We start from the raw sequence: 70,816 nt of genomic DNA, 5'->3' as shown, positions 1-70,816 counted from the left end.
GTGCAGTGGCATGGGTAGCTGATACACCTGGAAATGCTTGGGTAGCTGTTGCTTTGGCAAGTCATCCCTGGAGAGCTATCTGCAGGCTGCCCCATGTCGCACAGAGAGTGGGTCACAATGCCTGTGTTTTGCTAGGATGAAGTAAAGTGAGTTCAAATTGCACAAAAATGCTTCACAGAACTTTTGTGTCAATGGAGAAAGGAAACAACAGGTTGCACCTTTCACATCATAGCTGAACCTAATAAAAATACTGTTTATCAACATACACATTAAAGAAGTGAGGACGAACCTGATTTTGACTCTGACCTTCCCATCATGTCAGAGACTGATGTATGAGGGAGTGGGGAGAGAGGCAGAAAGGACTGAGCTATCATCACTGGATACAGCACATGCTCTGATGCCATGTGGGAGAAGAGCTGTGCCACTGTCACACTTGCACTTACCCTGCATGTGGCACGAGTCTGGATGTTTGTGGGTGGGGTTTGGGCCCATCTGTGGTTTACAGCATCTGGTTTTCTCTGGGATATAAAACAGATTATGCTTCCAGTGAGCTGAGCCAGCTTGCTGGCAGGAGCCAACCCCAGCTGGGTACCTTCAGTTTTAGAGATGCCTGTGGAGAGGGGAGCTCTTGTTAGCCTGGCTTTCGCCAATTAGATGCAGCAAGGTCCTGATGTCCCTGGACTTTCTTTTTTTGCGGGGCTCTTTGCCGTGACAGCACAGCAGCCTGCAGAGGGGCCTCTGCTTGTGGCTAAGGACTAAAGATTTCTGGGCATTTCTTTGGTGCCCTGAATCACCACCCACTTGGCCAAGAGCATCCTTGTCTTGGCACTGCTGTCCAAGTTGGGTGTCTCGTGTCTGTGGGGCAGGCTGTGGGGCTGGGGCTGTCGGAGGCGCTGGCAGGTTGGGAGAAGGGCTGCAGGGAGGGACAGGGAAGGTGGGAGCAGCACCCTCCAGCAGCTGCAGCAGCTGTGGGTCCCGGAGGTTCTGGCCCTGTGCTCTGGTGACATCCTGTGGCAGGAGCACCCATCCCTGGCCCTTTGCTGCTGGCACCATGTGTCTCTGCCGGGCTAAGGGCCAGACGGGTGAAGAACAGTTCTGGCTGGGAATGAAAGTCTCTCAGGGCACCCCTCATTTTCCTGAAAGACTGGCTGTATGCTGTATTACTTTTGCTTCTTTACCATACTGCTTTAATTTGGACCCTACTTCTGCAATCAGGTTTTAAAACCTTGTGCCCCCGAGGCTATTTACAGATTAGATTTTTGCCGCTACATGCCCTTGAGTTCTGCAAAGCCAGTACCGCTACCTTCTTGCTCTTGTCATTCTCTCCCCTCCCTTTTCTCCTGGTGTAATTTCTGTGGTGAGTCTGGGAGCTTTCCACTCCCCTCTGGGCTGTGCGGTTTCCCCAGCCCTTCTTCCCCTTCTTGCTCCTTCTGGCAGCACCGTGTCCTTCCCACAGCTCATCCTGCAGGGCCTGTGGTGGGGCCGGGGGCTGCGGAGGGGAGCAGCTTCAGCCCCCTGGGAGGCAGCCCTTGGTGAGCATTTACTGCTCCCAGCCTGCCCAGGGAGAGCGGCCCTCTTCCCGCTCAGGCTGCGGCCCATGCAGTGAGGAGCTCTTGCAGAGCCCAGCCCCGCACGGTCCGAGCTGCAGGTTCAGGGAGCCCCTATGGAGGCCACCTCCCGCCTGAGGAGCTGCTGCCTGCTTTGGGAGAGGGGTGCGATTCGACATCCCCCAGGTGCTTGTGCTGGCTCCCAGCAAGCCTTGCCCTGGTTCTGTTTTTCAGTCTAGGTTGACTTCCAGGACTTGCTAGGCCAGCAGCACAGAGAAGGAAGACATCAGATGGGAAGGGAGACGGGGAGCAGAAACCCAGGGGCTTGGGTCAGGGGGAGCATGAGAGAAAGGCAGGGAATCATTAATGTACATAATCAGTAATAAAACCAGGGCGTACACACCACTCTGCTGGGCTCTCCACCTTTCCATCGTGCCTGTGAAGGGAGGAACGGGAGAGAGGCGATTACCCGCCATAGCTGGCAGGGTGAAACACCTCACCCGGTCGCTGCTGACTCCGGCAGCAGTGCGGAGCAGAGGGCCAGGGGCCTCGGCACTGCCCGGTCCCACAGCCCGCTGGGCCAGCCTCTGTGGCTGGCAGCTCCCTCCCAGCCTTGCCCTCCTGTGGGTCACTAAGTGGGCCCAGACCCAGGAGAAGAAAAGCACTTGTTGAGCCACTCAACTCAAGGGCACTTCATCGCTCTGCAGGATCAGGCTCTAATTGAATTAATTGGCCTTGAAGCAGCAGTCACTCGTGTACACATATCAGCAGAGTCCATTTGACATGTTTGGTTTCAACTTCCTATATTTCTGGCAAAGAGAAGAAACAGCTTCTCCCTCGCCTGGAGACCTTCTCTGTATGCATGTGGGGTGCAGGAGCTGTTCTGTGGGGGTGGAGCTCCCCTGCTTTGGTGCAGGGATGGGTCAGTCTTTGCAGTCTGGGGCTGGTCAGCTCTCGGAGGCCCGGCAGTCCTTTTCAGACTGTGGGAATCCCAGGGGATGTTTGCAAAAGCACCGATGTCCCGTTGTCTGAAGGAGAGGCAGCCAGGCGCCAAAGGCAGGCTTGCTCCAGCGCAGCTAGGGTCCCGAGGGATGTGGGCATGAAGCTGCCAACTGATTTCTGACAGCCAGTTAGCCACATAAGTATATCCATGCCCAGGATTTCGTCACTTTTGAAGGTAGCAGTTAGGTCCTGCTGTCATTAGGTGGTTTTGAAATGTAAGTTTTTGTTGCCATCCAATAGAAATTCAAGATGCTCTTTTCTCCTTCTTTCTTACTCTTTATTTTCCCTCCCTCTTTTCTTTTAAGGACAGGTAACTAAAGCCTGGCTGGCTTTTCCAGCTGAAATGTAGTTATGTAGTGGGTGTCCATTTAAGTGATCTGTGAGGGAGTTGCTCACAGTCTGTGGGAATGAGCCCTGCCTGCAGGCAGATGCCCCTGGGAGAAGCAGTATTGGGGTGGTGGTCTTGAATCCCCTGCCTGCAACAGGCTTGAAGCAGGCAGGGGAAGGGTGTGCTTTCTGCAGCTGAGTCTCCATTCTGTCTCTGAATACTGGCTATCCAGAGGTGGGCTTGCTCGGAGGAATGAGGGACCTGGTCACTCGCAAAGCCTGATGAGTGCTGGGCCTCTCAGCTGCAACTGGTAGCAAAAGTCCATTATGAATGCCGTGTCAACATCACTGCCCCTTCCCACCTTCCTCTCCCTCTCTGGCCACTGTTGCACTTCAGCGTAGGTGGAGGTTAGGAGTCTTGTATAGTAGACTAAAGCACTCTGATGTTAGGCCTGCTCTTAATTGCCTTGTGTGGACAGCGTAGGGTAGTCCACAAACCTCAAGGTGTCCCCAAGCCACAGGGTGGAAAGTGATGTTTTCACAGGGACATTGTCTTAGTGTTTGCTGTGGGCACACTGGAGTCACTGTGGGCTCCTGACAGTCAAGGGTAATCCCTTCCAGGGACTTCTGCTTTCCCAACACCTTTATTACATTCCTTGAAGCATCATCTCAGACAGGCTCTGCAGCTGGCTCACAAGGAAGGCATTGCCTTCAGTCCAAAGGAGAAAGAAAGGAATGGTCCTGAAATGTCTCTGACTTCTAATCCTTAACAAGGCTGCAGATAAATTCTGGCTTGAACAATTACCCACCCTAATGTCAGTTTGGACAGGTGATTGAAATCGTGCGGTAATCCAGCTGGGGTGGAGTGGCAGTAAGACCTACTTTGAAAACGTTGAAAAAAAGTGCTGACCTAGAAGTTTAGTTTGTTTCAGGTCATACATCTGCTGATTTCCCTCCTTGTTGCCACTGCTAAAGCCCCTATGTATATTCCAGCCAGGAGGAAACTAAGCAGAGTTGCTCCACTGTGGAAAAAACTTGTGTCTCTGCCCCCCAGCTGCCTTGTGCAGCACGGAGACTGTCTCCTGCTGCCTCCTGGCAGACCTCACGTGCATCCAGCACGAGCAGCTGAGTTTCAGATTCCTTCCCATTCATGTCTGCTCCAGAGTGGGAGTTCGAAAGGCTGCAGAGCTCCATGTTGCCTCTGGGAGATGATGTGGATGGTGGGAATGGTGCGAAAGCCGGGGTGGTTGTGAGTGTTTCTCAGTAACAGAGCCAGTGGGCTCTCTTCCCAGTTCCCGCCAGCTCTGGTGCTCAAGTTGACCAGCAGAGGTTGGAAGAGCTGGAGCCAGCAGCACTGAATAGCATGATCGTCAAATGCTTGTGAGCACTCATCACTTGGACCTGGACTCTCCCACAGAAGTGAGGGTGACCCCATGGATCTCAATGACCGTCCAAGAGAGTGGAGGGAGAGCCACAGCTCTGGGTCAGCAGCCCCCTTCCTCCAGGGATGGCACACGCAAGCACAAGAAACGCTTCTCTGAAATTGGTGTGTCATGGAAGTTCCTGGTGTGCTGGGGTAGGAGTGCGTGACCAACTCTTGAGACACTGCGTTCTGCCAGAGGTTCCATCTGGAGAGGGTGCACCAGCTGTGGTGTTTCTGTCCCTTGGATTCACTGTGCCCCAAGGTAGCTCAGCCCCTGAAAACTGTGGAGAAGGGATGGTTTTATGTAAAGAATATATATGGGGAGGAGGAGACTGCATGCATGGGGACAGGCTGTCCTGAGAGATCTGCTGAACATTATGACATTTGAGCCATGATTTTTCCATGACTGGTTATATTCACTGTGCATCAGTTGTGCCTTTCTGTAAGATCAGTTGATCACAGACATGTAGGGCTGGTGGGATCTGCTTTCAGCCTTTGCACTACAGCTGTGTCAGCATTGTCCTGGTCTTTACAGACAGATGTTGAGCCTGGCTGCTGAGCTTTGAGAGACCACAGTCAGAGCTGGGTTTATTTTGCCGACAAAGTCCTTGCAGCAGCACATGCCTCCTGCTCTGTGTTCACACTGCTGGTGTTCCTCGCCATGCTCCTGTCACCTATCATGGCTGTCCACAAACATCTGCTGCCATGTTATCGCTGTAGGTGTTTCTGAGGAGCTTATGAACTGTAAGAGTATTTTTAAATAACTTCCAAATTGGCTGTGCTTCTTGTTGAGGATGTTTCGAAGCATGCGAGTAGCACCTCATTGACTGCACCTGGAAGAGGTCCTGTGGAAAAAAAAAATCTTGCTCCATTTTGAAGGTTTTGGTCCCAGGACAGCATGTTTTACTGTGTATTTGTGTGAGTGTCACGTAGCAACCAGGAGGAAAGCACATCTTTTCAAAAGAAGGGTCTGAAGTCACTGTGGCTGGCCAGCATCCAGGGGGCTGATGCAAGCTCAGCTCTTGAAACTGTCCAAGTGCTCTAGTCAGCAGCATTTGTCTGCATAGTCAGTTATCTATTATTAACTAATTAACTGCTACTCCAGACAAAGTAACATGGTACCACCCAGCACAGGGATACTCTTAAGCTTCTGGAAAATGGGTGAGTAAACTTTCAGGAGGTTTGGCGATACAGGTCAGGGTCTTTCTCACATCCCAGCTCCAGCTAGTCTAATTTCAGTAGAGACCAGGTGGTGTTCTTGAAACATCACAGCATCACGATGACAACAGTATGGTCTGGTACTTACCTCCTCCCCACACCCTCATCAGTTGCAGAGGCTCTGGCACAGCCCTGCTTCCCTGTTCCCTTTCTGGCGCTTGCAGACACCTCCCTGCCCAGGGATCCACTGGGGAGAGGGAAGGCTTTCAGCTTGTCTTCTGCCAGCTGCTGGGGTGCACCAGCTAACAGGCAGCAGCACGGGAGCTGGGGGAAAGGCAGCAGCAGGCAGTGGTCCAGCTGGGTCAAGCAGCCTATGCAATTTTGCAGATACCCCCATAGTCCTGGCAGTAATGAGTAGGTTATTGAGAAGCTGCTGACTTTCACTTTAAGCTGGTGAAAGCTTTTTGGGTTTAGAATAAATATGTATCCAGTAAAACTTTCTAAGAGCTTCAGCAGAAGCACACACAGAATAACAGACTTGGTGAGTAATAAAAGCTTTGGACTGGGTTACTGAGCCAGTGGAGACATCAAAGTTTGTGGTAAGGGAATGCTGCCATACCCATCTATGTACTTAAACCCTTCAGCAAGGAGAATCTGTAATTAACACTGTTGAGTGTGACCTTCCACTGAACCCCAGCAGCAGAGTACACGCTCCAGCCAGTTCACACTGCAATCACCCACTTCTCCAGACCTTTGTAGCGCTCAAAGTGGGCTGCATCAGGGGTTGTGCTATGAAGATCGCTTTGCTTGTGCATGCATTGGTGAGCAGGGTGCTCCTTGGGCCCTTCGAGCCATGCAAACCATAGTTAGATTCTAGTTTGGAAAGCAGACTGAAGGGAGGGTTGGGCATTGATCATCCAGGTCAAACAGCTTATTTTTATAGCAGGAGCTGGAAATTGGATTTACAGCAATGCCTGTGCCAGGTGTGGCTGTAAGATTTGGGTAGCGGAGGACACCCCATTAGCTGCTGCCTGGCAGCAGGATCTGTAGGAAGATGTCGCTGATAGCATTCAGGACTGTGCGCGTGAGAGGAGTTGCAGTAGGCCTGGGAGAGAAAGAAAGATTCAGGCCTGGCCATGGCTCTTGCAGGGCAGCGGACCTGCCAGCAGCATCGTGCGTCGTGTCAGACAGGAGAGGGCAGACAAGTTCTTCCTATCGTAGCAGAACTCCAGCTGGCCCGGTCCTGGCACGCTGTCAGTGGGGGTCCCAGCCCCACCAATTGCCTGTTTCAGCACACGCTGAACACTTGTAACCAAGTCCACAGTTTAAACCTTCCTGCCAAGATCACAGCTGGGGAGATACGGAAGTCCTTAGTGCTGCCAACACTTGTAGTGTTTACATAGGACACAAGATTCCTGGAGTTAGATGCATAGGGCATTTTATTTTTTTTAAATGTTTCCAATTCTTGTGCTTGTGAAAGAAAGTTTAAGGTGATCCAGATGCACTGCAGCAGTACCAAAAAATCCATTCTTTTAGGAGTCTCCTTCATTTTTACTCACTGTTACTACATGGAAAAGTTTCGGCTTGTGAAGACCCCTGTTTGTGGCCAGCTCCCCCGGTTGCCTTCTCTGCTGACGAGTCCCGACTGCAGACCGGGTCCCACACGGGGCAGGTGTGCAGCCTCTCCGCAGCCACCCCAAGCCTGACAGAGGGGCACGGGCGCGGAGCCAGCTACGTGGTGAGCGATGTCAGACGTGAGGTGCCCAGCATCTGGCCTGCGGAGGGTGGCGAGCGCTGCTCGCTGCGCTGTGTGCGAGCAGCGGTGTCCGGAGCCGGGTGCCCGACACCCGGTGCGCTGGCAGCGGTGCCCGGTGGCGGGGCGCCCCCTGGTGGTCGTGGGCGGTGTTGGGGGCGGGGCGGGGCGTGGCGGGCGGCCGTCCCCGGTGGCGGCTGGCACGGCGGGCGCGGGCTCGGGCTCGGGCTCGCCTTTGTGCGGAGCCGGTGCGGAGGGCAGCGCAGGCGGCGGTGGGTCGGGCCGGGCGGGCGGCGCCATGTCGTACCAGGGCAAGAAGAACATCCCGCGCATCACGGTGGGTGCTGCGGGCGGGGCGCAGCAGGGCTGGGCGGGGGGGGGGGGGAGCGCTGCCGGTGCCGAGCTCCCTGCGGGGTGGCCGGGGCGCAGGACGGTGCCCGGGGCGGCCGGGAAGCGCGGTGCCGATGCCCGGCGCTGAGGGCTGGACCGGGGCGGCGGCGCGCAGACAAAGAGCCGCGGCCCGTCCCGCCGCCCGCGCAGGTGTCCCAGGCAGCTGCTCCCCGGGCACTGCCCGCGTCCCCACCTGGAGCAACCCGGGCGCAGGCGGGCTGCCCTCCGAGCGGGACCGGGGCGCCGGCGGCGAGCGGCCGTTCCCAGGGCGCGGTGGGGCCAGGAGCGCGGCTCCCCGCTGTCCCGGAGCGCGGGCGGGCAGGGGCTGCCGCAGGCAGGGGTGCGGGCCAGCGAGTGCCGCGGCTGCCCCGCGGGGCGTCCTCCGCGCCCGGTGCTGCCCGCTGCATCCCGAGCTCCTCTTTCTTGCCGCATCAGGTGCCGCGGTCCCCGCCGCTGGCGCAGTAGCGCAGGGACCACACCCGTACCGGCAGCGCGGCACAGCCGTGCCGCCGCTCAGCGACGAGGAAGAGCCTGGCTGGCGCCTTTGCTCTGAAGGTGCGGGCAGCCCCACTCCCCGGGGTCCCACCGATGCCTCTCGCTGCTGGCCTCTCTCCAGGTCTGATCCGGCTTGTGCCTTCCTCTGCTTTCCCCGGGCCCTCCCTTAGAGGAGGCTGCGTGGGGCTTTCTTCTGGGAAGCCGATCAGGTCTTTCATCTTGTGGATGGCTATTTGCTGGCTTTGTATAGCTTTTGTTTTTCATCCTGAGAACAGCTTTAGCCCCTTGAAGAAACAGGAAAAACAAAGCACTTGAGCTTCATTATTCTTTTCAATGTACAGATGTGAACAAAATGCTCCCAAAGAAATGCAAAGATCATTAACCACTGTAAAGAGAAATTCCTTTGTCAACCCAGATTCAATCGCTTTAATAAGCAATATTACTGCTTTACACATCTTGCCTTTTCTGCATCCACCAAGGTGACAACAACATTACTGCTACAGGTGCAATTTCTGCCATTCTCTGGGGCTTTTTCTACAAGGACCTTTATGAAATACGCTTTACTGATACACAGGGCTTGTTCCTGCTCCTGTAGGATCCAGCAGGAACTTCCTCACCTCAGTGGTAGCAAAATCACACAAGTTGCTTTATATCTCCCTAATAAATCCTTTCCTCAGACTGCTGAAGCTGAAAATGCTGTGGTTGAGTGGTGTCTTTGTAGCTGATGTTACAGGTAGCTCTCTCCTCTGACTTCTGCAGCTTGGTGACAACCCTCTGGGACTCACTTGCCCTGTTCTGCAGCATTATCATGTCCTGTTTGGGGTGGAGGCAGTTGCCCTGGAATTCTGGTCAAGTGACCCATATGTCCTGAACCCATGTTTTGAGGCCCAAGGGAAGCAATGAAGTGAGTCAGGTGTTGGGTGGTCTTCTCTATTTTAACGGAATGTCAGAAAGAAAATCTCAGCTACAGTGTCTCCCTTAGAACAAAGCCTCTTCTGTCCCTTTCTGCAGATTGTGCCCCTCCAGGCATTGTTTTTATTGTTTATTCCTCCTTCCTAGATTTCTGCCCCAGAATCTGTTCTTGCATGTCAGGACACACAGTGACTTCTGGGGATGGCAGGTTGTCAGCTAAGCTGCACTTGTTACTAGATAGATTTTTGGGACTGTGTTGTGCCATTAGCATGTAAGATATCTCAGGGACCTTTAAAGCATCTAAAGCATCACAGCGGGGCGGGGGGGTCTGGAGTATGAGAGTATACAGAGAATTATAGGAGCTACCTTGTGCTGGCAGGTAACTCACCTATAGATCTCAAAGCTAATAGCACTGAAGCGCTGACTGCGCCTGCAAATGAAAGGAGCAGATGACTCTGTCATCCAGCAACAGGAAGGTTTTGGCTAACATCTGAAAAACCACAGTTTGCCTTTTGTATCTGTCTGCAGCAATTTCTGGTCTTTTCTTGAACAGCTGTATTAGTGGAGAAACCAGAAGCATGAGTGAGGGGTGCATGTGTTTGTGAGATAAATTACTGTGGGAATCATTCCCAACCTGAATTGGAAAAGCCTGGTCAAAAAGTATGTGTGACAGTCAAGACTGTAACCATTGAAGGAAGGTGGGGAAGTATGGGCATATCTGCTGGTTGCAATGTGGAGAAAACATGGGGAGGGGAGATTAACTGAGTCTTCTGGCTTTCTCAGTGATTGCTTCATTAACTTGGTATGGAAGTGTTGCTCTTCACTGTGCCTTAGGTTGTGCACAGTGCATCAGAATGATCAGTAAATGTAGTATTACTTTCCAGATGTGAGCTGATGCTGGGATGCCTAGCTCAGGAGGACAGTCATTTCAAACTTTGTATGTCTACTGAGAGACTTTTTATTAGATTCTTTTCTTTGGTTGTTTGGAGATATAATCAAAATACTTCCCTTCCTGCTGTCCTATCCCTGCAGGAAGAGAGGTGGAAGACTAAGGTGGTGAAATGCCTTGCCCTGGTTTCAGAAAATAACTGTTAACAGAGCTGTTGGTTGAATCAAAATCACCCAGTTTTTGTGCTTTGGTCACAAAAACCTTTCCTGTCCCAGGTAGACTGGAGTTCCCATTTTTTTTCTTGGTGTGAGCCATGCCCATCCTGTTCAACCACCCTGTCACAGCCCATGAAACACTCTCTCTGTGATGTCTCTGGCACCTCTAAAAACAGTGAGACCTGCATGGGGATGGCTAGTATGTTGTAACAGGTGCAAGTGGGGAGAAAAGCCTCAGTTGCTGACTAGACAGATTTTGGTAAACTGGCAGCTGGCTGTCTATGCCTGTGATTCCAGCCAAGGTTTTGTCCATGATGTTGTGTGATACATTAGTAAGGAGGAGACATCCAGCTACGGATGAAACACCATTGCAATTAGTGTCTCTTCTTTTTCAAGAGAAAGAGCAGTAAAGCCATACACTTGCTACCATGCTACCCTAATTATGCCCTTGGGCTTTGTAAACAAGGTGAGCACTATTCTTGGCTGGATTCAGCAGCCTTCTGGAAGCTGCTGCCTCCCTTTCCTTCTGCAGTATCACACTGAGAAATGTTAAGAGATGCCCTGATATTTTGGGATCTCAGATGACTGGATGATGCTTAAGAGCATCACGAGCAGAGTGTGGGCATGAGAGAATGGGTGATGGTTTTGAAAGCTTGATCCCAAATGCCAACAGGTGGAGAGACAGGGAGCGTTCAGCAAAAAGGCTTCTTAGCAGAGCAGGGGTGTTGGGGGCTGGTGATCCCACCAGGTTTTGGCAGAGCTGTGCTGGAAGGGTGCTTCCAGGCTTGGCCTTGTGGAGCAGCACCTGTGCCTACAGAAATGGATGCTCACAAAAGGTACTGCACCGGTGACAAATGGACTGTCACTGTCTGTGTGGAGACTTGTTGAGACACAGTCAGCGGTGGAGATGAGGCCGGCAAGCCCAACAGGTCTGTGCCAGTGGTCAAGTAGAGCTGCATGCAGCCATGGTCTGCATGGCATCTTTCACTCACGCTGCGGCTTCAGCGTGCTGGGCCCTTCGCGTGGAGGCTGGCCTCTGCTTGCCATGCCCAGCCAGGGGCTGAGCTAGGCAGCAGCGGCGGCTGGGGTTCGGGCGCTGGGCACGCGTCCCCAGTCCCACAGCACTTGGGCCAGGCTGGGAGGAAAGGCGCTCCCTGCGGTGCCTCTACGGCTGCTGCTGCAGGAGGGTTTTTCCATCTGCTAACAATGGCTGATGACACAGCCTGACACTGGCTGGCGGGGAGATGTGGTGGGTGTGGAGATGCACAAATGAGCTCTGGCAGGCGAAACAGTGCGTTTATTGTAATCTGAGGCTGCTCTGCCAGTGTGTGCTGCAGAAGCCTGTCTGTTAAGTCAGACTTGTTTCCTCCTAACTGCTTCATTCTCTTCCTTTCTTGTTCCCCTGCGTCTTAACATCTGGGTGCACTCCTGAGCGATACCAGAGCCTGTAGATGTTGTGTCTTTTGGATTTTACATATTTTACTTTATTATATCTTTTCCTCATGGTTGGTGGGTAGGCACTGATGCAACCCTTCTCTCTCCTGTGGGCTCCGGGGATGTCAGCCAGGCTCAATCCCCTGAATGAATGCCTTGTTCGTGCTCCAGCCATTATGAACCTCACAATTTTATTTGTGTACTAACAGAGTTAGCACTGAGCAGCCCTTCACATCTGCCACAGAATGACCATTTGTGTTTCTGGGCAGGCATATTTTCTGAGTTCATATTAACAGTTCATTCAGTAATTGTCAAGTGCTGCAGTCTCCTATCCCCCATGCCGCCTGTGCCTGTCACACTTTGCTTTCTCTTTTCCGATGTGTGGAGAGAGGCCGGCCAGCATCAGTATTTGCTAGCTCTCCTGCACTCTAGTGAGGATGAACTCCAGGACCTTTCGGGGGTGTTTAAACGGTATGGGCAAGACGAAAAAGATGGAGGCCCAGTTGTGTTATTGGATCTGGGCAGGTAGACTATTCTTTTCTCGTCGTGCAGGCTAGGTAAAGCCAAGGAGGATCTGTCAGGGCATAGGGAACTGGTTATGTGAGAGAAACTCTATGTACAGTTGACTGAAATATAAAACAGGAATCTTCTTCCCTGTGTTTCTAATCATGGCCCTGATTCTTCCATAGCTGACAGCTGATACTGTTGCTTGGTAGTTCCTATCTACATTTCTTGTAGTGTTACTTAAATACTCACAATTTGCCTCCATGGGAGCCATGGCTCAGCTGCTTGACCCCTGTGAATGACAGAATATAAGCAACTGGCTGTGGTCACACCATTCTTTTAGGGGCTTCTGAATTTAAAATTACAGTGTTGTTAGTGAGACGACAGTTGGATAGACACAAAAGAAAGGACAAGCGCCCTGTGCTGGGGGAAGGAGGAGAATCAGTCGCTCATCAACAGCATCAGTTTGTGCTTGGGGTTCTCAGCCCCAGAGCTGAACATTGCCTGGTGTGTGCCCATCGGGGAGAGACGCAGCACAGGCTGAGAGCTGGCCTGAGGACCTGGGACTCCCAGGCCAGCGTGCACCCAGCTGCCCTCCTGCCTCGGCTGTACCTGAGGAGAAGAGCTGCAAGTGAGAGGTGGTAATGGTCCCCCAGGTCGCTAGTCAAGGCCAGTATCTTTGTGTGCTCTGGTGATCTGTTAAAACTAGCTACAGGAGCTGCGTGGGGAGGTCTGTGACCAGCATCATGCTCTGCCTTCCAGACCCGCCTTAGGCAGCAAAGTTCTGCTAGACCTCTGTGCCAAATCTTAAGTCAGGGGAGAAGAGGAGCTGAGTGTGGGTCTGCGTGTCAGGGAGGGTGGTGAGTGGGATGGGAACAGGGGAACAACTCAGCCGTGCGCTTTTCCTGGTGGGAGGCAAGGCTTCTGATCGGTGTTAAGCCGCACTGAGCGGGGAAAGTAAATCGCTGTTGCTGGGACTTGGGTTGCTGGTCATTGGTACAGCTGTGGGAAGGCCCTTGCCTGGGAAGCGAGGACGGACCGTGGCTCTTCCCCCTGCACCACCGCTGAGCTGCAGCCAGGGTTGAGAGCGCTGCGCATTCTGATCCTTTCCCCACCCAGTTTCTTTGTCTCGACTGCGTGTGGATGAGGTTGCCGTTAAAACGCATACCGGTCTCGGTGCTTTGGCTGCTGCAAGCTGCAGGGACATGGGGGGATTCTCTCGCTTCCTTCTGTTGCCAGGGAGGAAGCTGCAAATTACCACCACTGTGGTGGTACTTCCAGAAATCACCCCAGGGGCAGCGGATAAAGAACAAACCCAGGTCCCTGTAGAGGAGTTAGTTGTGCAAGAGCTTCACAGGGTGAGGCTGGTGTATGCACCCTGCTGAAGGCTCCGGTCAGCCGTGGTCCAGGCTCAGACTGTGGAAGGGGGGTGTACTCACATGCCAAAACCTGGGCTGTGGGCACGGGGGATAGCAGAGAGGAAAGTAAGTGGAGCTTGAGAGCTGGAGGGTTGTTGGAGGCATTTTAAGCAGTCAGGAAGACTGCTTATTCTCTGGAACAGCGCAATCAGCTTACGTCAGTGAATACATGGTAGCTGTGTGTGAGATTGGGCTGTTTGCCCCTGTACTGCCTGCAGCTGGTGTTCAGACGTGTTCAGGTGTAGGTAGAAGAGCAGGACCTCAGACTTCCCAGCTCTTCAGGACAGGGACTGTTCCCTACAGGACGGTGTCCGTTCTCTCCCATCAGCATATGCTTGGTTGCCCAGGTCCAAAAGCATGAATGCAGGAAGAGCGTAAGAGCAGTTCTGGTCCAGGGGTTCCTCCACTGTCAGGCTGCGCTCCTTCAGAGAAGGCTGCTGGACACTTCTGTCTGTAGAAAGGAGAACAGAGGAAGTGGTAAATGATGAGAGGGGAACACAGTTCTGTGCCTCCTGGGTCTTGTTGAGACCTGTGATGTTGTGAAACACCTCAGAAGGACCACCCTCAGCATCATTAGGGGAGGGACAAATTCCAACAGCAGATCCATCATCCTCAGGGCTGCCTGATGGTGGTCTTTGTAAGGTGGCAAGAGATGAGAGAGAGATAAATTGTCTTCTCCAACTCAACTTACTCTGGGCGGTATTTGGGTAAGATTTGGCATGCCCTTAGTAACTTGTTCTACATACTGGTACGTGGCTTGTGCTGTCTGCAGATTTATGTGCATAATGACCTGGTGTAGGAGGCTTTTGACTTCTGTCTTTATATTTTATGGAAGTATATTTGCTGTGTCCCCAGAGCCTCTCCTTTGTACTCATTCTGCCTCAATGGTGTTTCTGGCAGCACCTGTTCCATTCAGAAACAGCCCTGCGAGTATGATTTTTTTTCAATCCTTGCCCTTGTCCTGTTGTTTCAAGTGTTGGTACAGATGTGAACTTTCTGCAGTGTTGGCTGTTGGGGTGAGCTGTCTGATGCAGTAGGAGAGCACCCAAGAAGGGCACTGTACTGGCCACTGAGAAGCCTGTGTGTTGCCCGCTACTGACAACTGCTGTGTTCTTCCCTTTACAGAGTGATCGTCTCCTTATTAAAGGAGGGAGAATAGTCAATGATGACCAGTCATTCTTTGCTGACATTTACATGGAGGATGGCCTCATAAAGTAAGTATGGGACTTCTACAGCATATTGTTTCCATCTCCCCTTAAATCAGCTTCAGGCTGGATAGTTACTGGCTCTTTGTGGATGTAGCATGTACCCAACTTGCTAGCCAGTAAAACTTGATAGCCCGCTCTGGTTAGAGGCTCACTACTCTGCAGTGTGTGTGAGCACATGTGATTGCCTGACATGTTTACGTAATAACTCCAGTGACTGAATTGCAGTTGGACTGGTGACTTCGTGTCACAGTGTCCATTGTACAACAAAACTGTATCTAACTGCACCTGGAACAAGATTTATCTTTGACTCTTGTTTTGCACTGTGTTAACAGTATTAGCATGAATGACCCTGCACAAGATCCCATTTGTTAGCACTAAGAAGGACAGTGGTGTGCTCCAGCATCCTTGAGATTTTCAGGAATTGCAGGCAAACCTCTGGGTCCCCCCAGCTTTTTCATATATGTTTCAGAGGTGCAGTAAAAACTCCATTGTTCAAAGGCTGCAGTTCAAACGTGGTAAATGTGTCACATTGGGACCAGCTGCAAGCTGTGTGACTTGAAAGGACTGTGATAGTTTATAGCAGAGCGACTTTAAAAGGCTTTGCTTGCTCTGTGGTAAGAGGAAAATATCCAGCCTTTCCATATTCCCAGGATGGTATATTTTAACAATCCAGCAGCAGAGAAATACTTCAAGAAGTGGGACTGTTTTTAGCTTGTGGACAAGAGCACTCATGGTTGACTAGTACTTGTAACCAGGGTTCAGAGCCAGCTTCAGGTCTTGCTATGGTGCAGACTTTCTGGGTATCCTTGGGCAAATCACTTAGCCTTGTCTGCAGTGTGGAGGTCACAGCATTTAATTGCCTTGGAAATGAAATGGTCTCACTTACCAGTGAATTCTGATAAGAATACAGTGAGCAGTTTAATTCCTTTGGTGATGGATTAATCTCAATAAAAACAGTGGAAAGAGCTGCTGGTTTGATGCTGTGAGGACACTGGAGTGAGCAGTGCTGTCCACGGAACTTTTGTTATTCTAAGGAAAAAAACTGCAAAGTGACTAGGGTGAATGAAGTGCAAAAATGGAACTTGCTCCTCATTTACTTCCCCAGCGTGCCAAGGAAATCAGAAGTTTTCCACTAAAATCATCTTGTCTTTTATCTCGATTTATCAGGGAAGACTGAGGAAGGCTTGATGAAAATAGGATTTCTGAAAGAAGAGATTTGAAGGATGACTGCTACATATGGACAGATAAAGGGATCGAGGGGGTGGAGGGCTGAGTGAAGAAGAGAGTCCTAAGGTTCAGGTGACCTGACCTGCAGGAGGGCTGGGTGTATCTAGGGAGGAGAATGTCATGTGCTAGAACAGCACAAACTCCAGAGGACTATAACGGCATTTTAGGTTATGAGTGGATGTATACAGGAACTTTTCAGGTTTCCTGTTTTCAGAAGATATTTTAGGTACTTGGGATTTTAGCTGCCTTCACTACAGCATGACCCTGCTAATAGCAAAGATGTCCCTGAAGGACATGAAGGCAACAGCGTGAGAGGGGAGGTCCTGGGGAGTGGAGGACTCTGCACTCCTTGGGAAAAGAGTGAGCCCAGTGCTTCCACACTGTGTTACAAGCACAGCCAGGCTGCACTTTGTGAGCTTCTCCCCAGCCCCCCGGAGGGAGGCATCCCTTTACCCTCGGGACTTTGTGCTGTGAGCAGCATTACAAGTCCCTGATGAGCCCTGAGCTGGCCTAGCAGCTGTGGCATTATGCTGGGAAATCATCTTTCTTTGTAAGTAAGCCTCAGACTTGAGCCTTACTTAAGGTGGGCAGAAGGACAGGGGAGAGGAGAGATTAGGGGTGCAGCTTACTGGAAGCAGGGCTGGTGTCAGGCTTTGTGAGCATGCATCATGAGTGAACAGGCAGGACTTCTACACTGGAAGCTCTTGCAGGAGCCTGGCTCATGAGTCTGTCGGGTATGAAGTGTCCTAGGCAGCTTCTCACCATGCACGGCGGAGATCCGCATGCCCATCAGACCATACTCCCCAGCTACCCCAACCCAGTGCCTGCCCCAGACAGCAAGTGCCATCATAGACACCACTAGAGCAGTCGGACATATGGTGGCTACCCCGGGACTATACAAATGGTAGGTTTAAGCAAGCTAGAAAGTCCTACATTTTGCTGCAGTGAGGTGGTTTCACTCTGCTGGGTCCTGCAAGCCCAGGTGTGGGAGTGGGAAGGAGTGGGTCATTTCCGCTGGTGGGGGGAGTTGACCTGGCTGCTCCCTAGCTGAACTGTTCATTGATTATGTTGTAGCTGGTTTTCCTTTGTGTGTGGCTCACCACCTTGGTATGATTTCATCAGGCAGATTGGAGACAATCTGATTGTCCCTGGAGGAGTCAAAACCATAGAAGCCAATGGGAAGATGGTGATCCCTGGAGGAATTGATGTCCACACTCGCCTGCAGATGCCATACAAAGGGATGACAGCTGTGGATGATTTCTTCCAGGGAACAAAAGCAGCCCTGGCTGGTGGCACCACCATGATCAGTGAGTACAGCAGGGAGGTCCTGTACATGACAGCACCCAGCACTCTTGGAACATTGCCCAGTTATTTCTTTTTCTCTTTGCTTTTCTTAGTCATCTTTGTTTTAAAGGTCCATGACAGTGTGCTCATCTTTTATGTGATCTCTGTCAATGCAGTCTACAGAGTGAGGGCTGGGATGAAACTTTGGGATCCTTAGTGATAATGAAGTGGTGGGACAAGAAATTCGAATAGGATCCCTTGCCCTTGCAGATCCCATGTTCTGCAGTGCTTCATTGTCTGCAGCAATGTCTGGGACCCTCAAAAAGGAGCAATGGCATAACTTTTTTTCCCTGTTAAATAAAAATAGGGCAGCATGATGCTCAGATGACTCTGAGCAGAGGAACAGAGCAATGTCTGGCATCCTGCACTGCTCGGAAACAAACAGTGATAACGAAAAAGGAAAGGTAGTTCTGAGGTCCTTCCCTGGAGAAGGCTACAATTGTGCACTGGTTTGAGGTCCAGGTTTTACTGCTGTGCAGTGGTCACAGCTGTGTGCACTGTAGGGTTTTTTGGGATGCAGGAGCAACTGTTGATCCTTCCAGTAAAGGACTGGGTTTCTTGCCCTCCCCACACCAGTTCTTCTTGCCTCATGGGCCAAAAAAAATAAGTTGTGTGAAATGGACTGTGGCAGGGCATGGGGATTACATGGTGGGCAATTAAAGGTGCATTAGTATTGCAGCATGGGAGGAAGCTATGTGTTAATGAGATAGAAGTGGGGGTGAGGAAGGACAAGGCCCTTCAGCTTTCAGCTGATTTCTCAGCAGAAGCCTGTAAAAGCCCCTGGTCCCGTGCCAAAGGCCGTTAAACAAAGGTTCTGTGGGCTACCCTGATGATAAATGCACTTGGAGGAGCCCAGGCACATCGTGGAGGTGATGGGGACCTCTTCAGAGCTTCCCTGAAGCTCCTGAGGAGACAAGCCTGGGATCGTGGAGTTGCCCGGCAGTGTGCAGGGCTGCGGTGGGATGGCCCAGGTAGGAGCCCTTGGCCACCCCTTGCCCCTTCTGTGCCTCTGCAGTGGACCATGTGGTGCCAGACCCCGAGTCCAGCCTGGTGGAGGCATTGGAGCGGTGGCGGGAGTGGGCTGATGGAAAGGCCTGCTGCGACTACACGCTGCACGTGGACATCCCCCGCTGGAGCGACCGTGTCCGGCAGGAGCTGCACACCATGGTCCAAGAGAAAGGTTTGCTGCCCACCACTCCCTGTGTGCGGCCCTCAGCGAGCCGTGTCCCCTTGCCACGGGGTGGTCCCGGTGGAAGGCGGCAAGGGGCGACCATGCTGTTGTCCGTCCTCTCGGTGTCGAGGGCCTGATGGGATCATCCGTGTCCACGAGCAGGAGTCGTGCCCTGTGGATGAGCTGGCAGGGAAGGCAGCCCAGAGCAGGCAGCCTTACTGGGACCGTCTGGGAGGGATACCCCCGGCTCACCCCTCTTTCGTCTCTGCTCTGCCCCTAGGAGTTAACTCCTTCATGGTGTACATGGCCTACAAGGATTTGTACCAGATGTCGAACACTGAGGTGAGACCCCATTCACCACCGTGGTTGTGTTGATGCAAGGGGCAGCTGGGGGGTGGCAGCCATGCTGAGCACAGGGAGTCTGGGGCAGCAGGTAGCCCGCTGCACCTGGCCGGGCCTCATGGCTCCTCTGCTCTGCCCTTGCTGCCTTCGGAGGGCTGCCCCTGGGCTGCGGGCATGGTGTCCTGCCGGGGGCCAGCCGGGCTCTCGTGCTGCAGCTGGAGGCGTGGAGATCACTGAGAGCATCCGCCAGAGCTGGTCCCAGCGCGCCCACACCAGGCCCTGCCGCTGCCAGGGCCTTCGGCTGAAGGGCCATGTGGGGTGCCAAGGCTGTGCACAGGCCAGGGAATTCTGTCTTCTCAGTAATCATCTTTTCTTGCCTCTGTTTTAGCTGTATGAGATATTCAGCTGCTTGGCAGAGCTGGGTGCCATAGCTCAAGTTCATGCTGAAAATGGAGATATAATTGCACAGGTAACTAACTGCTCTTCTGGTGTATGGGGACTGAAAATCTATCCCAAGCAGATTTGTTGTGGGGCATTAACAAAATGACGCTAAAGCTACATGGGTGTCTTTTGAGGTGATCTCTTTGCTGCTCAGCAGCAGTATCAAATTTACCAAGATTTCTGCTGTGAATATGTGGTCCATAAGCGAATCTGAAAGAGTGAATTAGTGCTTATCTAAATGGAAGAAAGTGTGCCATCAAGTACGGTTCGTTCATTCCAAATGCAGCTCTTTTTCTGTGTGGAGGGGCAGAGACCTTTGCCTTACACGTAATCAGCTAAGAGAGTTAAAGTGTATTGAAAAGTGCCATGGCAAGAGAGGTATTTTCTCCCTGCTGTAAGCAAGCAGCTGGCCAATGGGGCTGTATTTGCAGGGGAGATGTTATGAGGGATGTGGCTTGGTGTTGAAGTGGGTAGGCTCTATTGGCCCACTGTGTTGTAATTGGTGCTGGATGAGAGAAAGTCCAAACATTTTGATTTTCCTTAAGACAGAGAAGACATTGCTCAGTTATGCTCTGCAGCTGCTTGTTTTTTCCTGTCTCCCTTACTGTTGGGAGTTGAAGGAGTGTGAACTGAGTGGTCATTCTTTGAATATCCTTTCAGACTATAAGAATCCGTTTTCTTTGAACTTTTTAGAGCTGCAGTGTACAATTGGATGGCTCTTTCACATGAAAACAAAGAGTGATCAGAGGAAATGTCTTGGCAAGAATTTATCTCTACTTCAGCACCAGCCTACCACAAAATGCCCAAAAAGTATTAGTTGGTAGCACTTCACAGCCCTGGGAATTGCTTCCTTCTGTCAGGACTGATTGAAACATCACAGACTGGTGTGGGGCTCCGTGTGTTGTTAGCACAGAGACGTGATGCTTGTGGTCATCTGCTGATGGTGGTTCCCAGGAAGCAGGCAGAGGATTTGTCCTCTCCATACCTCATTTAAGTCCATTTTAATTTCAGTGGTCCTGGCAACTGTGTTTCTGCAGAGTTTGGTCAACATAGGAGAGGAGGTTGCAGGGGAAGAGATGTGATGCATGGCCTGAACAGAAATAGGATGTGAGCAGTGCTCCAGACTTCAGACTCTGATGTGCTGTAGGTGGTGGGAGAATGCTTTGTGGTGGGTGAAGAGCAAGACGCGAGAAGAGTATTGTCAAGTCTTTGCTTGGCACTTTCACTGTGGCAGAGGTGTCAGAGGAGGTAACACACAGCACTTAACCTGCAGTGCAGCCTCACCCTTTGATACACTCCTCCAACAACTATGAACACATCTGTTATCGTTGCTGGAGTTACACAGTCCTGACGCAGATTGGTAGCGTTATTTAATGCCCATAATATTCTCAGTACTCTAACAAGACACAAGAAAAAGTGCATAGAACTGCTTGCTTACAGGCTTGCTATTACTGCTGCTGTGCATCCAATTCACACGCCATGACACCTCTTGGAGAAATGTTGCCTGTTGTGCAACTGCACAGTCAAGGGTAGGTGTTGGGTGAGACCAAACATGTGCATTGCCATAGGCAGTGACAACACATGGGTAAAAGTGTGAGGGTCAGAAAGATCCCCAAGTATGTTGGTCAGGGCAGACCATAAAGTCCCCCTGCATGGTTTCCTTTGACCTCCTGTGAAAGGGAGACATTTGAAATGAGACAACACAAGAGAAATCTCTAGGGTATAGACAGGAGATAGCAGGTCAACACAGGTGGTGTACACACACACACACACACACACACCATTGTCTGTGGTCCTTACTTAAAACAGCAAAATACTTGGGATAATGTTAATATAGGAACTAGCACCTCACACCACCAGCTTCTATATGGATTGATACAGGACAGGATTTAGCACTTGCTGATATCCAAATGATTAAATATAGCATTGGGGACCCAGGAGTAACCTTGGGAGGAGAATTTTTTTATTTGCTTTAATGATTGTTTTCTCAACAGTTTCTACTCAAGACTACTTGCTTTTCAGAAGGGGAGCCAGGGAGGGCCTTGGAAAGGGACTGTAAACATCAAGTGCTGTTTATGGAGCTAGGGAGTTTTGTACCCTTTTTTTTCTCCACACTGTGCTTGTTTCTTTGAAGAGGTTGCAGTGGTGTCTGCGCTCCCTCCAAGCACTCCCATTTCTCCATCTTCCCTCTTTCAAACACCTTGAGGGTGCAGCAGCCTCTCACCATGCACGGTGGTCCCACAGGACATAGGGTGGTGGCAGTCCCAAGGGAAGGGGACAGGACGGCTCTGCTTTTCTGTGTGGTTGATAATTTCACAGTCTTGTAATGTCCCTCTGCCCTTTCAATGTCCTAGGAACAAACCAGGATGTTGGAGATGGGAATAACCGGCCCCGAGGGCCACGTGCTTAGCAGACCTGAGGAGGTAAGATGCAAAGGATGGTAGCAGCCTTGCTGCACTGAAGAGCTTTCCCCACAAGTCACAGTAGAGTTTAGTGTTTGTAGTGGGGCCAAACAAGCATCGGGGGTGGGGGAGGTGTGTGCGTCTATGGGTACCGTTTATACAGGCAAAACTGTCTTGTTCATCATCAGCTCAGGAAAGAGCGAGGTGCATGTTTGTGACAAACATTTTTCAGTCTTGCTCAAGGCTTCTAGCAGAGACAAGGGCTTCTGAGTGTCCCAGAGATTAATCAAGCAACAAAAAGATCTGTATTGCTGTAGCAACATTTGGGGCTTGTTCGGGGGCATTTGTCTTGAATAGGTGATGCCATAGATGTAAGAGGCCTGAGGAGAATCAAATGGCGAGTTTTAGTTCCTCTGAAAATTCACTGTTCACGTTTGTCTGAGTGCATACAGATTCCAGTCTCTTCCTGCTTAATCTCTGCTTAGGGTCTAAAGTGCGTTTCAAAATCAGACGGACAAAGCCATTGGTGGAAGGAGTGGGAGGGAAGGAGAGGGGGAATTTCCTGGTTACAAAGCATTGTCAAGACACTAATTAGATTACTTCTAATTTTAGCTCAACAGGGTATTTTTCTGTTTGGTCCATTAATCTGAGCCAAGTCTAATTTTAGATAGGTTTTCTTGAGATAGCTCCCCTGCTAAGAGGTGCTTTTAACTTTCCACAGCATGTGAAAGAAGAAAATAATAGGAGTTTGGTACAATAGCAAAACTGAACAGGGGAGCACAGGGACAGATTTGTACTTCAGGGTCTGCTGGAAGTTGGCTTAAATTGAAAGCGTAAGGAGTTGACTGTATTATGGCTGGTAACAACATATATAGCCTAGTGTAATACAATACTTATTCTCTTTGAAGTATAAGACTGTAAAGCATTTTCCTGTACAGGGAAGAGACTTTGTGTCGAATACAGTAGATCAGAGTCCCTCTTTGTGTAAACCACCATTTGTTTTTATGGCTCTACACCCGTTGCCACTAATTGGCAAGCTAAACAGCAATTGCAGGATGCTGCAGTTCTGCCAGAATTTGAGAACTGCCCTGTCATCATAAGACAGCACTGTGGTTGTTGTCCAAAGCCGGTAAAACATTGTTGAGTGTTTGATCTTGAAATGCCATTAAAGCATAAGGCAACTGAGAACAGTGCAAGAAGGCTGTAGATACCGTCTGTGCAGCCAAATCCAGATCTCATTGCCTTTGAAAATAAAGTGTCCCTCTTCCAGAACATCCTCTACCTGGGAAGACATTGGGTAGAATACAGATGACCCTGCTACCCCCCATAAAGCCTGCGGGTTGATGACAAAGCACTGGGAGGGTGGTCTGTTGCTCTGTGGGTCTGCTCTGTCCCAGAGGGACCTCAGTGGGGGTTAAAGACATACTATTCTATCAGGTGATGGTGGTGATTTGATAGGGCAGGATGATGCTGCTCCAGATTGTAACCTGCTGTGAAGGATATTCAGTAATGGCTGTTTACTCCTGTCCACCCCGGCAACCACTCAAGTCCATAAGTGTGGTGATAAAAATATTTTCTTGTTTAAATTTCTGTTTAAAGAGTCTTTAAGCAGAAGAGGGAAACCTCTTTTCACTGTGCAGCAAATAGGCCTGCAGAAGTACAAGAGGTGTACGGGTGCATGTGTGTCTGGCTGCAGTGGCCTGCTTCTGCTATGGGGAGAGTTAAGCTTGCACGGCCAGCTGCCTAGCCCACAGGCAGTTCCTGCATTCCCTGCAGCTGGCAGCCCCAGCCTCCCGTGGGACCTAGCTGATTGGTACATTGTCTTTTTAAGGCTTCTGTTTTGAACTTTCTCATGCTGAAGCTGGAAGCCAAACTGTAGAGCAAACACTTGGAGAAACTCGGGGGTTGAGCTCAGGCTGAGCATGGGCTGATGTAATAGTCCAAAGATATCCCTTGTGATGGAAATCCACTCTCTGCTAACAGCAGGACAGTGAAACATGGGGAGGGTGTCAGCAGGCTGGGACGAGCAGCAGCTGCATTGCAGGACAGCCAGACCCTGACGGGAACAGCCTGCCAGCACATAGCTCGTTGCACCCCAGCCACAGGCAGGGTGACATTTGGTTAAACCAGATACAGCCACAGGAGAGCGGAGCAGTGAGTGTTCTGAAGGGGCAGACCCTTTCGTTGTCTGGCATCAGCCTGCGAGCCATGCTGTCAGGCACGGGCAGCAGTGCCTGGGCTTCTCTGGCTGTCAGGAGGGCTGGAACAAGGCAGTGGAAAAAACAGCAGATGCAGCTCTGAGCTAGCCCCCGAGTACAGCCCAGGTAGCACTCCCCTGCTGAGCATCGTGTGGCTGAAAGCGTGCAGGTTGGGCCGGGCCCTAGGGAGACCGAAGCTGCCCCATCAGGTCTTCCTGATTAACCTCCCCTCGGGGAGTCAAGGGTAAGAGCAAGGGCACAGGGCATCAGCAGCAATCCATGGTGTGCCAAGAGGAGCAGGGGCTCTTCCTTGCCCGCCCAGTGCTCCTCTGCAGCTGTGCGCCGTTCTCTCTTCCAGCTGGAAGCAGAAGCTGTCTTCCGGGCCATCACTATTGCCAGCCAGACCAACTGTCCTCTCTATGTGACTAAAGTGATGAGCAAAAGCGCTGCTGACCTCATCTCGCAAGCCAGAAAAAGAGGTGAGAGGCAGCTGCTGCTGCACACAGCCTTGCTGTTGCCGCTGGTATCCTGCACAGCGGGATTCGGTGGTCCCCATATCCTCATGGTTGTTTTGCCAAGACCACCACTGTGCCTTGAGTGCAGTCCAGTGCTTCTGCTTCTGCTGGGGAGCAGTTCAGGGATTTACCTGACTTGTGAAGGGCCTGGGGACACTGCACCAGGCCACATGGAGCCACCTCCTGTTGTCACATCAGGTAACATCAACATGTGGGTCACAGGTAGGAGCAGTGCTTTAAACACCAGTTTGTCTGTGGCTGTGAAGGGCTGTCTGAGGAGACTCGTCTGATCCACATGCAAGTGGTTTGAGCTGCTGCATATACCCCCGGCCTCCCTTTGAAGTGCTGGCCCCTCAGGGGTGCCTGGCTGCCTTTTCAGGTGACTGGGGGCTCTATTTGTTGCTGGTGGTGGAGCACAGGGTCTCCCCATATGCACGTGTGCACGTCCACAGCCATGTTCAGTGAGCCTCTATAAAGGGCAGGGCAGGGAATGCAGAAAATGCATTTGCAGAGGGGATCTTGGTGGAGTTGGTAACTGTGGGGCATAATGATGAGTGTCTCCCAGAAGCACTTGCCCAGGCGTAGAGTGTGTTTGGAAAGAAAAGCACAATTTCTCAGTCCCCATCCTGGTTTATCAGCATGACAAGCCCTGCTCTGCAAAAAGCCCTCTCCCCTGGCCTGTCCCTGGAGTTGGGCACTGGCAGGTGAGTAAGGCACAGGAGAGTGGGATGAGCTTGCCAGCTCTTTAGTGGCACATGGTAAATATTTACGAGGGATAAAGAAGGAAGAATGCACAGGAGATGACAGTGAAGGACATTGTGAGAGACGTGGCTGTCAGCACAATGCGAGTTCAGTGTCGGGCTGTGTTGTGGTCTGCCTGCCCCGTTGCAGGCTGTCATTTCTTACCCGATTGCCTGACCTCTGCCAGGTGCGCCTGCACTGCTGGTCAGCGCCGAGATGTGGCTGCCGCTCTCGGGCTGAAAGTCAGTGGGATGAAACGCCCGCTCCACTACAGTGCGGGGACACCAGTGCTTGCAGGAGGGGACTGAGGGCCTCGCTTCCCAGGAGCAAGGCCAGGGCAGGGCGGGCTGGGAGGCAGCCATCTACCAGGGCGGGAGGCCGGGTTGCCAGCATCGCTCGTCTCTGTGGTGTCTTCTGGGGAACACAGCTCTGTGGTCGTGGCTTCTCACGCCGTGCTTCCACCAGGCTTGCTGTGCCAGCAGGATCTGTGCCCTCAGTGGTGACAGGCAGGGCTTGCCCCTGACACCGATGTGGGTCTTGCTGTCCCTTCTGCCTGCCCCAGCACCTGAGGTCCAAGCAGGCTGCAATGGGACAGCCCGACGTGGGTCTCGGTGTCCTCGGGGCGCAGCAGGCTGTTGGTAGTGCTGTGGAACAGAGAATGCTTCCAGGCTCCACCAAAAAAACCCAGTGTCTTTTCTGTCCCCCTTTCCAGGCAATGTGGTGTTTGGTGAGCCGATCACAGCCAGTCTCGGGACTGATGGGACGCACTACTGGAGCAAGAACTGGGCCAAGGCTGCGGCATTTGTGGTCTCTCCACCTCTGAGCCCAGACCCAACAACCCCTGACTACATCAACTCCCTCCTGGCCAGGTGAGTGACAGCTCTGCTGGGCCGTGCTGCTAGTGGGAAGAAGTGGACTCTGGCCTCCAACAGGGGAAGAAGAGATGAGGGAGTACCTGGGCAGCGTAGATGTTCGTCCAACCTGAACCACTTCACTGTAGATATTTAATGAGCTGACTGATGTAATAGCTCTGACTCAGAGCCATGGTGGCTTATCCCTGAGAATGGAAGGAGGACAGGGGAGGCACCATATGCTTAACATAGGAAATAATAAGAAAAATACCAGGGCAAGTAGTCATGAACCATTTTAAGTGTACTGAAGAAGGCAAAGAAATGAGGACCAGCTAACACAGACTTGTCATCGAAAGCATTCACCAAGCTGGAGAAGCCCTTCTGCACATATGGGGCGGGGAACGGCTGCCTGGGTTGTGATGGTGCAGGAGAAAGTGGAGGGGCTACAGGTGTCACAAGCTGGTGGGGGCCCACCAGTCGAATGCAAAGCAGACATTTTCTTACACCTGTGCAGGTTATCGGTAGAACAGCCTACAGAGTGCACAAGGCCTTGAAGGGCATCTCGTGCACATCCGACAGGGATGGTAGGTTGTTTTTTCACCCTGAAGGCAAGGGGGTGGGGAAGGGATTTGTTGAAAATAGAGAGCAACAATAAAGCGCTTCAGCAATTTGCTTTGACCTTTCACAGTTATACTCCATCCTCTCACTGGCAAGGCACGCGCAGCAGCTAGGGACGCAGAGCTCATTGCTGGCCCTGTCCACACGCCATGTGTGAATCGCATGCCCCTCTCACGCTGTGTTTGTACACTGAACCGTGCACAGGGTGGCTGGTCTGTGTTAGCCAGGGATGACTGACACTGAGGAGGTTGTAAATGGAAATGACCTTTGAGGTAATGCTGGAAACATGTCTGACTAGATGAGCAAGGGATGACTGGTCAGTAAGAGGTGTCTCGGGGCAGAGGGGCACATTAGGATAAACCTGGGTTGTGCCAGGGTGGAAATGCCATGGCTGGCCTAAGGAGAGATGCTGGTGCATTTGGGGTCTGAATATGCAACTCACCCTGGATTTTGCTGTGGTCAACCAGCAAGATGTGCCTCTGCTCGGTCTAGATGTATGAAATAGGTGCAGGTCTTTGGGACTGGCAGAGAAAAGGGAGCCCAGCTCCTCAGCTGGCTCTCTGATCCTTCCCTTCCACTTCAGATTTACCCCAGACCTCAAAGGAGAGGCAAGAGCACTTCTGAGTCCCTGCAGCCCACAGGTGTCTGTCCTGACACCTTTCCCGTGCCGTTTCTGTGAGGCTTCAGGAGAGGAGAGGCTGCAAAGCTCCAACTGGGCTGGACGGCTTTTTTTCGTCCACCAGGACAAATCTGGTGGAGATTAGGAAGAATATTGTGTTGTCTCTGGCTGTGCAGTCAGTCAGACATATGGCAGAAATTATCAGAGGAAGACTGAGATTACCAGTGGATTAGGGCTGATTTGCAGCCCCCAGCAGGGCCATCGTGTCCGGGCCATCGTGGGTTCAGGTGCAGCCAGTCGGGGAGCCAGGTGCTCGGGGCCACTTGCCTGGCACAGGCAGCGCTGGCAGCTGGCCTGCGTTGGTCTGCTTCCTTTCGCCCAGCAGTGGTGACTTTGCAGCTGCTGCCTGTCCCCTGCTCCCCGAGGACCCAGCAGCAGCTGGGTGACTTCCAGGGAGCCCTGGGCAGCTCCTCGCCCTGCCTTGCCTGTCAGCAGCTCGCTGACTCTGCCCATTCCTGCCCTCTGCCACCATTGTCAGGAGCAGGATGGCTTATGGCATCTCATCCAACCGGTGACCCTTTCTGGGCAGAGGGGTCTGGATAACAGCATGGGGCAGCAGCCACTGTAGCATGCCACAGTGAAGCTTTTCTGGGCCTCCTGAGAGAACTGCTTCTGGGGAGTCCTGACTGCCTTCATCCCACTGCCAGATTTACATGTGGCCATGGGGGGCATTTGCTTTTGTAGCAGTGATGTAGCAGAAATGCTGCAGCTTGGGCCATCCTGCGCTTGGGAGCATACCTTCTTGGTCTGTGCTGCCGGCTGCTGCAGCTCGTGCTGTGAGTGTCCGTGCAGGGCTGAAAGGAGCCTTCTGTGAGCTCCTGCCAGATGAAACATCCAGACCAGAGCCCTGGGACCAGGCTGAGGTGCTCTCCCGGCTGGGGAAGGTTGGCAGTGCGAGCGGCGGGCAGCCCGTAGGCTCCGCCTTCCACAAGCCCGCTCCTGCAGCCGCGTGCCCTCTCCCAGAGACGGGTGACGCCTGCCCACAGCAGGCGAGGGCTGCGCTTGCCCCTTGGGGCGCAGGAGCAGGCAGTACTTAACAAAAGGGCTGGCTGCGGGGGTCACTCTTTGGGTGGTGAGGTCTCTGCCTGCCCATGTGGCAAAAAGGCTGCTCTCCCAAGCAGACCTGAGGTGTCTTTTCCCTTTCTGTTAGTGCAAATGTTGGAGTCTCCTATGGAAGGACATCTTTTGGCTTGACACAAAGGCCACCCTGTTCCCCGGGAGCTGAGCTGTTGACTCCTCTTCCGTGCAGGATGCTGTGCGTGCCCCAGCTGGGCAGCGCGGCGTGGCAGAGCTCTCTTGCCCCTGTGTCCTTGGGTGATGCAGCCGCTGCAGGAGCCAGGTCAGGTGGAAGTCTTCAGACAGGGGCCATAGAAACAGGGATGCAGAGTAAAACAGCTGAGCCAGGGGCTGGCTGTGCCCAGAGGAGATCCATATCCCTCGCGTCCCTGCTGTTACCTGACCACGAAACGGCTGACGATGCTTTTGTTTACCACCACCCCTCAGTGGTGATCTGCAGGTTTCAGGAAGTGCCCACTGTACATTCAGCACCGCACAGAAAGCAATTGGAAAAGACAACTTCACGGCAATCCCAGAAGGGACCAACGGCATAGAGGAACGAATGTCTGTCATCTGGGACAAGGCAGTGGTAAGAGTCATGCCAGAGCGAGGGCAGAGCAGGCAGGATTGACGGGGCACCTCAGACACCCGTGTTCTCACCCCCGCAGAGCTGGACACCCGGCTGCCTGTCTCCTCTCTGGCTTTGAGAGTCAAAACAAGCCAGAGCAGCAGAGGCAGCTGTAGCGGGTTCAGGGTGAACAGCCAGGAGCTGTGACTATGTCCCCAGTTTTTGGTCTGTCTGACACCCATAGTAAGATCAGTGGCTTGTGTGGGAGTGAGTCCGGTGCTTCCTGAGGCTCTTACTCTCCCTTTCCCCAGAAGAGCACTTGGTTCTCTTTGTGTCTGAGCAGGCCACAGGAAAGATGGATGAAAACCAGTTTGTGGCTGTGACAAGCACTAATGCTGCAAAAATCTTCAACCTCTACCCACGGAAAGGGAGAATAGCAGTGGGCTCAGACAGCGATCTGGTTATATGGGATCCTGATGCAGTGAAGATCGTCACAGCAAAAACCCATCAATCTGTAAGCCCTCTGCTCGTCTGTGGGAATGCTGGAGGGTGGGGTGCGAGTAGTGCTGTGTAAAGGCTACCTAGCTGCTCGGAGCTTGGTGCTGCCCTGCCATGCTGGGCTCTGAGGAGGGTCTGAGTCCAGGCTCTGGGCGATGCCAGCTGTGACTATGGGGTAGAATGTCTGTGAACCCTGGGCTTTGCACACAGGACTTTTCTCACCCTGCTGTGTCACTCTTCTCCTGAGCCTGGCCTATGCAGGTGTAAGGACACACACTTCTCCTTATCTGGGTTCCTCCTCCAGCTACAAATGTTTCCTGGCTTTGTCAGTGTGCTTTGTTCATGCCTTACCTCAAGCCTAGGTCCTGCCCTCCTCTGTTGTTGGAGTCCTTGCTCACACCAAGCTCTGAAGCAGCAGATCCTGGTTCATGTTGGGACCCCTGGTGGGTTCTTAGTGTGGTGGACTAGTGAACTAAAGGAGGCCTCTGGAGCAGGCAAGGCTGTTACAGGTGTCCTCTCGCTGCATGGGTGACTTCAGCAGCGAGGTGTGGGGACTAAACAGCCTTGAGTGGGCAGGCAGTGCTCATGTCCCTTTTGACCATCATCCCCTGGTTGCTGCAGGTGGCTGAATACAACATCTTTGAAGGGATGGAGCTACGTGGGGCCCCGCTGGTTGTCATATGCCAGGGGAAGATCATGCTGGAGGATGGCAACCTGCATGTGACCCAGGGGACTGGACGCTTCCTGCCCAGCAGCCCTTTCCCTGATTATGTCTACAAGCGCATCAAAGCCAGGAGGAAGGTGAGAAGACAGAGATGCCAGGAGACAGAGTTGGGACACTGTTAGCCCAAGTTGACCTTTTCCCAAATAACTGATTGGTTTTCCTCTGCTGTTCTTGTTGGACTGTGGAAACAGTGCTGCAAGCTGATGTATTTTGAACCTGTACTTGGGTTAGTTAAGGCTTGGGTAGAGAGCTTTGACCTTAGTGTTGATGGTGTGCCACCACTGGAGGCAGATGCTTATCTGGGTCAACAGAATCACAGAATCATTAAGGTTGGAAAAGACCTTTAAGATCATCAAGTCCAACCATCAACCCAACACCATCAAGCCCACCAAATCATACCCTGAAGTGCCACATCTACATGTTTTGTGAGCACTTCCCGTGATGGTGACTCCACCACTTCCGTGGGCAGCCTGTTCCAATGCTTGACCACTCTCTCCGTAAAGAAATTTTTCCTAATATCCAGTCTAAACCTCCCCTGGCACAACTTGAGGCCGTTTTGTCCTTTTGCTGTGGGTGATGCCTGCTCTTGTTGCTGTCCTACTGCAGCAGGAGTCTGGAGGGAAGTGCTGAGTAAAACATGAGGAAACTGGGCAAAATGGCCTTCTCCTTCCCTGTCAATGCAGTGTAAACCCATGCTGAGGGATTGCCTGTTGCACTGGGCTCTTCACATTTTGCAGAGTGGGATTGAAGAGAAGCCATCACACAGGAGGTGGGTGGTGGGGCTGCACCAGGCCTCAACGCTGCGGGGAGGTCTTGGGCATGCAGGACAGGAGGGCACAGCGTGAATTGCAGCTGCAGCGGGGCTGGGAAGCCAAGGATTGATGGAGCACGATGCTGCCATGGCAGGATGCTCCCTGGGAGCAGAGAAGTGTCACTGTCCTTTTCTCTTTGGTGACAGATGGCAGAGATGCATGCTGTGCCCCGGGGCATGTATGATGGACCCGTGTTTGACCTGACCACCACCCCCAAAGGGGGCACCCCTGCGGGGTCAACCAGGGGGTCCCCCACACGGCAGACACCCCCCGTCAGGAACCTCCATCAATCTGGATTCAGCCTGTCAGGTGAACACATGTGGCATCTGGGCTGGGAGAGTGTAGGGATGCTGGCCACCCTGCGCCAGCCCCTGGCCCGAGGCGGGCAGCTGGGAGATGGCCTGGGGCAAGCTGAGCGCAAGGGCAGAGCATGGCAGGGCGAGACCCTGTGTGTCCCTTGAAGGACATGGCCAGAGCTGGCCCTCCACCCACTGCAACTTGCAGTAGAAGCAAGGAAGACTGTAGGCACAGAGGTGCCAGCACAGCATCAGACCCTGCTCTTGCTGCACGGGTCTGTTCATGGAGGGGTGTCTACAGAGACATTCAAGCCGCTGCTGCTCTTGGGGTTGTTACTGGAGTCAGAGAGGGAGCAGGTTGCTGTAGAGAGCCTCAGGAGGCCCTTCGGCGAAACCCCAAGCTGCCTGAGTGCTCAGTCCTGTGAAGAAAATGCCCTTAACTTATCTTTTCCCCCTTCCCTTTGTGCTTTCCTGTCCTCTCACAGGTACCCAGATTGATGAAGGCATTCGCTCAGCGAGCAAGCGCATTGTTGCACCCCCGGGAGGCCGCTCCAACATAACCTCCCTGAGTTAAATGTCCCTGCTGAGGAGGAAACAAAATCCCTGTTCAAGCGAAGGAAGAAAAATGGTACATTGGTGTTTTAAGAAGGAAAAGCAAATAAACCTGTTCTGAAGAATCAATAAGCCTCAAGCCTTATGTTTCACAAATGCTACTGCTACCTAGCTTTAAAGATATTGCTTCATTTTGGTTTATGCATAGCCTTAAAATTCTGTTGTTGTTGTGAGTTCGGTCGGGCTGTGTTTTTACTTCCTTTTTGTATGCATGCCGCTCAGACAGGTCACTTGGTTCAGTGTGTTATTCGTGCTGGATGCGTGTGGGAAGCCACGGTGTGGGACAGCGGGGACAACCCAGCATGGGCGAACCAGCCAGGCAGGCAGAGTGGTGGGTGCTGGCCTGAGGTGTGGGGTGGGGTGGGCAGGTTCATGGGAGCTGGTAGGCACAGGTGGGTCTGTGTTGTGTTCACGTCCTTAGTTTCTACCCAGCACTCATCGGCATTTCACCACAAGGCCCATGGGGAAGCCCAAATCATCTCTGTAACGGCTGTCACAGCGCTGTGTGTAAGGAGTTTGACTACTTTGTACACTTTATTAAAAAAAAAAGGTGTTCCTTCAAACAACTCATGTTGCTTGTTGGCTTTTTTCTTCCTCAGGCTGCTGCTACTGGGCAGGGGTGGTGCGAAGCTGTGTCCCGAGCTGGGCAGCAGGGCTCCAGGAGGGGCTTTGGGTGGTGGTTGAGCTGGAGGAACTACAGCGCAGGGAACAGGCTGTCGGGTGGAAACCGCGTGGTGCTCACTGCTGTAGGTGTCAGGGTATTGGTGTAGCTTCTCAGGCAAAAAAAGCAAAGCTACCGGCAAAACAGCGTGTTGCAAGTGTTGTGAAAATCTGTTCAGTTTGTCCGGCCGGTCTCTGGCTGCAGCCTGACCTGACCAGCATGGGCTGTTGACGCCCCGCGAGAGCTGCGCCTGTCATCTGTGTGGTGGCAGAGATCAGCTCTGCACGCGCTGCCTGGGGCTGGTTGTCGGGTCTTCCCAGCCGGGGCTGACTTGGAGGCTGTTTTCTGTGGGCACCTGTGAGTTAAAATGCTCCCGTTCTATCAAGTGGTGTTTATCAAACTGAGGGTCAAAGCCTTCTAAAGCTTGCAAAGCAGGCAAAAAAAAACCTTGGTTGTTTTTTAAATTTTACAAAAATCAAATGTCAATTTAGGCTGTGCTAAATAAATAACTTTTTTTCTTCCTTAACTATTTGACCTTGAAATATTTATTTTTACATGCCTGCAACTCAGACAGGACAAGTTGTCCACACAGCAGTCCTTAAGGGGGCATGCCAGCATACTTATTCCAGGGGTGGAGAAGGCTATTCATACTTGGAAGTTTTGTGAAGTTCTGCTATCAAGTAATTTTTTCCTGTTTCAAAATTTTTCCCTGTTGCCTTGTAGTGATTAAGCTGAGACCGTGCCTCTGTTTACAGAGAAAGAGGGGAGAGATGGTTTTAGAAGCCTTTAGGGAATTTTTAAAGATGCGATCTTTTTACCATTTAAGTACTCGGGGGTTTTTTGGAGGTGTTTTGGTCAGCCAGTACAACAGTGTTTATGCAGCAACAGCTTTTTGCCCAGCAAGGAGCAGGGCTAGTTTCCTTGTCTGGGGCTCCAGATAAACACGTTTATGGTGCATGAACCTCTTCACTGCCCGCACCAGAGCGAGGCGGTTGTAGCCGTGCCCTGTGCAAGGGACAGCTCCCTCTCGCCCGCGCCTGGCCCCAGGCCCCGCGTAGGGCAAAGAACAGAGGATCGATGGAGAACGCGGCAGGGGCTCTGGCTAGCCTCCCAGGCAATGAGTCGTCTGAAGGCAGAGAGACGTGGAGACCCCTACCCCACTCAGCAGCCTTACTGCTAGAAAGCAGGGATGGCTGGGGAAGGGGAGAGCAAGAACACAGCGATACTCATTTGGGTGTGCTGTGACTTAGCAGCAGAGGGTGGCTTTCCCATTGCAATGATGCCCTTTGAGGACTCCAATAACACTTACTGGTGAACTAATTCCACTCCAGCTTTGCAGCCCCTCATACAGAAACCCCCACAGACATTCCTGGTCAGTTGTTTGCACGCTAGCAGCATACAGCGATGCTGCTGCCACCGGCTCCCCAGCCCCGCACACACACACTGTGCTGCAAGTGTGCCAAGAGCCTGACCTGAGCAAATAAAACCAGGCTACCAGGCACAGCATGTGGAAGAAGGTGGTACTGCAGTGCATCAATCCGTGCGCCTGTGGAGCACTTGCCAGCTGTGCAGAGCAAACCAAGCCATGCTGCACAGCGAGAGCTGCAGCCCTCAGTCCCTGCAGCCTTTGCCCAAAACTGGCTTCCCCTTACCCCGGCACCTTCATGTGATGGCAGGGAAGAAACTGCTATAGTAATCTAGAGCTGGAGGGGGCTGCTTACTGTTCCCATACAGAGGTGAAGGTACATACTGCCGTGGCACCACATCAGGAAGAGGATGCACAGTGCAAGTGAGAACAGGTCCCCTCTGCATCTGGAGAGGTGCTTGCATTGCTGTGCCAGCGTCCTCTCTGTACCCTACCTGTTAAAAAAGAGGTCAGGACCTACAACTGCATTTGGTGCCACTCATGTCCCTGTTAGAAATTACCGAAAAATAAGAGTCGGAAGGGTGAAAGCGGTGCAAAGCTGTCCCATGGGGGTTGGAGCCAGCAAGTACAGGTAGAGACAAACACCAGAGCTCTCTGAGCACAGAGGGAGCAGAGCGGGGGCTCCCCCAGCATTGCCCACCATGAACCAGACTGCTCAGAGAATTCATCCCCCAGAGGTGGTGGGAGAGGGCGTGGATGGGACCCTGGATGGGACCCTGTCAGTCCCATCGTGACCATGGTGGACTGCTCTGCTCGGCCTTTCTGCAGCACAGATGTGCTCTGCTGCATCCCCCAAGAGACACCGCCAGCACAGAGGGGAGACCCAGCCGTCTAACACAATCCACGGGACGGTTCATGAGCTGGTCTGAGCTGCGCTGCAGCAGTAGACCCACTCATACGGTGAGGACATTAGCCAGGGAGCAGCTGGCAGTAGGACACTCCACCACCACCATTGTAGGAGGGACCAGAAGGTGGAAGACATCTAACTAAAGCTTATTGTTAGGCACAAACTATGACTGAGCTGCTCAGTGCTGGGATGCCCACTACATGCCCCTGCAGAGGTGGAATAGGACGCTCTGATAAGTTGATTGGATGGGCGATCCTGGGCCTTTGATTCAGGCATGCTCAGGGGAAATAGAGATGTTCCTCTCCCAGCAATCACGAGGATGGCTGCTTGCCTGTGCACATGCATAAACTACACATTTCCCAAAGCAAACCAGCCAGCCATCCTCAGATCAATGAGAGCGGGATCATTCACGTGTCAGTCTACCAGAAGTGGCTATGCTATCTGCTTACAATCTGATTTTTTTTTCTGCATCAGTAATGGACTGAATCCACAGCTTCATAGGCAGAGGTTGTCTGAAAGTCTTCAGCCAGGGGAAAAAGCAGATTTAAACTAAGAGTCCAGTCAAGTCCTAGTTGGCTCTAGCGAGGAGGAAGACTCATTCTGCCTTGCCACGCAAGTGACCTCAGAAGTAATGTTGACTTTTGAGCATCTGGGAAGGAGCCTTTCATTTGCTGTTGGTTTTATTCAGATTTTTTTTTGAGTTGATCAGACTTAGCCAGAGAAAAAGAAAGGAAGGCACAGGGGATACAAAGAACACCTTTGGGCAAATGGGAGGCAAACAGTTCATTACGCATTCATTATATTGCTGAGAATAGGAAAAATGTCAAATAAGGAGGAGAAATACCAGGACTGCCAAAGCATTTAAATAACAGCATCACTCCCAGCATTACCATAACAGAGATGCTTTGGCCAATCTCAGTCTTGGCAAAGACTGCACCAGACGTACCACTGTTGCTGCAAACAGTAGCTGCTTAAATCAAGCATGATTTCAATGGTAGAGAGATTAAAAATACACATTCAAATTTATCTCTGATTTTGGAAGCCAAACCCCATCAGATTCGGTGAGCTGCAGCAGTTTAATGTGATGGTTAATGGGTTTTTCAGGCTGACCTGGAAAAGCGTCTGGATGCCGGTTATTCGCCACTGCCTGGTTGTCACCTCTGCATTTCCACGCCTGCCTGCACGCTCTGACCACCCACCAGCCAGCCCCACTCTGCGAGAAACAGGTACAGGGACCAGCATGGAGAGAGAGGGGAACGGACAGGAAACGTTTGCTGCCTCCTCCCAGCTAAGGGAGGAAATCATCGCCACTTCCAGCCCCCCGCGCCCACACTCACAGAATGTTCACAGAAGGCATCGGTAAGCAAAGGCCACCTTCGTCGCTATGTGCTGGTGGAGACCCTGCAGCTGAGAGCAGCCTCTTGCAGACAGAGTCATCAGCTTTGAGCCCGTGCAGGAGCCTCGACCGCCACAGAGCCTGGACCCACAGCGCCGTGGCAGACCACCACCAGGACTGATACTAGCAATGACACCTCTATGCACGCTCGACCCTCCGGTTACGCTGCCGGCAGTCACCTGGGAGGCAGCACCAAGGGCTGTGGTGCTGCCTAGCCAAACTAAAAGGGTGAATACTGAGTGTCGCATCCATTTTCACGTGGTCACATTCCTGCCACCAAGAGAGGCATAATAATAGGATCCGAGTCTAACTGGCTGTGGCAAATTGTGGAGGCAGCAGTTGCCTCTCCCCCCACACGCAGGGTCCGCCGGCTGTGGGGTGAAAGGCAGAGGGAGCGTGTGCCCCAGCTCCCGCCCGGCCACTCTGCTCTGGGCCGTCGGCAGTGTCCCGGCAGCAGCGCGTGAGTCCGGTGGCCCAGCTCCATGAAGGTGTGTGGGTGGGTGTGCACTGGCCCCATGAGGAAAGCTCCAGCAGGGGCTGTGCTGCTCTCAGAGCTGCTTGTTCTGGTTGTCTCCCTTGTATGCACCTCTGCTTTTTGCCAGTGTTGCGGTCTCCTGGGTGTCATGGTGGTGTCTCACCCTTAGGGAGAGAAAGGGACAGTCAAGCTGTGAGGGAAAACCCAGGCAGTGCCAACACCCACACAGTGCTGCAGCCGCCCAGGAGCATCCCGTTCCCCGGCATGAGCTGCCACTCGCCCTTCAGGGGCTGCAGCAAGCCCCCACAGTCCCAAGCCCCCGCAGTGCTGAGCCCCTGCAGCCCCGAGCCCCCACAGTGCTGAGCCCCTGCAGCCCCGAGCCCCCGCAGTGCTGAGCCCTCACAGCCCCGAGCCCCCGCAGTGCTGAGCCCTCACAGCCCCGAGCCCCCGCAGCCCTGAGCCCCCGCAGTGCTGAGCCCTCACAGCCCCAAGCCCCTGCAGCCCTGAGCCCCCGCAGCCCTGAGCCCCCGCAGTGCTGAGCCCCCACAGCGCTGAGCCCCCACAGCCCCGAGCCCCCGCAGCCCTGAGCCCCCGCAGTGCTGAGCCCTCACAGCCCCAAGCCCCCGCAGCCCTGAGCCCCCGCAGCCCCGAGCCCCTGCAGCCCTGAGCCCCCGCAGTGCTGAGCCCTCACAGCCCCGAGCCCCCGCAGCCCTGAGCCCCCACAGTGCTGAGCCCCTGCAGCCCCGAGCCCCCACAGTGCTGAGCCCCTGCAGCCCCGAGCCCCCGCAGTGCTGAGCCCTCACAGCCCCGAGCCCCCGCAGCCCTGAGCCCCCGCAGTGCTGAGCCCTCACAGCCCCGAGCCCCCGCAGCCCTGAGCCCCCGCAGTGCTGAGCCCCTGCAGCACCAAGCCCCCGCAGCCCTGAGCCCTCACAGCCCCGAGCCCCCGCAGCCCTGAGCCCTCACAGCCCCGAGCCCCCGCAGCCCTGAGCCCCCGCAGTGCTGAGCCCTCACAGCCCCGAGCCCCCGCAGCCCTGAGCCCCCGCAGTGCTGAGCCCCTGCAGCCCCGAGCCCCCACAGTGCTGAGCCCCTGCAGCACCAAGCCCCCGCAGCCCTGAGCCCTCACAGCCCCGAGCCCCCGCAGCCCTGAGCCCCCGCAGCCCCGAGCCCCTGCAGTAACAATCTGCCTGCACAAACAGGGCGATTAATTAATGCCGTTCGTGGCTGTGGGCCCAGCCCTCCACCTCAAGAGCAGAAATGCTGCGTCGGTCCCGGCAGATGACAGATCACCCAGCACTCCCCAGAACATGCTCTCCTCGCCTACCTTGTTAGTAGCCCCTTAAATCTCCATCTGCAGCATTTGCCAAGATGCCCAAAACCCAAGTCTGCCAAAGGACAGAGTCTCTGATGCTGCCTCGGTATCAGCACTTACTTACTTTTCTCTGTTGAAAACAATAAAGTCCCTCTGGAGCGTCTCTAGGTGCTTTTGAAGGTGGCAGGCCTTTCACGTTCGAATAGAAAAATAAATAAGAGATGGGCAATAAATTCACAGCTGACACAGAAAGACATCAGAAGGACAATTTCAAGGAAATACAGAGATATCTTTAGGAATAGAGCATCTCTAGCGCTGCAGTGGGGAAAATGGCATTAAGACTCTCCTCTCGTACAAAACTGGTGTGTGTACATGCTGCCTTCCACCAAGGGAAGATGCAGAAGAGTCTTGGGAATAAAGCTGGTCACAAGGGAAAAAATGGTCTGTTTAAACAGTCTGCTGTGGTCTTGCTAGATGGCAATCAGCTTTTTTTGAAAATGAGAGACTTCCTTGACCACATGCTCGTACTCGCCTGCTCTCACCTGGGAGGAACTGCTTTTGCTGCTATCTTTCTCCTTCTTAGCCAAGCGCTTTTTTTTCTTGTGAAGAGGTTTGGATTCTAGGATCATTTCTTCCAGTTCAAAGGTCGGGTCACAGTTCAGTCTGCCTTTCTGGAGGGGAGAGAGGTGGCCTTAATTGATCAGAGCCTGTCTTGAAGAGTCTCTCGCAAATTGGACTGCATCTGGGAGCTGAATTTTGTAAAAGAATAAACTAATTCCAACTGCACACACAGCCAGAACACCTGCTGGACTTCTTACATATTTTATCAATTCCCTCAGCCAGAGGACATTGTCAAGGCATGGCAATTGCTCTTTTTGTGCTCACTGCTTCTGCTCAGCCCTTTGGCTGCTCAGAAAGGTGGTTCAGTGCAGGAAGGCTCACAAGCACGGTCGGCGTGCGTTTCATCTAGCATGCCACAGACAGTCCAGAGCATGTGAGACCAGCCCTGCATTCAGAAATTCTCGGAATATTATCAACAGAGCAGGTCAATTTGGGGGCACCCACACTTTGCAGTCATCCCCCATTATTCTTTATTACAACCACAGGAAAGTGAAAATTTTGCCCTTGCCTCTCTTTTCCCCTGTCCTTATGACATCTGATGCTCTTGTGGAAATTTGTGGAAGTTCCCACATTCTGCTGCCAGGCGCGAGGGCAAACTGCAGTGTGCAACGCTTGGGCACATTGAGAACCTTTTTAAAATCCAATTGCCTTACCGTGGGAATGAATTCTGGCATTATCCTTTTCTGGAGAACAGCATCCCAGTTCACATCTGACAGGTACGGAAAGCCCTGGACATCTTTCAGCTGAGAAAAACGCTTCTCGGGGTTTGGCTCAAGCAACTGCAGGAAGAGTTAAATGGAAGAGGTGAGAAAGTTCGATCCTGAGGTGTGAAATCAGAGAGTAAGTACACACAGATCTGTCTGTGGCAGTTTACACCAGGTGATGGCTGGGGCAGGGAAACCAGTCAGACTTTCGAGCATGTATCTGTCAGTAGCCGCTTTTTGAGAAGGGGCCGGGTTTGCCTGTGGTGGGTAGGACAGTCAGAGGGAGCCGGGGAATGCGCCTAGGGCTGCGGTGACGGCGTGCAGTGCCAGAGCCCTGGGGACGGAGCTCCAGGACAGCTTTGCCCGTCATTGCTAAGCGCAAGGCCAAGGCAGGTTTCCAGTTTGTGCTGGACCACGGGCTCGGCCATGCCCCCCCGTGACAAGGAGCAGCTGCTGGGGACACCCTGTCCCCTGCCTCCATCTCTGGGGCTCAGGGAGGCGTCCTGGGGACACCCCGCGGAGCGCAGCGCCCGCTGCAGCGCCGAGGGCCAGCCGCCCCGCTCCCGCGCCATCCACCATCCACGTGGGTCGGACGCGCCGCTGGACACGCAGCAAGCGTGGCACCCTGCATTAACACCCGCACTTCGGGCGGGTGCCTGCCCTCCGTTGCTCTGGCTCGGATTTCCTTCACCAGCGTGTGAGAGGGGCTCACAACCTTTAAATCTGTTTATTCTCATTTTTATGAACAGCTTTTATCCCCATTTTAGAAGCAGGCGATGAGGCAGCACAGTGATATTAAGCGATTTGTCCAAGGGTAAAAGTAAGTGTTTGTTTCAGAACGGGGAGTTCAGCTCATGCCTTTGTGTTCCAAATTCAATACCATATCAGCAAAACATCCCTTGTTTTCTCACCATAGTAATGGAATATTCATAAGTATAATTCCAGTGTGAAATGATGGATTCACACTGCTTATTTTCAGCATTTGTTAATGTTGTTGTAGGAATTACTTGTGTGGAAGGAAATGATTGAGGTTTGTCTCCGAAGCTCAAGGATCCGCTGCATAAACTCCTGATGGTATACACTCCAAAAATCGAGCAGGGAAACCAGACGACACAAACCCTCTGGAAAAGGGTGGATAAGGTGACTCCCTCGGCCCTCCATCTCATGCTGGCATGCAGCTGGGCGTGAGCAGCGAGCGCTGCGCAAGTGTGCGGTACACAGAGACATCCCCCACGATTCCGTTCCTTCTGTGGAGCTCTGCACTCCAGTCCTCACGTGAGCAGCGCGGCTCCACTATGAGTAATTTGTCTTGGACGTTAATAAATACAACAATTCACAGGAGACGTTTGAGCCAGGACAGAACCACAGCTGGCCTCATATACAATGCATCTGGCTGTTAAACTAGATGCAAAAGGGCACTTGGAAATTTAAATGTGTGACATACATTGCATTATTTATTCACAAGGGAGCCTATATGGCTTGTGGCATGTTGTGGTCCAAGGAAAAACTTCCAGCATAACAACACAGAGGACATCTGTAGTAAATATCCCTGTATTACTGGATTAGGATTAATGAAATATTAGCTCAATTTAATTTTAGGCAAATGGAGTTACTCTTCAGTTTTGCTTTTGGAAAATATGCCATGATTCTGTCTCAGAAAAGAATTGATGTCTCATTGTCAAAAAGTTTGAGAGTATTTCATTAGGGAGAACAAAATACTCCTACATACTATTTGGAACAAAAAACAGATGAAAGCTACATTAAGTACTACTTTATTGCCTACACTTACTTGAAAATTAGAAAACTATTTACATACTTTCCAAAATTTTCAGCTAATGCTGTTATGGAGGGTTCAGTATTTCAGCTTTGCTGCCATCATATGTAAACAGTGTCTGACACTGTCAAGCAATAGTTTTGTTTATTAAAGATACGGCTTCACTTCAAATATGATTTCAGCTTCATAATTATTCCAATAATGATTCTGAAGCAATTTTGATAACAGCTTTATTAAAAAATAATTACGGTGGTGCATAAACCTCATGGCATCAAAGGATTTCAATAGTATCAGCACTCCTTGCAAATCTCTTCATTACTGGGAAAAACGTTTTTTAAAAACAAATTTTTTTTTGCCGAATTTATTGACACATATATTTATACTTCTAAGTTACGTTACTGCAGAGAGACAAAGTTACAGGAGAATCTCTGGAAGCAAAGACTGCATATGTCCTTAGAAGAGAAGCCTTAGCGGCAGCCGTGCTTGCCAGCACAAACTTCATCCCCGTGGCTCCAGGACGCAGTACTGCTGCTGGCTGTCACAGTAGTGTGGCCACACCATTAGAAGCTGGGTGTTTATCACACGGTACTGTCTGAAGGCCGCTAACACCGGTCACAATTTGCAACGAATCCCCACAATTTGCTGCAAAGGCCACAAAGCACGATGGAAGGACTCGCCTGTCTTCAGCAGGCGCCCGGACACAGCACATCCCAGCCCCTAAGCCGTGCGCTCCCTCACCTTCCCCGGCGGCTGCCCTCACCTTTTTGATTAGCGACACCATCTCTGCGGACCAAGCAGCAGGGTACATCACTGTAGCCGTCTTGAACACGTGAGCGATCTCATTCGTGGAAGTGTTGGAGCGAATATGATACGGCCTCTGTGAAAAATGTCACCAGGAAAGCATTTTAATTTATCTATTTTTTCAGACTCCTTGGGAAATCTTTTTAGAGCAAAGCAGCTCCAAACAAAGTCTCTTTGTACATTCCCTAAGCCTCCCCTTGAAAGCCTCTCCCTGTGTGACTGCAGCTCGGTTGAAATAAACAAAATAATCATGTCAGCAGGAACAATAATAATAATATAATAAAATAGCAATAATAATAATAATAATAATAATAATAATAATAATAATAATAATAATAATAATAATAATAATAATAGCTAGATATTTAAACAGCATGACAAATAGGAGGCAAAGCCCAACAGTTAGAGTCATTAGCCAGACTGTGTTTGCCTGGCCTTTCCAATATTGGTACCTTAAAGGGCTAGGAGGAAGGATGTTCTATACGCAATGTTACGGTTAGAGCACTTCCAACAGCCCCCGTAAAATGTGCCACAGTTTTCAGTTCTTCACTCATGCTGGTGACGACACAGGTGAGAAGGAGCAGGATTCTCCCACCTACCAAACCAGCTGAAAACGTGCTGCCCCGGGGCGGGCGACGAGCGCTACCGGTGCCACCCCGGGGACCCGCTCTAAGGTGATGGGCAAAATACGGCGGGTGCAGGTAAGTAGCCACCTCCACGTTTAACTCCCAGCTACAACAACACTACTGCCTTACTTCAACAGAGAATTTACAACGGTAGAGTGGTTCCATTTTGAATGAGTTTTGATTCCCAGATTTTTACGGTATTTCAGGGGGGTACGGGAATTAAAAGTACATTTGAAAAACAGTATCTATAAATTGTGAGATCGAATGAGGTGCATTGTGCTTAACGGGTACCGACACTAGGTGGACCTCAAGGTATCCCTTCCCCCATGCCGTAACCACCACTGGTGCCACCATCTTGTCATGGCTGTGCCATCAGTTTTGAACACCTAACAGCATTTCTGCTCCCACCTTTGGAAACAGTGCCATCATGTCAGAAGTCAGTATGTGATGAACTGTCCTGCAATTCATTTAGCACTACAAATGGAAGACTCAAATATTATATTAATATGTTTACAGGGGGCACGTGGCTTCCGTTACCCAACCGGTCAGACAGCCAAGTCCCCTTAGTGTGTACTAACTTCATCACTCAATCTGAGATACTCAAATGCATTTAAAAATCTGTTCTTTGAAATATATTCATCAAAACATTTTTTTAGGCATTCTGCAAAGATTGATGATAGAGTTTCTTTAAAAAGTGTTTTGCATACTTGTACTGAAAGAAGCTTCCTAGCCTTACAAGATTTTAAACAACCTTTTGCTTAGAATAATGTAATTTAAACCATTTTGTCCCACTTTTTTTACATAACACTTCCAAACCAATCATCTAAGTGTCTGTCTACAAGGCCCCTGACCTTACCTGAGTTAGTAGCAGAACCCTGACATGACAGGCAGGGATTGTGCTTTATTAATAATTTACACATTGTTGTTTGCTTTTGCTGAAACTGCTCAATCTTATTACAAGAGCAATGAGGTTTTTTTTCAAGCTTTCTTCTTTTCCTTGCAGGATGTGAGCTCAGAGTAAATTACATTGCAGCCCAAACTTCAGTTGTCACTCATTTGCTTTGTCCAGCTTGCGCCAACCCAGAGGCCCCCAGCCGCAGTGGGGAACTGTCGCGACATGCTGCTCTGTATCACGACCGTTTCTCTTTGAGCTCTTAGCTGTGATCACGAGAACCCTGGTGAAGATGTGGTTTCTGCTTCCTTTGCTGCAATAACCCTTAAAGCCTTGAATTTGTCTCAGCCCTTCCATCCCTGCTAAAAAGCATTAACCTTTCCAACCGAGCGGTTAAGGACGGCGACAGATGGATAGGGACAGGGGCCACGCGCGTAGTACCCGGGTCCTGAGCAGCTCGTAGGCAGTGATTCCCAGTGACCACCAGTCCACAGCGAAGGAATAGCCGGTAGGTTTTGTGGAGTTAAACATTTCAGGTGCTGCAAATATAGAAAAAGGAAAGCTTGCCTTGCTGAAATCTCAAGTGGAAATCAGCAACACAGAATGCTTGACCCATGCCATGGAGAGCATCCCTGCTGTTCTGCTTAGGACACAAATTAGCATATGACCCATTGCCACGCCTTTGATAACTTCTGCAGAAACATCCCACACCGAGGAGCCTCAGGGTGGCGGGGAGAGCGAACACCGCGCGTGCAAGCCAGCCGGACCTCCCCGCGCCAGCGCTGCGCAGCGCGCTCTCGCTGCGCCTGCAGCCGCGCGGCACCCGCCGGCCTCGCGTCCTGCTCGGCGCTGAGCGCCGTCGGTGGACCCAGACCTGACCCAGTCCCCAGCGCGCCAGCTTAGCCCAGATATCTACCTACCCTGGGAACAGACACACCTTGAAACCTTGACCCTGCTGACTAACTACACCTGCAATTAGCACAGCATGAAACATTTTCTACTGTGTTAAAACCCAAACAAGCGTTTCAGCTCTTCTGTGCCTTACTCTCCCCACCAGTGAAATGGGACAGTCAGTAATTTCTTCTTCAATGGACTGTTACAAAACTTAATTGCTTAATGCGTGTAAATGATGGGATGGCTTTGAGAAACAAGTGTGCTATCACCTTTGTAACTGGAATGTTTAGTGTTCGATAAACACAACCCAATTCATTTGGATTATGGAATGCTTTATACAATCACCGAGAGATCCACCGGACCCAGTTAACCTCCTACATTGTACAAAGCACTAAAAGGCCAACCGTCCCGGTGTAGAGCCCTTCCAGCGCTGCTGTGCTCCTGCTCCTGGGGCATCCGGGAGCCCCATGGTGCCCTCCACATGGACCTCTCAGTGCTTCTCTGCCCCCAAAGCCCAAAAAGAAGAAACTCCTTTTGCTGACACAGGACTTGCCTGTTATCCCACAGTAAAAGTGCTTTGGAACAACGACTAACCCTAATTCACTGAATCTAGGCATGGAATTGGCGTATCTCCTCACCTCCCCCAGAAAGCCTCTCTGCCCTCAACTAGTGCTTGGCGGATCATCACGCTGGAAAACTGTTCCCATCCCGCTCCTATCTCTTTGTTCCTATTCAAAGTACTTCAGTGTGGCAGAGCCTAAATACAGCCTCACACAGTGAATGAAAGCAGCGCCTCAGAAACATTAATATGCAGCATAAATGTAGATATAGTGGCAACTGCACCCTTGGCAGGGGAAAGCAAATTTTAACTGAACGAAGCCCGAGAGCCACAGCTTTTTAGGAGGAGGTTACCAGGTTAACAGGAAGTGGGTGGAGGCAGAAACTGAAATGCTCTCCCTTAGCCAATAAATTTCCTTTTTGAGATTAATGAAAAAAACACTGTAGGATTTTTGTGTGAGCTGGGAGGCAAGAATTGCTCTAAAAAACCAAAACAGGGCGCAATGCTTTCTTTTTGTGCATGTTCTCCTTTTTAAAAGGATTGCACTGGTGAGCAAAGGTGACAGGTCAGTTTGGTCATCCTGACAGCAAGGAGATCCCTAGGAGATTGCCCTAAGGGATTTGGCTATGCAACGGATGTAGGGAGGTTGCATTACTTAGGTCTGAGAGCCAGTGTTACTGTATATGAAAGTATGTATTTTGTGTGGGAGGGGTTGTGTTAGCTATATAGAAATGCTTTTGAGTGTTTTTCCTTCACTTAGGAAAGCTGAACTTATGGTTACAAAGACTTTTCTGTGTAATGTTTGCAGAGGAGTTCTTTTAGCATTAGCTCAGGATATTTCTCTCTGGATGATTACCTGCACGCTCTGGCTTCAATTCCTCCCAGGTATGTCAATGTTACTTTGCTTTACGTTTATTAACCATGCTTGTGCGATAAGTATGAAGTGGGCCTCTTGCTGTTTGAAGAGTCAGCCACTTCACTGATTTGAACAGTAAGTGAACATAAGTGATTTCTCTGTACTCCCCTTATAAAGGGGAAAAGAAGCAATTTTTTTTTAGTAGTAGGGAGATGAGGTCTGCATCGTGAGCAATCACTGTGTGTCTTCCTTCCACGCCTATGTGTTGCTTTGCTCATGAAAACTGTTCCTCCAGCTGACCCAAGGCTGCCACAGAGAAATCCACCTGCTCCACAGTCACTTTGCCCCGGGAAAAATCCCCCCATGCTCCCCTACAGCTGCCTGACAAGTTTTCTGGTCTGGGACTAGTCTCATCCTACTGCCTGGAGATAAAAAGCTTCCTAAAACCTGCATTTTTCATGAACTGAAGGCGGCAAAGGAGATGGTATGCAGCTGTAGCAACCAGCCCAGCTACTCAGCTCCGTGCGCACCTGGAGGCTGGCACCCCACTTCCACAGCACCGACGCTGCGCTCCGTGCACCACAGGCAGGTCAGCATGCTGATGTGCTGAGCACTGGGGAACTGGCTCAGCCGCCCTCCAGAGCCTGGCGGTGGTTTCCCGCCCGTACACCTCCATTTCCAGGGCTGCAGGTGGCTGGTTTTCACTTATTGGCAGAAATAACCACATCTGCTGCTGCTGGAAATATAGGTACAACAGGAGGGGTTTTCAGAAAGACTGAAAAACGGGCTCAGCATTTACCTTCCAACTGTGGCGGACACTTTAGCATCAGCGGTGCCTTCCTTTCCTACAGGCAATGCTCATCCGTCACGGCTGAGCTCTGCGGCCCCGTTACGACTGCCCTCCCATCCTGCTTTTTGAAGACAGGACGCTGTCCTCAGCAGCAGAGATGAGAGCTAAAGCCTCACTCCACTCGCTCTGACGCAGCGCTGGCATCGGCGCAGCAATGCTCTCGACTGCGTCGGCCCCACACCAGAATACAGGCTCTTCCCTGATGCTGCAGTCCAGGGAAACAGCAAGTCTCAAGTCCACCCATTTGGCCTAAACAGGGAGTAATGCTAGTTTTTAAAGCAGCCAGCTTACATAAAAATGCAAAATATCAGCTAGTGATGCAGCAGTGTAACACTTGTGCTAACGGCCTGAAGGACCGAACACAAGCCTGTGTGCTTCGTTTTGCTTCTCAAGGGTAGCACAAGCATCTCCTCATTGCTGCATGGGTTGCCTGCTGCTTGTGAAATGCTCCGAGATCTCAAGAGTGTCATTATCTTGTTTTATAGTCAAAACCGCGCTGTACAGTATGGCATAACAGCACTAGTATCTGTGTCGGCAGTTCGTTTGCTTTGGTGGTGTGTGAGATCAGTAGATGGATGCCCATTTTCCAGCCGCATCAGGGTGTTGCTGGGGAGGGACTCCCGCCACGCTCCCCTGCAGCACCCTCGAGCCGGTTCTCATTTCAAACAAATGCATGCGTTTTGTTACATACTAGGGACAAAAGAGCTCAAACTTTCACGTAAAAGGACTCAATCTGTGTCCCACAGCAGCTGTCAATTCAAGCCCATAAAACGGCAGTTCAGGAATACACAACCATAAATTCTCACCCATATACGGCTTTGTGCCAGCAATGGTGGTGACTTGTATTTCTTTAGTCAGCATCGTGGCAATATTGAAATCGGTGACGTGCACGTGTCCTGAAAGACAGAGATTAATGTGTAACTTGATTGGCTTTAATTTCACACTGGAATTAGCTTTGAATCAGAAACTTTAAAGTACAATATTCCATGGAAAGGAGTTTCCAGGAAAAAAAATTTCTGGTAGGAGAGCTGATTGATATAAAATATTTCAGCTTGCAGGCTGCTTACAGATGTATCTTGATGCATCAAATATCCCTTTATTTACCCTCTGGGGAGCAAAAAAATTGAGTTCTCCTAGAAGTCATTTAATAATGAATGTTTTGAGTCTTTCTAAATTTGTGGAGAAAGAGAACTGAACTTTTCTCACAGAAAAAATTCCACTGTATTTAAAAAAAAAAAGCTTTGATATTCTTGAGCAATGAGTGTTTGATATCTTAATCTACTTTATATCTTGATTTCTTATAATCTCATTAATTCTATGCCAGTTGCTATGCTGGTGTAAAATGATATACCACCAAACGATCTCTTCTGATGAAAGTAATTTTGGTGAGAATATTGCAGCTGCCCTCATTTATTTCTATCCTGGGTTTCATTTCAGTGCTGCTGAGAGACTTTTTTTCAAAGCTCAGATCACAACCTGTTCTAAACTTAAGTGGCTGGAAGATGAGAAGGGGAAAAAACTGCTTTATACCACATTCATAACCTCCTTTCAGTGATGACTTCAGAGCAGTTTAAGAATCAAAATCTTTTTCTGGGAGACTCACTCATGCTTCAGGCCTCTAGTGACTAATGGAAAGAGCTGATCACTGCAGGCTTGAAAATAAAACATAACTTCTTTCAGGCAGAGACTTTTATTGTGGTTTTGCACAATATTCAGCATAGAGACGCTTTGGTCGGCAAAAGAGCATGGAAGTACTAGCACAGTGGCAGAACCATGATAAACTATCTTAAACATCATCTATTTATTCTCTTGTTGGGAAAGCAGGATTGCAGCATAATGTGGAAAAGTCCTTTGGGAAGGAGAAATGCTGGGTTTCTGGTTGGGTTGCGCTTCTATGCTGTGTATCGCACCAAGTACACAGTGCACAAATGTCAGCACAGACAGCTTCAACCGAGGCATGCATCTGCTGCACACCTAAGGGGTGGCTGGCACAAAAGGGCAGGGATGTGCAGTCCAGACCTGACTTCATTAGGGATGCAGCAGGGGCCAGAGAAAGGAAGCAGAAGGAAGTATTACAGAACTATAGGAGAAAAAAATGCTCTAATTTAGGGTTCGTAAGCGTAAATTCACCAATGTCAGTGCTTAGTATGGTAACTGACTATAACATAGTCACCACCTTACCAAAAACCAAGCCTTTAGGAATCAGCTTATGTTGTTTAGAAAGCCCGGCATCCCCCTGGGCAGAACCTGGCTCCTTGGCAGCATCCCACGCTGGAGACTGCTCACGCAGGGAGAGGACCTGCAGTCAAAGCAGCTCCCTGCCAGGGCCAAGGCCCCAGGAATACAGGGAGCAGAAGGTGCTTAAGCCTGTGCTCAGCAACGGGAGGAGCTGCAGATGTGTAATGGGACACAGCAGCAGCAGCAATATTCCACGGGACTGCTACGACATATGCTGCACTGGCTTCTTCAAGGCTGCTCAAAAACCTGAGGCTACCGCAGAACATGGCAGCCCGTTCCCCACTTTCCATGGGAAGCGTGTGAGCGACTCGTGCCTCTCTAAAGCACAGCTTTAGCCTTTCCAAAGCTGATCTAAAGATATGACCTGAACATTGCCTATTCTGTAGGAGCTGGCTGAAGCAAGTATCACCCCCTTGAAAAGACAAAGACGACAACCTGCAAGATGAACTTCATCCACACCCCTTGATGCAGTGATGCTGCTTCTCACCTTTATAACTGTGGCTCCTGACACAATTCAGCTTATTTCAATGGCGTTCGCCTTTAGAGATGATTGAGTGTTTCCACTCTCTTTCTAGCTACTTGCCTTTTGGTGCTCCCAGGTACTAAACACTCTTTCCATTTTCATCTTTAGAGGATGTCTCTAGAATGGAACAAAATACCTTAGGAAGTAAGCAAAAGACCCTTGTGCAAGAAATTCAAACATCATGAAAACCCCCTTGGGGTAGAAATGGTTTCTGCTATCACTGCTAAAATATGCACAATTGCGGCCTGCAAACTGAAAAGGCAATAAAAGAGGGGGATGTGATTTGCAGGGATGAGAAAGGAAATGCTTCCACCTAGCTCTTGTCTGCTCTTTTACTTGCACTTTTATGTTGGGTTGTTTTGGGTTTTTTTGCAAGCACTTAATTTATTCCTCCTTATTTGCTAAATTCATATCAGTGAGCAGACCAGTCATGTACAGCAGCACAGGTAATCAATACAAGGCTGATTTCACTGTAGTTAATTTATTTGAAACGTGTGGTTTAGTTCAGCCTAATTCTGATGAAATGCAGGCAGTCTTTTCTTCTTAGAATCACAGAATCATAGAATCGTTTGGGTTGGTAGGGATCTTTAAAGGTCATCTAGACCAACCCCGCTGCAATAAGCAGGGACATCTTCAACTAGATCAGGTTGCTCAGAGCCCCGTCTAACCTGACCTGGAGTGTTTACAGGGAAATATCTTCTTGACCTCATGCATTTTCTCCTATGGCACTGAACTTGCTCGTCCCTGACAGAGTTGGACTCATTATCAAGAGCATCAGATGTTTTGTATGTTGTGTTTTGCAGACTCATCACCCTCCCCTGCAATAACAGAGTGTGGCTGAATTCCTCCAGCCACAGAGATCGAATCAAAGTGGTTTTCTACTGATGGAGACGCTATGACAACACTTCCTTCAATAGCTAGAAATTCACTGCTGCGTTAGTTCATGAGTTAAAGTAGAATAAGATCACCTTTATACATCTAAAATTGATGCTTTGGTAATGAACTTCTTTTGTCTTGTCTGGATGCCACGAAACGTTTCAGTAAGTCTTTACAATTGTGCCTCTGTATCTGTTGTATGAGAGCGGGGAAGAAGTTTGCCTGCTGCATCTAGGTCAGACTTGTCTCTGCGCCTCCGGGATGCAAGTCCCACCAAAACACAGATTTCCTTATCAAACCTGCGGTGCTTGTCGTGCTTCAGTTTGAAGGAAGAAAGGAAAACTTGAGGTCCCTCTGGTGAGCCACGGGCCGCTGGGAGAGCGTGAGAGAGGTGTCAGAGCTCGCCTCTCACAGGGTACCCGAAGGACCTGTCAAGAGCACGTGTCCCTCCTTGCTGCTTACACTGCTTTAAAAAACTAGCCAGGCCCTCCCTTCGTCAGTCTGCCCTCTGACGAACGGGTGTCAAATCGCTGGGGAGTACTTGAGAGAAAAGAATGACATATAACTGTCCTGTCTGGATACGTCCTCTATGTCCTTGCACTGTTTTTTCTTTCATCTCTAGCTCCGATTCCACTTTGTGGGGAGCTGTTTTCATAAATATCAATCATAAAGACTTATTAAGAATTTTATATTCCAAGCACAAACATTCTCCGGATGCATCTTTTAAATGATTCACTTAAAATAAATCACAAGTTTTATAAACTAGCCCACTTGGGAAATTACCAAATCAAGCCCATGAGGCCGAGGAAGAAGGCTCCACATGGTACAACAAGGCTGAACAGTGACGACAGCGTTACAGAAGGGGCTGGACTGAGCGATCAGAGATGGCAGCTACTGGTAACCAAGAGGGAAGCACTGGCTGTTGCTGCCGGGCTTTAGGGTCAAACTTTCAGGCTTGTGTTTTCCTGGTTGCTCAGCATCTCTAACTGCAGCCAATTCTAAACAGCACAGCCAGAGCTGTACTGCGGGCGCCGTGTCCTTCCTGAAGCTTGTCCTGTCTGCCTGAAACTGGCACTTGCAGACAAATGACTTGCAAAATGGTTCTGCATTAAGGCAAAGAATTTTCTTATTATGTTACTACATAATTCCTTCACCTTTCTAGAGCATCATCTGTGAAAAAAAAAAATAAGGCTTCTGCAAATTGAAATAAGATAACATTTTAAAGAATATGAAACTAGAGACATTAGAAGCTGTGGAATACAGAGGCAGTTGGACAGACTGTGCCATTAACTTTGTTATCTGAGATCAAAGAGCAAATGGGTTATGCATGCAGTGCCTGCATTGGCATGAACTCATCCATTTTAGTGCTGCCCTGGAGAACCTCTCGGCAGTAGTACAAGAAAAAATACTGAGCAAAGCCATTAGAGGGCTCTTGGAAAAAACCTCTCAATTTTACTAGAGATAAAACTGAACTTTTCTTCAATTTTATTAGACAAATGACCTGGCCAGAACCTCCTGAGAAATTAGTCACAATTCCTGGAAACTGCCATCTGTTATATTCGTTTATTCTCAGGTGAGCTGTGCCGTCATTCAGCCAAATCGATAGACTTATCATCGAAGATGATCAGGATTTTTTCATTGTGGGACCTAATCCAAGTCTCTGATGTCAAACAGCTGCTTTACTTTATTGCACAGAAAGACATTTGCCCGATATTCCACTTTATTTATGGCTCACTTCAATTTCTGATCTGAAATTGATATGGTAATACGGAATGTCACCAAGCAGGGTGACAGAGGCAAATCCACGAGATGCGTGTTGAGTTCATGACAGTCAGCAGCAGGACAACGCATTTCAATATGTGGCATCATGAGAGGCATTTGTGCTGTCAAAAACCTGAACCAGCCTCCTACACAAAGATCAGATGATGTGCATAAGGGCTCCTGCAGCCTCATCAGTGATTAACACCAGCAAAAAGGATGCTGCGGGTGGTACCAGACTTGGGTGCCTTTCGATATGTAAATATGAAAGGGTGAAGGAGTCACAGCTGGAAAGCTACTTCACAGCTGGAAAGGAAGATGGGCCAAATGGCAGGGTTAGGCGGCAGGAAGAGTCTCAGAATGAAGGACTGAAGTCTGTTTGCTGAAGGTCTTCAGGTGCTTCATACTCAGGAGACTGGTCTCAATCAAGAACATTATAAAAAATTGATGTTAGCAAATGGCATCTATTTTGTGATCACAGTTGTAAAAGCCCGGTGAAGGGTGAGGAAAGGGAATGGGGCGATGCAGCTCCATTCTCCATGGGGAAAAGGATACTGAAAAACAAGCACAATCTACTAGGCTAATTATAGGTAAACATGCTACAGTAACAGTTGCTCCAGGGACAAGAAAAAATTGAACTGTGTGTACACAAAGCGTCCTGTACGCATGAGAGGACACACCTTCGGTGCCATGGACGAAGAAAAGAAATACTGCAAGTCATAGTCAGGAGGACATTAAAGTCAAGGGTACATCCACAGAAACCTCTGCAACAGACGGTTAAAACACCACAGCAAGCAGAGAATAGGCTCAAAAAATCAACCCAAATTGCAGGGTCATAGAAGTCTGCAGGTTACGTTCTGCTGAGCTGAATGCAGAGACAAGCAGAGCTTGTTCCCCCTCTTTGGGGGATGCTGACCCACTTTTCCCTGGCTCTGGCACTCCCAGCTCCCTCTCGGGTGGCTGCGTCACCCCAGTCCTACCGGGCACAAGGCAGGGCCGTTCCTGGAGGACGGTGACAGGTCACCCAAGAGCGTCCGCTGGTGAGGAATGACCGACTGCAGCCCTGCGCCGGCACTGCACAGCGCTGGCTGGGACGGCGGCCCTGGAGCCATGGCAGTGCCACAAGCACCCCAGCCCCGGCTGGCCCAGCACGACCATGAGGTATCGGTGGGTGCTGCTGGGAGGGAGGACGGGCCCCTGCATCGGTCTGTGCACAGGGCACCCGCAGCAGCACCCAGTGAGGCAGCAGAGAGGCTACTGCACTGGAGGCAGAAGCAGCTCTGCTGACAGCTCCTAAATAAATAATTAGCTAGCACTTTGAAATTAGAGGTCATATGCAAAACAGGTACAGCCTGGGCCCAGGTGCTGCCAGGCAACCCTCCTTACACAGGAGAGCCACGGCAGGTCCTCAGGAGCTTCAGCATCTCTACTACAGCCTCTGAAGTGATAATGAATTCAGATACGCCTGGTCCCTGTGCTGACTTTTTCTCTTCAAGTGCCTTGCTGTAGTTGCTAATGAAGATTTCTCACAACAAGCCAGTTAGTTACACAGATTTTCAAAGAATATGAAATGACAAAGTATTTTTCTAATGAGTTAAAAGCTAATAAACATCAGACAACTCTTCACTGTGAGAACTTTGCCAGGACAAAAAAAAATGTCTCTAGAGCATAATGCAAGAATATAGTTAGAGTTTTGCCTGAGGAAGAGACTAAATAAAAAATGATAGCAACATCTGTAATATACCCAGCCCCAAATCCTCTTCAGAGCTCTCTCCCAATGCCAAGTGCTCAAGGAAAAAGAAAATACCTGAATGAAGATATCTACCCAGCCATTATTCGTTCTGTTTGTGAGTTTACATTACACACAGCCTGCAATTACATGCGTGTTTCCGTTCAAGTGATTACATTGAGTAAGTTTTAAGGAAGAGCCAAGAAGGTCTTAAAATAAGGTCTGCTAGGCAACTGACCACAAGCAGCACGGAATGTGTCACCCCTGCCAACGCCTTCCAGAGACTCCATTAGGTTAGTCGGTCAGAGGAGGTGTTGATTAAAAACTAAGGGACCCCCAGAAATACTGCAGCATCACAGCGCGCGCAGCGCCCTGAAGGTACAAGACACCGCCGCTCAAAAAGCAAAAGACAGCAAGCAAAGCTGGGAAGGACGGTCCTGTCGCTAACTGAACTGAGGGAGAGAAAGCAACACAAAATGAGGAAAACAGCAACCACCTAAACGTTAACTCGGATGCCCTGTTTCTGACTCTACTTTTATGCATATGCACGACCACAAAGCAACTGGCACTTACCATGCTCGTCCAGTAAAATGTTGTCAGGCTTGATGTCTCTAAGAAAAAAGGCAGAGAAGGGGAGACAGCCATTAGCCCAGAAAAGTGACAAGAAACACGGCTGCAGACGCTTTAGGAAAGCCCAGGCTCTGGGGGGACACACTTCCAGAGATACCATACCCTAAAAGTTGCCTTTACTGGGGCTCTTCAGCTCTGCTGTTCCTGCAGGGTTTGGTTTAGGCATAAGAGAACGACTAATCAAACAACAAAAGCAGAAATGGTGGTATAGGGTTGTATGTGGCTATGAAGGCTGCTGTGGTTTAGACTAGCAGCATCCAAGCAGTCCACCCAAACATGAGAGCTTCATTTTATCTTTTTCCTCCTTTTACTTCTTGATCTGTTTCAACACTATATTGAGAGCTGCTCCCCATTTACTCAGTAAAAATCAAATGACTTTAACATCTTTGCTCTAGAAACAAATGGGTTCCCCGCAGGTTTTGCTCCTGAATTAAAAAAAAAAAACAAAACCAAAATACTACTACCTACAGCAATGCTGTAGGGAAATGCTTTCCTCTGAAGGGAGGAAACATACACGTGATACACCTACTGTATCCACCTGAGTGGCTTTACAAGACATTACCTGGTTTTAATGAGCTAATTACCGCAGTCCCCATTCACCTGCTCTCAGCCTGAGCCAGGCACCCGGCAACGTGATGCCCCGTAGGCAGGCTGTCGCGTCCACAGGGCAGGCGTGCCTGCAAAGACCTGCTCCGCCCTGATGCCTCCCACCGGGCCCAGGGGTTCCAAGTGAAGAAATGAGCAGGTTTGAGATTTTACCCTTAAAAATGCAATCACTAAGCTAAAGTTTGAATTCACCTAGCCACCTGGAATCAGGAAAGGAAAATATATCTAATTATCACATAGTAGCTTACAGTTCTCTGGCACCTCCTCACCCGAACTACTTCCAGTAGGCTATAAACACCCGTGACCTTCCTTGTGCCATCCCCATCACACAGGTCACCACGGGGCCAGGCGGCTTTATCACGAGAGGACGGGGCGGCTTCAGGCAAGTGGCTGCGTTTCCCTGCAAGCGCAGCAAACCCGTGCCACAGGTCAGAGCCAAACAGGCCAGATGGGCGGAAGCACTGTATTTGATAGCGAAAAATGGTGATGCCACACTTGGTACTTTTGAGAAAACCCTAACTTAAGCAAAAACTTCAAGAAATGGTTCAGCAAAAAGTGTTTGAAAAAAATGGATTCTTTGAACCTCTTGATACAAAAATATTGTCAAGGTTTTGAAATGAACCATAAAGACAGGTTTTTGTTTCTCGTCCAGTTTTCAACCTTTTTTTTTTTTATTTAATTTTTTTTTTATTTCCACTGGGGCCTTTTCTGATCTCACTCAATCTGGTATGCAGCCTATATAATTACACCAGCACAGTGAGATCATTCCCAGAATGCAAACAATGAACAGGGATAATTTTGTTTATTGATTATTTGTATATTTATTTTTTATAAACTGGTTACACCATTTCCTAGCCTGAAAAAATTAACAAATATTTCCCACTCTTCTACATGTAGGTGGGAAATAACCCAGCCCTCAGTCTGCGAGTGCTGTCTCTGCACAGCTTTGCGCAGTCCAGATAAGCACTTGCTGCCCGTCTCCTGATGATCCCGGTTACAGATGTTGCCGTGTAATTGACTCAGCTGAGCCACTTTATCAATCTAGCACTGTCCCACTGGGTTACAGTGTTAATTAAACAACTTGCATTACAGTGTAAATTAAACAACTTGCACATTTTACAGACTGCCATACATGTTTTGCCATACTCTATTCACCTTAAACACGTATAGCTGCTTGAAACACACATTGCAGCCTCAGCTTTAGCTTCTCCGAACTACATTTACAAATAACCCTCTGGGAAACCCCGGCCATCTTGCCCTTGGCTGTGCTCCGCGTTCCTGCCCTTGCGCTGCAGCCGTAGCGGCGTGCCAGCCCCCCGCTCGGCGATGCTGACGGCCACACGATCGCGGCGACGTGGCTCAGAAGAGGGACCGCAGCCCCCCGGGCCCCCCGTGCTCCCGCGGCTGTCATCGCGAGGAACAGTCTCCTCCTCATGCAGACTCATTCTTACAGCATCGAGTCGTGAAGAACCTCTAGCCCCTCGGTGCCATAAGCGCTACTAACCGTAACTCATCGCAGTGGAGCAGGGTCTCCCCCCATGCTTGCCTCACGCCTGTGCCCCACTCGGGTTGCGCAGGCCAAGCCAGCAGCGTGAGGATTTACCCCTGGCTGCCCAGGACAGGGACAGACAAGTCTGCCTTTCATGATGTTTAATTCATGCTCATCCATTATTCGGTGTCGGTGAGCAGGTGCCGGGCGGAGAGGGCCAGCGCAACGCCCCCGCCACCGCGCGCGGCTTCGCGTCCCGGACCGCAGCAGCGGCCGCCGGAGCCAGAACGGGGCAGCTGGGCGGCCTGCCCGCCAAGACCCGCTGCATCAGAGGAGAACTCCATGCGGGTATAAAACAAAACAAGCAGCACGGAAGATGAGACTCCTGAGAAAGTGGGAGCCATCCTCAAGGAGGTCTGGCTCCAGCCGAAGCAGAGCAAAACCTCTCTGGTGCTGCGGGGCTCTCCATAGCTGCGGAGGGCACGCCGTGGGCACGCCAAGCGTCGGCCTTTTGCTTCCATGTCTCGGAAGCGGCAGCCAAACACTACGGACATGAACAAGCATTAGTCCTTACCAGCCCTTCAACAGCGTGTTCCTTCCCCTACTTACAACCAGGATCAGTTCAGTTTTAAGTTTTATACGTTTCATTTTTACACCTCACAAGAACGCTCCTCTGGAGTGATATTTATAAATGAGATAATCTTCTCCCTGCCTTTATTAAGCCTCCGCTGGCCCCTCCCTGTTCATACCCCCTGTCAGCAGCTACCAAGTCAAAACCCTCGGACCCCCGAGGTTTGCATTGCCCAACACACCAGCAGGAAACAGCCGCACGTGCATCTGTCCGGAGCCAAACCCTGCCTCTCCAGCCAGGGAAAAGCTCTACCTCCTCTCTTATTTTGCAGGTCTTCAAATGTGTAGGAAGAGCTCAAATATTTTTTCACTGGCCATGAAAAATCTTGGTAGCCAAAAAGAAGCTCTCACCACTTCTAGAAAGGGATTTAACCTCATACAGAAAAAAAGCTGTGTTTGGTCCCATTCCTTTGTCTTTCAGTGCGGTACAGAGTGTGGATCAAAAGCGAGACACCTTTGAGTGTGACAGCAGGGGAATTCTGAAAGCGGACGCCTACCCTCCCTGGACCAGGATGGATATAATGAGCTACAGCTAATTAAACCTGTTAGAGACAGCTTTTTGCAGGATCAGCAAACAAATCAAATATGCTATAGCATAGCTATCCCGGAGGGAGAAATAAGATGCTCTCTGTGGTATATGAAATGCTTTTCTCTGGGAAGCCTAGTATTCTACATAAAAGCAAACGTACATGGGAGAATATTTTGTTTAGCTCTTAAGCGTCTATTTGTCCTTTCGTTTTAGAGGAACAAGTCTGCCCCTGCTGCAGCCTATGAGCATCAGTTCACCTACAAGGTCCCCAGCTGACCTGTGGATGATGTGCCTGCTCTGGAGATAGTCAAGGGCCAGCACCAGCTCACAGATGAAGAGTTTCACAGTGCCTTCTTGGAACTGCACGTTTTGTTGGAGATGGTAACGCAGGTCCCCTCCAAGCAGCAGGTCTACAACCATAAACATATCTTCTTCATCCTGGAACGAGTACCTAAAACGGCATAAGCATGGTTCAAGGATGATAATATTGAAAAAAGACAGGTTATAAAGGGACATATGGTAGCTCTGAGAATACTCATAATTTCTTGGAACTTTTTCACTTGTGGAATAATAATTTCATGACCTTCCCATGCTCTGTTTCATGCTGTGACTAAACTCATATTGTCATACTTGAGATGACAATAATTTAGCTTCAGTTCCATAACGGAGTCAGAGCAGCTTGTATGAACAACTACCAGCAGGCCCACTAGAAGAACAGAAACCCAATGTCTTTATGTTGGACTTGTTACTATCAGCCACTTCAAAAATAAAGCCACGTCCAAACCTCCCCAAACCATTACTCTGACACAGCTTGTTGCTAAGTTCCTCCCCCTAAGGGGAGAAGATGGACGGCAGCCTGACAGGCGGGTTTATCACGGGATACGAGCACAGACCAGGAAGGGCCCAGGAGTGGACCACGCATTTTTATTTCGCGGAGGACCTCAAATTAACACTTGTCTACTGCTTGCTTCCTGAATCGCCGGGCAGCGCGCGGCACGCGCCAGCTTTACTCAGCAGTTAACAGCGGGCGCCAGCGGCCGCAAGCGAATGAAATGCTTCCGCTTAGGACGTGTGAAGAGGGAGGTGGCACCGTGGCCACCCACAACACGCCATCAGGAGAGGCTGGCCACAGGCAGCAACTAAAACAGCTGCCACTGCCACTATGGAGTGGTACAGCTCCAGAAGTCACCCGTGTCACGTCTGTGCTGGCACTCTGTGAAAATCGTCCGTAAGTCCTACGCTGCCCCAGCCAACACTCATGTACATGAGATCCCTCCAGGGGATCTTGCAAGATCCCATCACTTGCTGCGAAGTCCCAGCTGGCTGAGCAACCGGTAACTCGACACAGCAGTGGAAATCCAGCTCGGAGCTCTGGATAAACGCTGTTTGCTGCCCTTGAGGTTCACACTCAGCTCTTCAAAGATGGACATTTGTTCTTCTCTGAGCACCCACGGGAACTGACCATAGCAGCAGCGTAGAGAGGAGCCCTGACCCAGCATGCACAGCCGTGCCCAGGCTCACAGCCAGTAGACTCTGCACCGGGGGCACTCATAACCCGCCTCTGGGTCTCCTGGCAGCAGCGCGTTCATAAACCCATTTGCTCAGCGCGACAGGGGATGCAGCTGCTATCTGCCATTCCTCTTTACGTGACCTCATTTGATGCAACTGTTTACCAAGTGTCCCTTTGAGACAGTCTAACAATCAGCTATGAGCTTTTTTCTCATGGATTTTTCTTACCAATACACCAGCTTCTTGATGTGATGAGCAGCACCATGAACCAGAATATTACTCCACACGAAGCTTGCAGTCTGTGTATGATTCGAAGTGCAGGAAAGCTAAAGGCTATACCCGAGGCCAGGGATGACATGATAAGAACAGAAGTAGGGAAACTCAGATGACTTGTGCTGCACAGGTCTATACATATGCATATGCTGTTCAGTTCTCAGCTGCCTGGAACTGCTTGTTCAAGTAGGAAAGCAAACTTTGGATTTATGTCCAAAGCTCTGGAAGGTCTAGATGCATAGTTCTCATTCATACCCTAGTTAGAACAATACCATCAAAATCATGAAAGTTCACCTAATAGCATTCAAGTCACAGCAGATTTCAAAAAGGAACACAAAGTTATTCAAAGATTTGTGATCTTCAATGTGTTTTAGGCTCATTTTTTGTGTTTAACATTGACAAGTTCTACCTCATTCTAAAAATAAATCCAATAAATGTAACTACCTGTAATTCCCCAGAGGAATCCTGTAACTACAGGATATCAGCCACTGCATCATGTGGTGTATGAGACCACACCACTTGAAACGTTACTGGTGTCCCAATAAAATTAACCTGGCAGACTCTAACAGTAATAGAGTCTTATTTAAAATTCCTTTCTACTGCCTCGCTGCAGGAAAACACGCTGAAACAAACAAAGGGGGAAGAATCGGTGCGTCTCATCACTCAGCTGGTCAATCCCACCGCTAACGGTTGCAAAAGGACTATAACCAGAGCATGTAGGTCGCATTCATCAGGTACTCTTAAAGGAAAGAGACTCTTTTATGTAGACATTTCCCCAATAGGCATATGGGTTTCTGCGATAAAATTTGAATGTTGTTATTTTTCCATCAGTAGATTTAATGATAAATTGCTTTTATCTTTGCTGATTAGCATCAGTTCAGTCAAACATCAATAAGGTAGTAAGGCAGGGTGTTTAAAGCACAAAATAAACCAGAACATCAGAATCAGGAGGTGATGAGAAGAAAGCACTGCCAAGGGAAACCCTGCGAACAGGGCACTGCTTGGCTACGGGTCCCGGGCTGTTACTGTGCGGCCCTGGGAGCTGCTGTTAGTTGCAAAAGAGCACTATTAGATAAAACTGGGTTGTGGTAATGAGCAATAACTGCCTAGGAAGAAACCACCAGGGAACACACGAATAAACTCTTTTGTGCTTCTCTGGGGGGACACGGGAGATAACTTCTTGTTTAACTAAGTAAGATTCCCCTGAAGCAGAGCTCTGGTCAGCGGAACAGAGGAGGAGCCCCACCTCCAGCGAAGAACCACGGGCCGGTGCACGGTGCACGCACACGCGTTCTCCAGAGCGATCACCGGCAATCGCTGCCGCTCGCCTGGCAGACGGCGCTTGGCAGCCCACCCGCTGCCAGCGAGACCCACGTGCCCAGCACGATGCCTGTCGTGCTGCAGCGGCAACACCAGCCGCTCCCGAACGTGGCTCGCGGCAGAAAAATGGGCAAGGCTGGTCTCAAAGGTGTCTCTAGCTGACAACGCTGACTCAGCCGGTAAGCAAAGGAGCAGTATCTTACCATAAATTAACTAAGAAGGGATGTTCCAGGCCCTGCATGATCTGCAGCTCCTTGAAAACATTCCTCACTTCATTACGCTCCACGCACTTCTGTTTATTCATGTATTTCATGGCATACATCTTCTTGGTGTCGTTCTTTTGCACAACGCAGACCTAAGTGAGCAAATCAAGGGATAAATCAGAAGTGATTTGTCAGCAAATTTAGGCAGGTAAAACATGGTCACACAAGCATTCTCCGGTGGCTTTAGCAAAGTCCACGCTGCCAAGTCACAGCTCCATGCACTGACGTTGCAACACCAGACATCGCCAGAAAATCACCCAGTTTTCAGTGAAAGAAGAAATCTTGCCGAGGGGAAGGAATTTATCACCACAAAGACAGGGATATAAATAGGGAATTGCACAGGAGTCAACATTTTATTTAATAGCACTAACTAATCTTGGTTGTGTCCCTGCCTCTCACATCAGTTACTGTTTGGAAAAGTCCTTTCCACCACAGAACCACAGGGCAGAAACTGAGGAGCAGGACCTGATCCCCCCGCTTCTTCCTAGGTTTCATTCAGCTCACTGAATTTCATTGGGCTTTGTTTGAGGGGTATTGGGGTTTGAATTTTAACCTTTCTTATAGTTATATTTAATCAAATATAGAAACATTGCTTCAGTGAAAGACTCTGGGTCTGTAAGAGACAAAACAAAACAGACTGTTTTTTCAGATTTGTTTTCACAACAGTTTGAGTTTGGGATGAATTCCCAAAGTTTCAGTCAACCTTTTTTGTTTAACCACCAAATAAATCGCTTTGTCTAGAGATTTTTGTTGCCCTCTGCACCTAAGGCACACCTCATTTCTGGCATGAGTGTGCGCTTATGTGAAGGGGCAAATGACCTTCTAGAATTCTGTCAGCATATACAAGCAGAGAACTCCATAACAACATAAAAATAAAACGTATGACTGTAACCTGATGCTTAATAACAGACACAGAGAAATACCCTCTTTAAAAAATTGCCAGGCCTTTCATGTTGATTGTAGTTCTTTATCAAAGATGCATCATGATGTTCAGTGTTGATTTGCTGGGAAACCTTAGAAAATGCTTATCCAGAAACATAATGAATTTCAGCTCATTTGATTTATCAGTTTCTCATTTTAGTCTCCTGTAACATAATTTGTGGCTACACAATGGATGAGGAATCAGGCTCTGATTCCTTCTTGATTACCGGGAGTTGAAGCTCAGGTTAAAGCTCATTGACAGTGCAGGGATTTATTTCTTTACTCTCATATGAGCCTCTAATTCACCCATTTCTCAACCATTTACATTTGCAGCTGTCCAAATGGTGATTAGTTCACAAAATACTTACTTTTCCAAAGCTGCCCTTCCCAATAGCTCGCAAAATTTCAAAATGGTCGAAGGTGACTGCAAGAAAGAACAAACATTCAAAGATTAAATAGCTGAGCAAATGTTTGATGATATTACATTATTTCTATTTTTTCTCCATGAGATAGCAGCTGAAAAAAGCAAGGACTACCCTAGCAACTTTCTGTTGCTTTTGGAGATTTGGGTGCTGTTTAAAACTTGGTGTTTAACAGGCTTTTTTTCTTTGCAGCTCAGCTGCAAAGGCAAGTTCCCTGGGTCAGCCTTTGGCAATGGTAGATCAGGCAAGGAACCATCAACTCAACGTTTTCACCCTGCCCTGCCTGTTAAACATGAAAGCCTCATCGTGTTCCTGCTGAAACCAAATACAAAGTTAGTCCATCAAACATTTATACCATGTGAAGATGTGAATGGGCAGCTGGATCTCTGTGTCCTTGTGGTATCCTAAACAACTGTTCGATACCTGTAGAAGATAAGGACGCAAGCTTCGCTGCCACTCAGCATCCAGAATGGCTGTTTCTGCTCAGAAGGGAAACAGAAGAGCAGCAGCTCTGCAGACCGTGCAGTGAAGCAGGGAGGGAGGAATGTGAACATGCGTTTCACTTCCCCTTCTGGCCTCTGGCTGGAGATGCAGCTGGGAGGTGGGCATCTGCACAGCAAGGGAGAATATTTTGTAAGTAAGTGCTAATCTGAAGGACACTACATACCAAGTGTATCAGCCGGGATGATGCTGCCTGTGTTTCATCTCAGGCGATATATAGACCCAGAGAAACAGCTCATCAAATTACCGTACAGCAAACACAGATTAACTGTACTGGGTTCAAGCCCCGCTGCTGATTGCTGGATAAGGCACCACAGCGATGATTACCGAGTTGAATGCTCTGAATCCTGGTAACGCTTCTCCAAGAGGCCAGTGCAACGGCGCTGCGCCCAGCAGCCGCCAGCTAAGGGGAGCTCATGCTCAGGGATCCGCTGCTTAACCGGCCACTGCTGGCTGAACCAAACCGCACCAGGATGCTCATTCAAGGCACCAGAGAGAAGCCTCCGATAGATCTGTAATAGCTCACCAGCTTTAATTAGTGTGACCCCTGGAACAGAGAGACACCACCGATGTGAGGGGCTTGATGCCGCAGAGTTCATTTGCCTCGTGCCCCTTGTTTCCCCGCCGGCTGAAGCGGCTGACCCCGCGGCTGGAGTCGGGCTGCCGGCAGCCAGCGCGGGGCTGCGAGGCAGTGCTGTCGGCCACGCAGGGCCCGGCGCACACCAAGTCCACCTCTGCCTTGCACGCCCTGCAGCACCCTCCACTCCCTGCTGCGGCCAACCGCCACCAGCTAGCTTAATGACCGCCCCAGAAGGCAACCAGCCGCGCTGCTCTCGGTGGGTGCCGGCGCCCAGGTCTCTCGGGCAGGTTCGGCTCTCAGGAATACCCGTCCGTTGTAGCCCCCAGCCTCCCAGGAGGTCTGCCTTGGGGCTATTACAGTCACTACCCTGCGTCAGCGCAAACAGCCGGGTGTTCTGCCACCAGAGGAGACTTCACACCACCTCCAGCACCTTGCTGAAGGAGAGGAAAAGGCCTCTTTCCCCTTCAGCTTCAAGTGAAATGAGAATGAAAGCACTTGCTGAACGAAGAAACATGGCTGTGCCTGCGCTCGCCTGCTGGCAGCCGCCGCAGGCGCCCGTAGGTGCCTTTCTGGCCGCGATCTGCAGCTCTGGGCTGTGAACCCACAGACTGGGCTGTGCCACCACAGCCGGCTGCTGCTCACCGCGGGCTGCCGGTGGGGTCTTTCCAGGACGCCGGCTCCGAGCGGGTGTCTTGCATGCACGTCCTGCCCGGCAGCTCCATCAGGTGCCACTGGTGTTCCCCACTCAGGCTGACCTGAAATACTTGTTACGTTTGCACACCCCCAAGGGGACAGACCAAGCCCCCCGGCCCCCTCGCCCTGCCACGGCCCTCCAGCAGAGCCGAGGACTGGGCTGTAGCCTGCCCGGACCGTCCCAGACCACCCTTCTGTAACAGGGCGCGCCTGTAAGCGCGCCTGCGAGTGCGCCGAAGCCAGCACGGGCCCCCCACGCCGAGTGTCCGGTCACCCGGGGAACCAGCAGGCCCAGCCAGGTTGAAGTCTCGCTGTCGCAGCGGCGCTGGGGCGCGAGCAACTCGTGCGTCAGGCTGCAGAGCTCTCCCTCCCTGCTCTCTGCGGCCGCCGTGAAAAGCGCAGCACTCAACTCAGCCGTCCTCTGCTGCTCGCTTCATCAGCTGAACCAAACGGCACAGAAACCAAGAGGTGTTTGTCCCCGAAGCCTTTTCTCAGATGAGATTGCCAGAAGGCTGTTGTTAATCACTCTGCCACAGCAGCTGACGAATCCTCCTTACAGACTGGTGCACGATACCGGCCAGAAATAAACCCATTTTCCTCGGGACGCATCCTGCCTCTAAGCTAATACCCAGGATAGCAGCACCGACACTTACCAGATCCTTGCCACCACACAACTACAGGGAAGTGTACTCAGACTTTGCTAGCAGATTGTTTTTTTAATGTGATGCATGTATTTTCCAAAGAAATTAACCTGGCAGACTGGGTTTCATTCAACATAAACATGATGCAGGAGGGACACCAAACAGCCTCAGCCACACAGCCCACTGAGTCTGCCCAAACTTCCCCCCCCCCAAAAAAAAAAAAAAAAAAAGCTGAAAACAGCCACCACGTACCTGGCCAGGAGTGTAATACCCACTGCGTAACCCAGTCTCAGAACAATCTTTTTAAAAAGGCACATGAAATTAAGAAAAATTGTCCTTTTTATTCCCATTATCTTCTGAGGTAGGATGTCACAATCTAACCTAAACAAAGTTTATGGTTTCCAGCTAGAGGACTTGGAAAAAAGACCAGCTTTTAGGCACAGAAGCCCTTTTTCAAACCTGGAACAACAGCTGAAAATACCAGAGACAAATACAAGTTGATAACGACTAACTAGATCCCTTTACCTGTTAGACCATCTGAGAGAAGGGCAGCGGATACCTGCAGAATAAAAAGGGAGAGATGCTTATCACCTGCAGGGAGAAACAGGAGGGGAAAAACTCCCTGTGCCCGCTGCGGAGAGAGGTCAGCTGCAGGAGCTACGTGCCCTACGACTGCGGGGAGTCTCCGGTCCCGGGCACCGGGACCCCGCACAAGGCTCTGCAAAAGCTCGGGAGACCACGAAACGCAGAGGTCCATGTCCATGGACACCTGGAACAGCTGCAAATCCAGGGGAGTTCAGCCAGCAGCCAGATCTTGCATGTTAACACACTCTATCTCCATTGTCTTTTAACAGTGTCGTGGTTGAAACCATCTGAAACCAGGACAAATAGGAATGCTTTCATGAACGTGTTAACACCCTCCACCTCCTTGTCTTTTAATATTAATATTTTCATTAACATTTTAAATTGCATACTTTTTATTAAGACTCTAAAAAGTAGGTACGATCACATTTTAACCGCTCTCTGTTTTGTGGTTAAATCCGGAGTGAGCCAATCCAGAGTCTCGCTTCCAAGGAGTACTGAATTTTGTGGTGCCCAAATCAGGAACCAAACACATGCTCTTCATCCTGAATCCACATCTACAAATTTGACAAGCCTCATTTCACTGCCTGACGGCATCTAAAACAATGAAAAAGCCAAAGCATTTGCCCTTCAGAGAGAAAGTTCATGTGATATGCCAACTCAGACAAATCATGCTTAAGAGATGCCAAGGAAGATAATACAATTGCTATAAAGAAGCAGCTGAAGCATAAGCATGAAATACCATTTTGAAAGCAGGGGTTGTATTTCTAAACCCAGGTTCAAGGAACAACATTTAGATCAAAAAATACAGAACCTAACCAGCCACAAAAAACCACCCTTATCAGAAACAAGTCAACCCTGCCAAAGGCCGCAGACTCCATCTGCCAAGCGGAAGGCAACGCTTCGGCGGGCTCAGGTCCTCCCATCGCTGTCGCCCACCCAGTACAGCTAGCACACCACCACACAGGCTGTTACAGCTCGTCTTCCTTTCACCACTGTAGTTTCCCCCGTTTTCATTGTATTCCCCCCCTCCCTTCTCTGCTCTGCAGCCTCAGGAAAACAAGTGCTACCACAGGATCGTGAGCGATAATGCAAGTCCCTCCATGCCGGGGAGCTGAACTCGGCCCAGATCCGGGCAGAGGAACAAAGGCACGTCTAACGCTCCCCTCGGTCCCGGGGCAATTTAAAGACAGAACAGCTGATGGTGGGCCAGAGAGGAGGGTGGCAAAGGATCGCAGAATGAGGTATGTCCATCTCACCCAGCCACTGTCATCACCTACCATCTATTGCTGCTTTAGCTTTCAATAAATTTGGCCGGCTGGGCAGAATATCGGGCTGCCATCCTCTGGGATGCTTTCCACACCCTTTTGCCCAGAAGCAGCACAAACAACATCCGGCTTTTACCATGGGCTCATCCTTGACTACATCGGGAGCTGAGACCACCTTGCAGCGCTGAACCTTCTGTCTGGTTATTACATTTCTTTTCATCACACCAGCATTTTATCCACAACTGTGCCTCCTCAGAGGAAACGCTGAGAGAAAAACAATAGTCATCTCACTTCAGCCAAAGGCAAACAAAGACCCTTTGAGAAGTCCATCTTAAAAAAAAAAAAAATAATAATTATGGTGCCACAGAAAATAGTCAAATTGTAGCAATAGCGATTTGGAAAAATAGGCAAAAGGCATTATGACCACGTGTGCACATCAAAGGACGACAGGAGCCCGAGCGAGGCGTGAGCCCGGCTGCCCTGTGCGGTGCCGCCGGCCCCTGCACAGTCGAAGGGGGTCCGCACCCCACGCGGCAGACGGCCACGCTGCGGGAGGAGAAAGGAGCGGAGGCACAGGGAGGTGAAGTAACTTGCCCACAGCTATTCAGAAAACTATGGCACAATATAAACCCCGATGTTTTCACCCTTGAGTCAGCTCCTTAACACCCCTACTTTGCAAAAGGTTTCACCTTGTTGCAACTGCTTGCATATTCTTCAAGACTTTTTTTTTTACTTTTAAGCAAATTGAGAGGTAGTGAGAATAATTAAATCCCTGAACATCACAGCACGGTTCTCTGAGAAGCAGACCCAATTCTTGGGTGCAATGGCAACAGCGGGATGTTTCCTCCTCCCGGCAGTGGGTCCCAGCACCCGCCCGTGAGCTGCACAACAACCGCGGACAACTGCCTGAATTCGGGGAATTCGGGCTGCAAAGGAACAGGCGCCTCGCCGGCACCGGGGCCCTTAACACCGCTCACACTGTTGCTCTTTGTACGTACACAGGTCCCAAGGCAAAGCCTCTCTGGCGGCCAGTGCCACGGAGCAGAAGAGCCGTCGTGCCGCGTCCTGCTGCACCCAGCAGCTCTTAACTGGTTTCAGCTTTAATCGAAATCAGAATAAGGACAAGACTGGGACATCTCGGGTGATACAGTCTCTGGTCACAAATTTGCCAAGATAATGGAAAAGTTAATAGGGAACATGCCCATTTCAGCTGGGTTTCTCTCTCCCCCAGTATATTAAAATATGACTAATTAGAGAAAAAATGTGCTACCACGTTTTAGATTTGGGCAGGGCCATGAAAGCACAACTGCAGCGGTCTGGACACTGCATCTGGGTGCAAGGCTGACACCTGAGCCGACCGAAACTCAACAGGTCAACAATGAGCCACTGGAGATGGCAGGACTGGGCCGTCCCCTGGACAGGCCAGCGTGACACACAAACACACCGAGCATGGGGTCTGGCATTTCACACCTGAAAGCCCAGTGCCCTTGGCCACAGAGCTAATAGGGGCTTCGCACGCTGTCAGGTTTTGTTTGCTGAAACCAAGCCCTTTCCCAGCACAGAACTGGTTCTCATGAGAAATCACCTGCCCGAGAAGATTCACTGCCCCAAAGACAGGCACCCCGCACAGCTCATTGCAGTGCTCGGGGTACTGTTTGTTTCTCAGTGACAGGAGCCGATACCATACAAAGATATGTCGAACCCGGAGAAAGGCTCAGCAGAGAGACCAGCAACGCCAAGGAAAATTCAATTTGTTACAGTCAGTCTCACAGCCAGAATACATCACCCCAAGGAAGCTGATCAGGACTGTGAAAAGTACTAGTCCTGAGCTAGCACAAGTGATTATTTATGAGAGACGCTAATATTGAGCATTTAGATGCACCAGGAATAACATCTCCAGGAAAACCTCACAGCACAGATTTCTTTTGCACTAAAGTAACTGGGGAAAAAAAAAGAAAAAGAAAAATCACAAGCAGTTGCATTAATAGTTTGGGAACCACAGCCAGTTTATCCAAACAGCCACACACACGCAGCTGGCACTGCGGGTGCAGCAGCACAGAGCGCAAGGACAGAGCGATTTGCCGGCTTCCTCTGCGCCTGGAGGGCGACAGCAGCGAACGCAGACCCCAAAGGGAAAAAAATTCTCTGCAGGGTGACGAACCCAGGCACACAGGGAAGGGCTGGATCACAGCAGGGTGGTTCGGGACAGCAAGGGGAACATGCTGTTGCACAAAATGACTCTTCCCTTCCCCGAGCAGCCGTGTGCGTTGGCAGCTGCACACGGAGACTGAACAGCGGGATGGCCACAGCCTGGGCAGACGGCTTTCGTGCCACGGGCAGTAATGGCACTACTCAGGATATAATCACTGCCTCTCCAGAACGAAAGCGTCTTCCTCCTCAAGACGACTTTCCTCAAGGAGCGGAGTGAGAATGACCAGGTTTTGGCCAACGTCCCCTCCTCCCCTTATGTCCCCAGTAATCAGGATTACGTCCTCCCTCACTGGAGTTCTTATCGTTGGGACAGCAGTTTATGAGTTATCTAGGTTCTCGTATATTTTACTTTTATTTCTATGGATTTGTATTTATCTACCTATGCATTTTATTATTGTACCTAGGTGAAAACCCATCTGGCAGTTAGCAAGCTGACTCATGCAGCAGGAAATATATTTATGGAACAATCTTTTAATGACTGTCTCTATAATCTTGGCAGCATAGTGACTCCAATACTGCTCTCAGAAATGTATTCTCCTTTTCCAGCTGACCAAGCCCGCATGCTGGTCTCCCAGTGCCAACGGGTAGAGCTGCCCAGCTGGGCAGTCACCAGGAACCTCCATCTCTGCTGCTGCCCGGGTCTTTCTCGGTGGCTCTCCCACCAAGCCCAAAAGGATGGGGACACTCATCGCTCAAGCTATCTTCCCACCACACTTCATACCAGTCCCCCTTGTGCTGTCATCTCCAGAACAAACCTCCCCTGCCTCCAGAACAGCAGCATGTCTTTCCTGCCCTCGAAGCACCTCGCAGTGTCTCAGAGAGACATCTCAAAACCAAAGCTCTGCCAACAGTTACTCTCCCAGTGCCCAGCCGCAGAGGGGGGAGGCGAAAGGACCGCCTGGCACCCGACTACAGCTCTGCAGCAGACCAAAGGCACGCTGCTGCTGCTGCAGACCTCGGCACATCTTTGCTTAACCAAGACATCTGGGTGTTTGCGACCCCAGCGCAGGAGCTGGCAGCAGCTCTCACAGTTGCAGTCTCTGCACTGGTGGACTTTGCAGTCCCAGACAACAACTAGGAAAATCTCTTACCGTCTTCGTTTTCATCGAAGGGTGGTGACTTGCTGGAGGTGTTTGCTCCCATGGTGTGTTCAGCCCCAGCTCAGCTCTCTCCACTTCTCTGCTATATTAGCACCCTCAAAGCTGGTGCCTCCAGGACAGTGTTACCTGTGGGTCACTCCCAGCAGACCTGGGCGATGTTCTGCTGGTGCACCCTGGAGAAGGCAGGAGGCAAAAATTCATCATCGTTCAGGATTAAGAAACATTTTGCAGCTTGCAAACTTCTCACTGGAGGTTCACTGCTCTGGAGACAGAGCAGAGTATCAGAGAAAAAGCACATTACAATGGAGTTTACTAGAGAAACCCAGAAACATCATAACCTTGTAACCTAGACCAGGACTGATGCCCACTAAAGGAATTGTAGAAACAGACTAACAGATCAAAAGATCTGAGGATCTGGCTCATGTTTGCTGTATCATCCAACATATTATATTTTGTCGCTTCAATGATTGTAGTGAGGTCAATAGCCAAAAATAAATGGACATAGTGACTTGGCTAGATAAAATCAGAAAGGCACTTTGACTATTAAGGTCATGTGTAAGAGTGTAGAAGGAAGTGTAAAAGCTATATAAGAAGAAATTCAAAGTGTCAACCTTTTGATTTAAGCTGTCTTTCATTTGGGACAAAATCATACTTTTTTTAATTAAAAGATTTAATGGAAAAATCAAGGTGTAGCTACTATTTAGTTTCCTCAAAAAAAATTTTATATGAACTACAAACAAAAAAGAAAACCTTCTGATTTATGATCAGCAGTGCTGGCTGCAGTGTCTGGTTTTCCTCTTACACTGCAGAAGGACGGGTCTGTTCATTAGCAGACAACACGGGTTTTAATTTTCCAATTCTCCCACAAAGATGTATGTGTATACTGGAGCATATGATTCTGTATAGTTTAGTGACACTCAAGATAGCTTGAACGATTCTATATGGGTACAGTAGCAGTTTTGTTTTTAAAGCGTTTACATGCAAAGCATCTTTATAGGCTTATTTTGATACTGACATCCCTGTGAAATTCACATTTAGCAAAACACTACAAGTATAAAATGAG

At 50.4% G+C, this 70,816-nt stretch overlaps 2 protein-coding genes across 2 annotated transcripts; one reads left to right on the top strand and one right to left on the bottom strand.

The window, feature by feature from the left end:
• Nucleotides 1-7,508: 7,508 nt before the first annotated feature.
• DPYSL3 (dihydropyrimidinase like 3) lies at nt 7,509-31,732 on the top strand (the record flags this gene model as incomplete). The annotated part of the gene is made up of 14 exons (XM_082006137.1): nt 7,509-7,547; nt 14,593-14,681; nt 17,025-17,209; nt 18,262-18,426; nt 18,698-18,759; nt 19,148-19,228; nt 21,555-21,623; nt 24,159-24,279; nt 25,769-25,925; nt 28,708-28,849; nt 29,172-29,342; nt 29,948-30,127; nt 31,009-31,171; nt 31,644-31,732. The coding sequence occupies 14 exons, from the start codon at nt 7,509-7,511 to the stop codon at nt 31,730-31,732; spliced, it is 1,713 nt and encodes a 570-aa protein (XP_081862263.1).
• Nucleotides 31,733-36,648: 4,916 nt separating this feature from the next.
• Nucleotides 36,649-69,796, bottom strand: STK32A (serine/threonine kinase 32A; the record flags this gene model as incomplete). The annotated part of the gene is made up of 12 exons (XM_082006136.1): nt 36,649-36,739; nt 38,009-38,073; nt 38,427-38,555; nt 39,159-39,284; nt 41,744-41,860; nt 43,744-43,841; nt 47,268-47,357; nt 54,159-54,196; nt 57,747-57,920; nt 60,775-60,926; nt 62,124-62,179; nt 69,745-69,796. 12 exons carry the CDS (start codon nt 69,794-69,796, stop codon nt 36,649-36,651), a joined length of 1,188 nt encoding a protein of 395 aa, XP_081862262.1.
• Nucleotides 69,797-70,816: the final 1,020 nt, after the last annotated feature.

The sequence above is a fragment of the Phaethon aethereus genome (assembly GCF_964289735.1).
Source record: "Phaethon aethereus genome assembly, chromosome: 14".
Classification (NCBI taxonomy): domain Eukaryota; kingdom Metazoa; phylum Chordata; class Aves; order Phaethontiformes; family Phaethontidae; genus Phaethon; species Phaethon aethereus.
This window is presented reverse-complemented; position numbering and strand designations above follow the sequence as displayed.